Source organism: Mus caroli, unplaced genomic scaffold, assembly GCF_978045245.1.
Source record: "Mus caroli unplaced genomic scaffold, Mus_caroli_1 scaffold_12, whole genome shotgun sequence".
NCBI classification, from domain to species: Eukaryota; Metazoa; Chordata; class Mammalia; order Rodentia; family Muridae; genus Mus; species Mus caroli.
This window is the reverse complement of record NW_028227267.1, coordinates 23,414,337-23,475,284: the sequence shown is the minus strand read 5'-3', so window position 1 is coordinate 23,475,284 and position 60,948 is coordinate 23,414,337. Positions and strand designations below refer to the sequence as shown.

Here is a 60,948-nt window from a genome sequence, read left to right as displayed (position 1 = left end):
CATTCTCCAAGGCAGAGCCTGGGAAAGCCCTGGCGATCAAAGGTGCTGAGTTTCCAGCCATCACAGCACAATGCCCATTATTAAGGACTCTAAAGTCCTCCAGGAGAATTAATTAATAATCTCATTGCCTTGGGCTGGAGCCAAACAGCTTTTCACTGTGCTTCTGGGCACGAGCCCAGGTTAGTTTGGGTGATTAGAGGCTAGGAACCTGGTTTGGGGCTGGGGTGGGGTGGGGCTCATTGCTAAAATTCCTTCCCTGAAAGAGACTTAAAGCAACGTCTATTCCTCTTCTCAAGGTCCCAATGACAAAGGGAGGTCAGATGAGCCTAGGTGAGGAGTTACTTACAGGGCTGTGGCGACTCTTCTCCCGGTGCACACAGAAGCCGCACTCAGGAGGTATGAGGGCTTCCCTGTAGCTGTGTGCATGGAGCCCTGCCCTAGTTTCCCCAGACCTGTCCCCAGGCTCCATCTCCTCTCCCCAGGCTAAATGCAGCCTCGGCAGGTGCCAGAGAGCATCCGGATACTGTTCCCCTGGGCCAGGTGGGGCAAAGGAGAAATGTTAACAAGCCCAACCAGGATCAATTTTGCAAAATTGAACCCCCAAGATGGTGCTTGCTTGGCCCAGAAGACAGTTACCACAGGGTTTGACCAAAGTGTGTTGTGCCCTGGACAGGTAGATGCTGAGCAGTGAGTACTTCAGGGAGGGGAGGTGCTACACAGTGAAGACCCAGATGGCCTCTAGGAAAATGTTCCGTAACTGCTCAGGCAATGGGAGAGCTAAAATAAAGCATGCTATCATTAAATAACTTTATTCCTAAGTTAAACAATTGTGTGTGCACAGAGCCATAGGTCATGTTCTCCATGAAGTCCAAGTCAGAATACCAAAGGGGAATTGAGTATCTTTCTATAGACGGGGATGAAGGGTCAGCCATGGCCGTGCTTGTCCTTATTGTAGCACCTGGGAGACTGAGGTAGGCAGATCCTGTAGCTGTTTCTTGGCAGCTCATACACAACTCTCTGGAGCCCTTTTCAGATTGGTCAGTTGATTATGGGCCCATCCCCACCCCTTCCGGGGCCTTTCCTCAGGCTACGCTGGAGCAATCATCCCTCAGGGGTGGGGGAGTTGAAGGAGAAATGTGCACCCGGAAGACACAAGCAGTAAACATTAAATAATGTTTTTCTTTAGTGGAATTGTGTTTTAAAGTCTGAGCGTGGCACCTCTCCATTCAGCAAGCTCACAGAGGTTTAGGAACCTCTTAAGGACTCTGCATGCCACGTGAACTGAGAGTTGCATTGTCTGAAACATTTCCCAGCTTGCTCCCTGCTTCTGTGTATGGTGTGGGGTGCAAGAACATGTGTGTGTTCACATGTGTGGAGGCTCAGGCCTGGAGTCTTCCCCAACAGCTCTTCTCTCCTTTAAATACAGAGCTTCCTGCTATGACTCCGCCTTTGCCTTCCAAATACTCAAGTTACAGGAGGGGCAGCCACATCGGCCTGGCAGCCCTGAGGGTTCTGGTCCTCACACTTGTACAGATGCTATGACCTCAGAGTCACCTCGCCAGCCGCAGTGGCTGCTTCTTTCTTCCATGCTCCCTGCCTTCATCTCCAGTGTTCTTCCGTCGCCCTCCAGGAATGCCCCGTCTTGAGCTCCTCTAGCCCAGTGGTTCCTGACAGCTCCAGGACAGCCCAGATCCACATGCCCCTTACTCAAGTCAGACTTCCAGCAGCACCTACTCCATGAACCAAGACATAGTGCACACAGTGAGAGAAAACATTCCAGGAAAGAGTCCAGAAGCCCCTGACCTTGTCTTTTTTATTTCTGAAATCTTACTCAGATTCTACTGAGTTTAGTTTTTCACAATATTCCAATGAAACCAGTAACCTACACTCCCACCTAGCCGTTAGTGTGTATGTGGTGGTGGTGGTGGTGGTGGGGGGGGGCTAGAGACGGACATCAAATGCTTTTCTCAATTGCCGCTGTTCATTTCAATTATTTTATTTATTTTTTTCTAGCCCTGGCTGTCCTGGAACTCACTTTGTAGACCAGGCTGGCCTCGAACTCAAGAGATCCACCTGCCTCTGCCTCTGCCTCCCGAGTGCGCCACCACGCCCTGCAGATTCTTTTTGGTTCCTTGCACTTGTGTGTGTGGAGGTGTAACGAATGTGTGGAGGTCAGAGGTCAGTGGGAGGAGCTGGTTTTCCTTCCATCATGGGAAACAGCCGGGAGATTAACCCTCACTCGGGTCATTAAGCCTGGGAGCAGGCGCCTGTGCTCACGGAATCATCTCACTGGCCCTCCACCTTACTGTTGGAGACCAGAGTCTCTGGCCCCCACTGTCCCACACAGGGACGCAGCTGTCACGGGCTTTTACTGTGTGCTGGGGCTCTGAATTCAGGTCCTCCTGTTTGTGGGGTAGGCACCCTTCCCCAGAAACCCCACTCTCCGTATCCTGACAGATGAAAAGCAGCAACTGAGAGGGCTACTCTAGCTTACAGCCTAGCCTACCAGTGAGCTATGAGCTTGGGATGGCCTTGAACTTCTGGTCCTTTTGTATCTGTTTCCCACGTACTGCACTTACAGGTCTATATATCATATGTTCTATATAAATTTATGTAATTTATTATAATTATGTACAATATACACCAATATACTGTATAATATACATTGTTATATAGTATATACATTATATGAGTGTGTGTATGTGTGTGTATGTATGTAAGTGTTCTACCAAAGTTAGCTGGATTCGCAGCTGAATTCTAGCTTTTAATGACTAGCAGTGAGACCAATGACTCAAGAACCTAGACTCTAGAGTAACTTGTTAGGGAGAGGATGGAGTGAAGAAAGGATTTTTTAGAAAAACAGAACAAAGCAGGCTTTTACTATGCAGCTCTGGCTGGTCCATTTGGATTCAGGGGTTCGTCCTGCCTCTGCTCCCCTGAGACAGGTCTCATCCATAAATCTCATGCTGCACCTGCCCCGTGCTGGGAGCCATCATGTGTGTGTGCCGCCGTGCCTGCAGAGTAGCTCAGTGCTAGGGCATGTTTAGAATACACAAAGGCCTGGGGTGAACTTAAAAAGGAAACATTAAATATTGCAGGATTCCAGTTCTAAAGCAAGCCAACTTCCATCTTAACCTGCAATTGCTGTAATGTGGTCATCTGACACACTAACCCTCTTCCTTTACTCACGCCTTTGCCCATGTGGTATCTGCCTGCTTGTGTATGCCTGTAGCATGTGTGGAAGCCTGTAGCATGTGTGGAAGCCTGTAGCATGTGTGGAAGCCAGCAGCTGACACTGGAAGTCTTCCAAAATCACTTTTCCACTTTGTTTGGGACAGGGTCTCTTTCTGAACCTGGAGCTGTGTGTAGTCTAAACTGGCTAGCCAGTGGCTTCCCAGCACTGGGGCACAGAGGCATGCCTTCATACCTGGCGACAAACAGAACAAAAGGCGGGTGCTGAGGGTCTGCACTTAGGTCCTTACGCTTGTGCACCAAGCATTTAGCCACGGAGTCCAGCTCCGTGCCCGCCCCTCTGGCTTCAGAAAACAGCTGTTTTCTGGAGAAACATAAGCTAAAAACAGGTATGTAGGTTGTCTTGATGTTGGCTGGTTTGTTCCCTGCCCTTACTCCCCCTGAGCAGCACAGGGCTCTGGCGAGGTACAACTTATTTGAGAGTTCCCATTTCTACAGATTAAATAAAAAACACAATTAGAATTTTTAGTAGGTGCTAAAACTTGGTTTTGAAATTTTATTAAAAAAATATATTTGCAAACATATAAAATTTAGGATGAAAAATGCTCATTTTGAAACATGTAATAACTTAATATTTGCAAACATACACAGATGGTATAAAATCCACACCACTAAAAAGGTTAATGAGGTGGTACTGCGCTCACGGAACAAAAGCTTCGCTCGAGGTGGCGCAGGGCTTCTTGCCTCCCCAGAAGGGCTGAGAGCCCGGTGCAATGAAGTCATGGGAGCCCCACGCCGAAGCAGTAGAGAATAAGACCACTCAGCACGTACAGCAACAACACGTGTCTTAAAGATTCACAGATAAAAGGGAAACACAACTTTGCATTTTTTTTCCCACTTCAAAGTGATCTGTATTGCATTGCAGCGTTTGAAAGAGTGAAGTCAAATCGGAATCCTATTGAAACATTGCACATCTCTCCTGCTGAAACTTGAAATAAAAAAACAAAAAACAAAAACAACAAAACAACCCCAAACCTAAACCCCACAGGCTCCTGGAGGCCCTGGTCCTCATGGAAACTCTCCCCGTGAGTGGCCTTCAAAGCCCACTGTAAGGTGCTCTGCTCAGACCGGAGCATTCTGGATTCTTGAACAGGGCGGGCAATGCTGGTACGTCCTCAGGACACAACTGAAGAACAACAAAGGCAGGCAGGAAGAGACACTTGGTCCTCAGTAGGTGTGCCACGAGGACAGGACGACGCAGGCTGTGACCCCTCAGTGCCTGACTCGCAGGGTCCTCCTGTGCCCGTGCCCTTCCTTTTCTTCCCTCTGAGTTGCAGTATGATGGCCGACTCAGCTGTATGAGCAGGTAGGCACCTTGAGTTTCATGTTGCATTATCAGTGTTACAATGGCAGTTACGGCCTCTACTACTGAAATGAGAAAATTTCAAACGACATTCTTTGGGGGGAAGAGAGCAATAAAGCTGCATGGTTTACAAAGATTATTTATAATTAATTCCCACAAGAAGATCCAGGCCACAGATATAACCAATGTTTGCACATGCAAACTCTGGTCCTAGGTATCTAAGCCAAGCCTGGGCTAAGGCCTTGACTTGGGTTTGGAATGAACATCACTGTCCAGGGCTAGCTGTGGACAGTCCGGATGGAGCCTGCAGGGTATGCCTTTCCTGATACTGATGGCCACTTGAGATTTAGCACTCAAAGTCAAGTAGATCAAGCGGGGGCCCCGAGAGGTAACAACAGGGAACAAGGCAGCCTGAGAGGGACTAGGGGGATCAGCTGGGGTGTTCACCCATTCAAAGACATAACGTTAACTACAACAAAAAGAGCAGTGTCACTCATTGGTGACACCCAGACACGCTGCTTGACAAACTCTGGGCTGCTCTTCCCAGACCCTTTGACCACTGGGGTGAGGGGGTGGGGTGTGTATACAGATGGACCAAATGGCCTGATAAGGTCTTCTGGATTCTGCAAACTTAGCAAGAAGTATCTCCAACGTCTCTTTCAGTCACACTAAGGTTCCAGAAGACACTGTAAACATGCAAGCTAGGCTAGCTAGCAGCGGGTCTGGACAATATGCCTGAATGAGGGATAAGGCAACAGCGCTGACTCTCAGGCCAGACTCATCCAAGCGCACCTATGGTCAGGCTTGGCCCAGCTATTTGGGGACTCACTCTGGCCTAGCTTCCTATAAGTCATCATCTGGAACTTCTGGCTTCTGAGTTTTAAGTAAATGCTTGGAGCATATAAATCTCGGAGCTGAAACAGGTTTACCCGCTTCAAGGCTCCATCCCTTCGGCACCCAGAAGTTTGTATCTACACTGAGGAAGCCTTCCTTCTCGGAGGTTCTCTTGCTTATCATGGTCATTCCTAGGATTAAAGGGTGAAAGTGTCAGGTCTGGCCGCAGACGCTCTTTAGGGTACTCACTCTTCACCCTCACATAACACTACACACACTCAAAAGCATCAGTGAAATTCATACCTATGGAAGAAGATGCTTTGAATCATCTGTTTACTGACGTCCACTGAGACCACACTTGGGGGTGATCAAGCCGACAGGCACGTTCACTTTATGAGAATAGCCCTGTGGCTCCCTGACCACCACCTCCTACTGTCAGCAACATTCATCACCTCACTATGACTTTACCTTGCTTAGATGACACGTGAACAATTAATTTTTGGTTGCTATATTTACACACTCTCATGAAACTACCCCTAACTTAGTATGAAAGTCTAAGCTCCCCTGAAGTCTGCACACCTCACACATGACTAGGTAGACAAGAGAAGACACTCAGCTCAGAAGCAGAGACATTGTCCAGGAAGCATGGCGACATCAGCACAAGCCAATCAAAATGTCCTTTCGGCTAAAAAACTAAGACCAAAGTAAAAGAAGTAATTAATAAGTAATTTTCTAAAACTTCAGCTAGAAAGAATGAATCGATGAGCCTTTGATTGAGTTCCCATTAAAGCTTAAGCAACTGTCCCGGCGGGACCGCTGCGTCTGTCAGCATTATTCACAGCGAATCCTTACGCTAGCTGGTTGAGCCAACTGGGTTCTTACCCATCATTAAATAGTGCTCAGAAAAGTAAGCAGTGCATTAATTGGTTAAATACTAGAAAATGACCTGTATCATAGAAACGAAGACACTTTTCATTCAAAGAATATCTCAAAATTACTATTGCTGAAATAATCAAATTCTACATTAAAATATTACCAAACACCATTACATGCCATAAAAGCATAAAAAGAAACCATGGCAGATCAATAGCAGCATCACAAAGCATCTTTACAGTTCTGACCGCGGCTGGAGAGCTCGCAGCCTAGGATATACTGTGAGGTGCTAGGTCTCACACTTGCTTTCTGACTCCAGAGTCTACAACTAAGGAAGGAAGGAAGGCAGGCAGTGTGAGCACAGCTCCCTTTCTGCATAGCTTTAAACTGCTCAGCACATTTGAGGAATGGAACCAGAATGGCTTTGTCAGAATGATCCACTGGTCCGTTTGCCAAAGTGTTAAGGAAAACAATCAACAAGAACTTGAACTGTGTTTAGACAGAAAAGGAAAGTAAGGCTGCGCTTCACACACAAACTTGACACTTAAACTGCCGAGAGTTCACTAAAATGGAGCCTTCTGGTAGGATCTGGATCTGTGTGGCCCCGGCCTCTGCTTCAAGGGTGTGAAGCCTCCTCCACCAGAGCCCAGCCGGCCTATCCTAAGAGCCGTGCTTCACCGGAGTTTGCACAGGGCAGGACCAGGGACACTTACCGGAACACAAAGACATCCCAGAAGTCTTAAGGCCCAAGTGGGGTGCTCATAGAAAATATACTTCACTTGAACAAATACCTTCCAAAGCGTCAACTTAAATTCTCATCCTTAAAACCTGAAGCTACTCTGTGAGCTGACATTAAGTTCTTCTAGGGGTAGAGGAGGGAGGGTGTGGGCTCCACTGAGCTCTGCTGCAAGGCTGGTGGCTCCTCTTGAGGCCTGGAAAGCAAGCCGGCAGTCAGGCTCCTCATTCCACCCACTGGCTTGTAGCTGATGAAAACACCCACGTCACTCAACACAATGGTCTCTTGTTTTGTCAAACAAAGGTTTGCTGGTGTTGCTGCACAGTGAAACCTCCATCATCACTGAGAACGTCTCTAGGAAACATCCTTACGGACAAGGCTCTCAGGCTCCTCAAGCTCCATGCTCTGCTTAGCTGTTCCATGAGGAAGCCTGCTTGTCTTGAGGTGGACCCTCTCCCTTCACAGTGCCTTCACTGCAGTCATAGGTTGTGGTTGTCTTTGTTCTTGGTCAGAACCTGCAAGTAAACTGCATGAAGCGTACTGAGGAAGCTGGAGTCATTCTGGAAGAGAAGGCAAGGAAATATCGCCTGTTACTTCCTCAGAACTCACCCCCATGCTAACACCTTAGGAAAACACAGAACTGATTGGGGTAACTAATTCCCCAAGTAACCTAACCTGCCCCCAGAGACAGTTACAATGACAGCCCAGGCTTACATCCGTTATTCCACCAGGAGGATATGCCTGGGAAAAGAGGCTACTGTCAAGGCAGGTTTCTGAATTTCCACCAATATATACTAAGCCTTGTTAAGATACAAAATTAAAGACAAAGCTGACACCCTACATACCTTTATTAGGTGTATCAGTGTGTCCTGGAGCTGAGACTTGCTGAGGATAATGGAAGGCTTTCTCTGATTCTCTGGTGTCCCAACAGTGAGGGGAGACGGGGAGCTGGCTTTCCTCTCTAGGTCTGCCGCCCTGGGAACTGTTTGCTGGAACACACTGGGGGACAGCAGGACTGAAGATACTGCTGTGGTGGTTGCAGGAACCAATGGAGAGCCTGCAATCTGCCGGGACACAGAATAATAGTCACTTTTGTTATCTGAGACACTTAGCTTACCCTGCCCCCTTCCCTTAAGATTTTATTTTATGTGTATGGGTGGTTTGGTTGCATGTATGCCCATGGTGTATGTGTGTGTGTGTGTGTGTGTGTGGTACCCATAGAAGCCAGAAGAGGGTGTTGGATCCCCAAGCAAGAGCATCGGTGCTGCTCAGCAGCCACAGAGCCAGCCCTCCAGCCCTCTTAGCTTGCTTTTTGGTATAAAACTGGGCTAGTTACTTTTACTGATGGCCACACAATAGGACAGGCTAACCTAAAGCAGACCGAAGGCTAACCTCTGAAAATCCAGGAGAGGGGTACAGGCTCATAAGCAGGTGAGCAAGTGCCATGGAGAACTGTGTCTTTCAAGGTTGGTGCATGAAGGGGAATGGTGGATAAGGCAGACGCTTGAGAGGTGCTTGAGAAAGAAGGAGTGAAATATGCAGGCTAAGGAGCTCTGCCATCAGAAGTGAGGGACTGTGACAGGACAGTGCCTGTCTCCTGGGACTCTTCACTTTCTAGGTAAGGAGTACCTCTTACTTAGAGAGAGCAGGTTGATATAGGCCCCAGAACCTACCCACTTACAAATGATCCACATGGCCCACTGACACCCTCTATACAGTCAAGAAGACATCTATACAGAGTTAACATAAGGTCTTAAGCCACAGCAAGGAATTCTGCCGAGAAGCAGAGCAACTCTGTCCCAGAAGGGGCATCTGAGACAGGACAGAGCTGGAACGCTACAGCTTTTCACTGAGGTAGGAAGAACCCATCTTACAACAATAGAACCCCAAAGTGTTCAATGTCATCTCTGGGGGTGGGGGGGGTCCCCTGGGCTAGGGAAATGGCTAAGTGGGGCGAGTGCTTGCTACATCTGCACTATGTTAGCTTGTGAGGACATCTGGATGGGTATGGTGGCCCAGGCACAGGGGGTAGAGACTGTAAGATGGCTTGGCTCAAGCAGAGACCCTGACTTTTAAGTGGACACTCAGTGCCAGCTCTGGCCTCCACACAGGTTCACACAATTTGGGGTGGGGGCATCCTTACCGGGATGGCACTGGGTAACACCTTAGGCTGGGAAAATACTTCAGGATCCTGGTTTTGCTGCATAGACTGAAATGTTTAATGGGGAAAACAGAGAAAGAGATAGAGCAAGCTTCAGTTAGTTGCATGTGACAGAGCAACATCAAGGAATGGTTCAGAGCTGAGAGGAACTTGTTGGTAATGCTCCTAGTGAATGAGCCTCGGACAGCAGCAGCTCCTGTAGAGGTTCCCGAGAGCATGTGTGGACAGAACCTGCCAGGTGACTCTAAGAAAAGTGTGACAGGGACTGAACTCAGGGTCAACTCTACTAGTGAGCCCTATCTTCAGTCCTGGAATTTGTTTCTGTATAGAGGTTAAGGCTTCCTTGAATTTGCACTCTTCCTGCCTCAGCCCTCTCAAGCAGCTATCATATACAAGCAGAATGTGTACAATATAAATGATTAAGAATTTGCTCCTGCAGCACTGAAAGCTGAACTCAGGACCTTGCATAAAACAGGCAAGTGCCTCGATTACTATGTCCGCAGCCCCAAGCTCTTCAAAGGTTCTCTGAATCTGGTCAGTGGCACTAAACAGCCTTCGTCCTAAGTATACTGTAAGAGACAGAGAAGGTCCTTTTGTTATTTGGTTTTGAGACCTGGGTTGTTCAGGCTGGTATCTAACTTGAGACCCCTCTGCCTCAGCTTTCTTCACTATGGTTTTATAGGTGTGTACGCTCATGGTCTTTGGGAAAGAATTAATGCTGCCCAGTAAACACAAGACAACTCCATGCAGACCAGGGTTTTTTTGTTTTGAGAAAGGATAGCCCTGGCTAGCCTGGAGCTTGCTATGTAGACCAGGCTAGACTTGAAATCACAGATTGCCTACTGAGACTAAAGGCATGTGCCACTATATCAGGCAAGAAGAAGATCTTAAAATTAGCTATTGCCATGTAAATGAGTATTTACACACATGTAAGCGGTTTCTGCCAAGCAGCATGCAAGAGTGTCACTGTCTTCTAGTGCTGAATATGGAGAAGGCAGGTGCAGATCATTACCTGAGCTTCCAGATTAACTGAGAGGTGGGGCAACCCTTTCCCTCACAACCAGAAACCCAAACAAACTCCCTTCCATATGTTTCTTCCTGCAGTCGGTCCATCAGGGCAAAGGAAGAGGAGCGAGAGCACTCCTGGCCCGTGACACCTACACACAGCACAGGCCCTGCCCATGCGCACATTGTTCCTTCCGTCGAGTGTCAGACCCAAATGCTGACAGGCAGGCAGCAGTCACAGAGCAGCACACCCCACGCCCTTCCGGCTGTGGCCATGTGATCATCACACTCAGCTCATTTTCTCCCTGGTAAACTTGCTATTGAAGGGCAAACCTCTCCTTTACCCTCTCTACCAATCGACCATGAAGCCTCCCTGACCGGATACTTTAAAAATCTCCTTGTCCACAGTGCTCAATCCAGGCCCCTACTGCTCAGGCAAAGTGATTGACAGCTTGCCCTGGAACAGGTGGCCAGATTCCTGTTTCTGACATTACCAACAAGTCACTCTTCGTTCAGAACCTTTCAATGCCTTCCTAAGGTCTGAAATATAACTCACACGCCTTAACTTACAATGTAGTCATCTTCCACTGCAAACTCCTCCAGGTCTGTTTACACAGCAAATCTGAGTTACTACAGAACCTGGAAACCCATGCATGCATACACACATGCGTACAAGTCTACATGCCAAGATCAATTACAGACCACAGAGAGACAGACAGGGCCCCCCTCATCCCACAGAGCAAATTTAGTTATAGACCATGGAGACAGACAGACAGGTAAGACAGACACACACAACATCTTTAGTTGGGCATGGCTGTTGCACAAAACAACACACACACACATACACACACACACACACACACACACACACACAGCCTCATGTCACTTCAAGCTGAGGCTCTAGTCTTGTTTCTCTATGTCCTCCTGCTCCTGTCTTACCTGGAGGGTTGGAGCAAGCACCATGTTGCTCAGGGAGGCTGAGACTGCTGCTCTTGCTGCTGCTGTCTTAGAAGCAGGCTCTATGAAGCTCTCAGGGGTGGCCAGTTGGCCAGCTGCCGAAGAAAAGCTGGGTGCCATGGTTCCTTTTCCAAGCGGCTGTGCTTGTATTTGGTCATGCTGTGGGGTCAACCTGAGTTTCTGGAGCAGATCAACGCTTGGGAGGGCTGTGCCGGCTGGGTTTGCTAGGCTCACTGGGGCTCTGAAGGGGCTCTGGCTAGCAATCAGACTACTGTGGCTTAGCTCAGGGACTGGCTGGTTCAGGAGTGGAGATTTCTGCCTGGGTGTGGTCTTTACTGCTTGCATCATGGTGCTATTCCGAGGTAAGTGGGGAACTTGTGTGGTAGAAGCTTCAGCTGGCAGAGTGGGGCTGAGGACAGGGCTCAGTGGGAGTGTGTAGCTTGGGGGATGTTTGTCACCCGACTGTGCAATGGAGGCGGGAGTGATCAGCACCGGGGTGCTGACTTCAGGCTGAACTGTGTGGTGAGCGGTAGAATGGATACCCAGGTTTTCAGACTGAGGGGCTCCCCCTGACTGCTCAAAGGGAAATGGGAGGAATGAGCTGGGCTCTTTCTGTGATGCATCTCCCAGCAGCTTGTCTGTGTCCTCTGACTCTAGACCCATAGCTGTTGGTTGTTCCTTTGGCAAGGAGGTTCCAAATAACTCTTCTACTGTCAGATGTTTATGACCAGCCGGAGCAGACTGAAAAACAAAAGCAAAGAGAGGCGCAGAAACCAGTGTGACTAGGATTCTTTTCCATCACGTGCACATACGGAGAAGCAAGGACAGCGGATGGAAACAGCCTGGAGCAACCTGAGGTGCAGCAGGGCTCAGACCACCTTCTAGCAAAGTCTGTAGAGTGACAAAGTTCCGTATGGAGAACAGTTTTAGCATTTACTCTGTTTCCCCTGGTGAACGTGGCTAAGGCTGGGGCTATACACAACAAAGTTACCCGCACCAAGTGTCCACGTTAGTAACACACTGGCAAATGATGCCAGTGCAAGAGGACCAAAAGTGGCTCACTTTTATTGTTAATGATAGAAAGTTAGCACTGCACTGCAGATCCTAAACACCCAAGGCAACTTTAACCACTTAGTACTCAGTCATGACTCCTCTACACCCTCAAATTACAGAATCCTGCGGAAAAAGGAAAATATTTACACTGAATTTAGAAGGGGGGGGGGCGCTGGAGAGATGGCTCAGCAGTTAAGAGCACTGGCTGCTCTTCTAGAGGTCCCGAGTTCAATTCATGGTGGCTCACAACCATCTGTATTGGAATCTGATGCCCTCTTTGGTATGTCTGAAGACAGCGACAGTGTACTCATATAAATTAAGTAAATAAAACTTTAATAAAAAAGAAAAAAAAAAGAAGTTGGGGAAGTGGTTTAGTGGTAGAACTCTTACCTAGCATATGCACATGCATAAAGAATATATTTTTAATCCCTTTTTGCTATGTCCTTATATTTAGAGTGAGATTCTGAATCTGGAGCATGCGAGCGCGCGCGCGGCGCGCGCGTGTGTGTGTGTGTGTGTGTGTGTGTGTGTGTGTGTGTGTGTGTGTGTTTGGTATTATGAGACAGGGTCTTTCCACACTGCTTGGGCTGTCCTGGAACTATGTAGACTGGATTGGCCTTAAACTCAGAGAGATCCTCCTACACAGTGAGTCTACATCCAAATCCCTTTATAAATTACAGGAGTAACAACAATAGTATCCTAGCAATTCACAAGGCTCATTCCCTCATAGTCTTACATTCTCCAGATCCCACTATTCTCAAGTACTAACTGGAAAATTTACATACCTGTAAACATAAAAAAACATATATAATCACAAATGTAACTGTGACAATTACTTCACAGCTCTACTATGAAGCCAGACTGGCCTTGAAGCTTCAACAAATCTGGTTCAGCTTCCTGATTGCTGAATGCCCAGTAGTTAAAAAAAAACAAAAACCAAACCTATTCTTTTTTTTTTTTAAAAGGATCTATTTATTTACTTTATGTATATGAGTACACTGTAGCTGTACAGATGGTTGTGCGCCTTCATGTGGTTGCTGGGAATTGAATTTAGGACCTCTGCTCACTCCGGTCAACCCCACTCACTCCAGTGGGTCTCGCTTGCTCTGCCCCAAAGATTTATTATTATAAATAAGTCCACTGTAGCTGGACTCAGACGCACCAGAAGAGGGCGTCAGATCTCATTATGGGTGGTTATGAGCCACCATGTGGTTACTGGGTTTTGAACTCAGGACCTTCAGAAGAAGCAGTCAGTGCTCTTACCCACTGAGCCATCTTGCCAGCCCCAAACCTATTATGTTGAAACAAGACGGTTAAAGATTCTGTGACAAAAAATGAACTAAAACATGCATGTGGTAGTTCATCCCTATAATCCCAGGATGGGGAGGCTGAGGCAGGAGGATTAGTCTGAATTTAAGGTAGTCCAAGGCAACAAAGCATGTTTCCAAACTAGACAACCAACAGACCAATATCCCTACCTCCCTCCTCACCCGCCCCCAGAAAACAAAAACAAAACAAAACCTCAAGACCCCTAGAGTAGAGCACACTGTAATACTAGACTCAGGAGACAGAGACAGGGGCTCAGAGGTTCAGAGTCACCTTCAGCTCCCTACTGAGCTCAGAACTCTATTAGAACCAATCCAACCCAGTCCAACGTAGACAAAGAAAACCAAAGCAAAGTACTAGAAAGCAGTATATTCAGCAGTGCAATTGATGTGCGTCCTAAGGAACGTACTGTTACACGTACATGTCAACATTTGTTTACATAGATTTATTTTGAAAACTAAAGTGTTAAGGCAATTCTGCAGAAATTCCAGGTAAGGGGGGAGGGTATAGGGGACTTTTGGGATAGCATTTGAAATGTAAATGAAGAAAATACCTAATAATAATAATAATAATAATAATAATAATAAAGAAACGTGGAAAAAGAAAAAAAAAGAAATTCCAGGTAAGAAGCCATACTTCTATATTAGAGAGTAGGAATAATTCAATTAAATTCAATAAAAAACAGAAGGCAACACACTGGGGAAAGAGTACCAAGAGAACTTAATGGTGAATTTTCAAAGTGAAGTGTATTACTGCGTGAGTTGTATTTGTGGTATACATACAAGTTCATGTGGATGTACACATGTGTGCATGTATGTACATGTGCATGTATGTGGAGGCCAGGCGTCAATGTCAGATGTATTCCTCACTCTTCACCGTGAAGAGACAAGGTCTCTCAATGAACCAGAATGCATAGACTCAGCCTCACTGACTGGCGATCTGCCTTCCCAGTGCTGGACTACAACATGAAGCCAGCAAGCCCGAATGCCAGCAAGTCCGGCTTCTTATGTGCTGCTAGGGATCCAAAGCCCGCCATATGCTCTCTCCACAAGCACAGTACTGTTGCACCATCTCTGCGGCCCTAGGAAATGAATGGACTTTAATACTGAGGCCTGGCAGCATGATCTGCTTGCTACTCAGCACTAGATGGCAGCATCACTAAGTAAATAGAGCAACTCTCTGTGTAAGGGCGGATTAGGGATTTGCAATCGTTTTACACAATTACACAGCCTTTTCATAATATCCAAATCTCAATGCTTTGTAAGTCCTTGGCTTTAGCTGAAAAAAGTTGCAATTTTATTTTATTTTGTGTTTTTGAGATGGAGTCTTGCAACATAGCCTTCATAGTCTTCAGACGAGTGGTTCTTCTACTCATTTGCATACTTGTAATTCCAGCACTGGGTTGCTAAGGATGGACTGATAATGGGGACTTATTGGCCAGACTAGCCAGCCATGCAAGCTGCAGGCTAACGACAAACTCTGCTTAACAATGAAATAAGAGAAAATGGTAGACAGAGTGTAAGGAACAGCTCTTGAGGAGTCCTGCCTGCCACGTGCACACGTGTGTGAGAGTACCTGCATGCACGTGTGCACACTTCTCACACTCTGCTAAAGCAAACAAATTTGTTGAGCTGGGCATGATGGTATATGTCTGTAATCCCAGTCCTTGGGAGGTGGGAGAGGATGATCAGAAGTTCAAGGTTGACCCTAGATTATACAGGGAGTTTGAGGCCAGCCTGAGTTATTATATGAGACACTGTGTCATAACAAATGAAAAACAAGGGTGGAGAGGTAAGGGAGACTTATTGGTATACGTTATATACACGATTGTAATACAACAACCTTGTTAACATGTATATTCCATGCTAATAAAGACAAACTTAGATACTCATACTTAATTCATAATAGCCAAAAACCTGCATACAACCCACATATACTTTAATAGGGGAATGTTTCAAATGGTTAGACTAAATTACACAGGTTGAGTGTTCCTAATCTAAAAACCCACAATCTAAAATGCTCCCAACCTTTACAGACTCACCGCCTTTGTGCTGCCTTCTATAAGCACAGTGACTTCCCTGGCACACCCTCTTCTCCTACCACTATCTTTTTCATTTCTCTCTTTGTCCTTTTTGTTGTATTTTGGTATTTTTTATTATTATTATTTTTTTTCCCCAAGTCAGGGTTTCTCTGTGTAGCCCTGGCTGTCCTGGAACTCACTCTGTAGAACAGGCTGGCCTCAAACTCAGAAATCCACCTGCCTCTGCCTCCCAAGTGCTGGGATTAAAGGCGTGTGTTAACACGCCCAGCTGAATTTTGGCTTTTTGTGACAAGGTCTCTCAAGCGCTGGCTGTCCTGGTTGAGCAGGAGCTAAGTGAGCCAGGCAGATGTTAGGAGTTGATGGCTCAGGGAGAGGGGCGGGCCGGAAGCAGGGTACATACAGTTTTGTGGACCATTATTGAGAGTGAGAGACAGGACACCACAGGAGGGCCATCAAAGCAGAGGGTGAATGTTATGTTTCCTAGGATCATTCTGCTGGCCTGGCTGAGCACAGGGAAGGCAGTATCAAGAGCAAACACTAGGGGACTAGAGAGGAGGCTGCTGCATAGTCCGCATCAGAGTTCCATGGCCTGGGAAATGAGCTGGGTATACGTCATTATGATGTCACACATCTGATCTGACAGACAAGTGATAAACCAAGCTTGCACAGTGGTTGTACCTTATGAAATGGTGCTGCTCTGCTATTTTGACAAAGCTAAGGCGTTAACTGTACGAACCTTATCCTGTGACCCAGAGGGTGTCTCTTCTAGAGTCTCCGTGCTTCCCAGATTAGAGAGCTGAGTGCTTGGCTGTAGCCCAGGACTGGAGATATTTGAGCCGCCCATCTGATTCTTGGAAAAGAATTAAAAGAAAAAGTCTATTATCTGAAAAAGGACTGCTATCTAAAGTCTGGTTCACATTTGAAGCTATCGAAAATACTTTTAATTTTCATTTTAACTTCTACAATAACATTTCTATAAAGTAGAGAATCTATTTCTATGCATGGTAGCTCCAACCATTATCGCTTTAATCACTCATTTCAAGGGAAGATACCGTTATTCTACCAGATTTTCCCATGACTTAAGTTACACAGGATAGCCGGGCGTGGAGGCGCACGCCTTTAATCCCAGCACTCGGGAGGCAGAGGCAGGCGGATTTCTGAGTTCGAGGCCAGCCTGGTCTACAAAGTGAGTTCCAGGACAGCCAAGGCTACACAGAGAAACCCTGTCTCGAAAAAACAAAAAAAACAAAAAAACAAAACAAAACAAAACAAAAAAACCACAAAATTACATAGGATGTCTTTAACTGTTGGGAGAGGCAGGTCTACCTGTACTGTGCCCACCTCGACAGCCGGGTGCAGAGCACTGCCACACTGCACAAGTGCTCCCATGTTACCTCACTAAGGTCATGACTTCTGAGCATTCCAAGAAACCAGTTGTTGGTTTTGTCTTTTCAAAAATGCTAAAGTGGAATGGAATATAACCATGGTAATGGCTTCTGTCACTTGGCATAAAGCCTTGAAGATTCATGCAAACTATTTATCAGCAGCCCATTCCTTGTCAGCTGCGGAGCATAGAACATTTGTATTGTTTCCATTTCTAAAGATTTTTATTTTATGTGTACCAGGGTTTTGCCTGTATGTATGTATGTGTATCACGTGTGTGCCTGTCGCTGAGGAGGTCAGAACGGTGTATTGGATCTCCAGGAGGTAGAGATGTTGCAAGCGTGGGTACTGGGAACTGAACAGTGTCCTCTGGAAAAGAAGCAGGGCTCTTAACCACTGAGCCATCTCTCCAGCACATTTTCATTCTTAAAAAACTATTTGTCCTTTTGCAGTAATTGTATGTGTATGTGAGGATGAGCACCCGTGTGGAAAGAAGCTAGGTAACTCCCTTGAGACATGGTCTCACAATGAGCCCAGGCTCACTGTTTTAGCTAAACGGACTGGCCAGCGAATCCTTAGTCCTTCTGTTCCCCATCCCTTCGAGGGACTGCACAGGCTGACACAGCGATGCTCTTACATGGGTGACAGGTATCAACCTCTGGTCCTCATGCTTGTACAGCAAGCTCTTTTACAAACTGAGCCATCTCCTCAGCCCCTAAGTTCAGTGTTTGATTATGAACATAGCTTCATAACTTTTGTAGAGACAACAGTTTCATTTCACTAGAGGAGAAACCTAGCAAAGATAAATCAGGATACAGTCTTGCTATGTATTCCAGGCTGACTTTGAATTTATGATCTTGCCTCAGTCTCCCAAGTCCTACGGTTACAGGTGTGACAACCACATCTGACTCAGTTGTAGGTGTTTGTGTGTGTGTGCATGCAGATGTTGGGGAGGCCAGTGATCGACGTAGGAAACCCTCAATCACTCTTTAAGGCAGGCTATCACACTAAACCTGGAGCTCATGGATTTGCTATACTGGCAGTCCACCAAGTCCCAGAGATCCTCTAGTCTCTGCCTCCCCAGCACTGCCCTGAACCCAAAAAACCAGGTGCTGTGAGTCAAGCTCGGACTTATGCTTATACAGCAGCACTGTACTTGCTGAGCCATCTTTTCAGTACTCGGTTAAATAGTCTATGTTTACGTTTAGATTCATGAGCACGCTTGAGCTGAACTGCATAAGATGCCACAGCTTGCTGAAGGCTCACTCTGTGTGCTTATGTACACATATGGACATCCAATCATTCAATACCATTTCAATTCAAACTTGCTAAAAGGATGCTGCAAATAAAAATAGTTTTATTAATAAAAAGAAACCTTGGTTGCCTGTCTGGCAGAGCTTGTCAAGAATGCCCAAGGTACTGGGTTCAAACCCCAATACTGCAAAATAAACAGTCAATGTAACATACACAAGAATCCTTATACGGTCACTGGACAGACATGCAATTATGGCACTCTGGGAACCTAAGTTACACGTGAAATATTTAATGCAGATTTTGTAAGTTTATCGAAACAACAAAAATGAACAAGAACAAAATAAGAAAAGTTTCCAATCTTCAACGCAGAGAAAGAACAATTTCAACAAGAAAAATAAAAGTAATTTAAAAAAATTCTTAAAAAATTTTTAAAAAAAAATTAATTATTCCATTCGTTTACATCTCAAGTGATATCCCACTTCCCGGTTACCCCTCCACAAGCCCCTCCATCCCACAACCTCCCTCAAAAGTAATTTTCTTAATATTGTACTGTTCAGAAACATGCTCAACACAGGAATAAGGGCTCGAATAGTAAATGAGTGGCTAGAATACTGCATTTTTCCATTTAAATGATAATTCTTATATTATTTTAGGACATCAAATTTTGTTTTATTTTGAAGGACAGGATCCCTTCAGATTGGTGAACTCATTATGTAACTAAGGCTCTTTGAACAGGGTCATCATCAATCACTAAGGACCCCGCTACAGGGATGACTGGCACTGAAAATGAGAGAAACGCAACACGGTTCCTAAGAAGCTCTTAAAGCAGAAGGCACAATGCTCAGAAATATCAAAAAACTGGGAGTTTCCCTAAGCGAGGGGAAGTCCCAACATGCCATTCTTTAGATGAGGCTAGAGGACCTGGACTCAGCAGGTCACCTGGTGACCACAGGCTGGGGCTGTATTCCAATAACCCTTCCACCTGGGGGAAGGCAGTGACAGGTCTCAGTTCCACTATGGCCCAAGTGACTCTCGAGTTACTGGACTCCGCAATCCTTAAGTAGAACTTGTGAGATGAGCGTTGTGACTATGGGCAGCACCTTGCTAACAGTTCTGAAGCACTTGGGGCAGTGCTGGTACTTGTAGAGGGCCTTTGTTGAAGGTTTGTCTTCTGTGTGTTAATGATGGCAGTCAGCTGTAAGATTAGGAGATATGTATAATCACATATAAATTTGGAGGGTAATTTTTATATTTGGTAAAATCTTTAAGAAGGCTTAATTCCTAGCATTATACAAGCTGGGCATGGGGTACATGCCTATAGTTATAGCACTTGGGAACTCAAAGTTCAAGGTCATCCTTGGCTCTATAACATGTCTTGAGGCTAGCCTAAGTAAAAATCTCTCATCTACTAATTCCATTTGAAGTAATTAATCTTAGGAGATCAGTATGATATATAGTGATTTAGTTCCAGGACTGTAGTGCTAAGCTACTAAGAGAAATCTACGGTATTATTTATGTAACTGGGCATGCAAGTTCAAGGCCATCCTGGTTCACAAAGTGAGTCCCAGGTCACTCAGGACCACCACAGTGAAACCCTGTTTCTATTTTATCAACTGAAATCTCCCAAGCACTTCCTGTGAGATGAACAGTTACTGCTGATGTAAACAAAGATCTGTAGTAAAGAACACATTATAAATGGGCAGCTAATAAAATGAACACACACGAATGCCCATACATATTTGGAACCAAGTGTTATCAGCAGTATTTCTAGCAGGCAGGATTACTGCCTTTTTGTTTATTACTCTTTTTAATAATCATTGAACGTAAAAATTTCTATAGCACTATACACTGCTTGACAAGGAAAAATAATGATATTCCTACATTTTGAAGAACAATTAAAAATACTGTTCAAAATCCAGGAGTTCGTCTTGTGGCTAAAAACAATGCGAACTGGGCTAGCTGTAAAGGTCTGTAGTTTCGGCTTTCATTACACGAAATATAAAAGCTGGTAAAAATAAACTACAGGGATTGTAGAGAGAAAATACTTACAAAGCTTTAAGTTTCAAACAGTCTTTTATAAATACTATGCAAAATGCTGGACCTGTACTGGGTGTGGTAGTGTACGCCTGTAATTTCAGTAGTCAGGAGGCTGGGCCAGGAGGATCATTTGTTTGAGGCCAGCATGGGTTACAGTGAGACTACAAAAAAGAAGAGAGGAGAAAGGAGGGGAGGGAAAGGGAGAGGAGGGGAGGGAAAGGGAGAGGAGAGGAGGGGGTGAGGTAGAGAGGGAGGGAGGGAAGGATAGAGAGGGAGAAGATGACTATCTTATATAAACTGAACAGGAAGGATTTAGAATTGATATTAAATCTGAAGCCTTGCTTACCCTCCCTTCCCTTGGCTGACAATTTCCCAGTCTACCAAAAAGAAACAGAGGGACTCTCTATGTGTTGCTGGGGAGACTCCTTCCAAACACTACGATGTGGGCCCAGAGTTACTTCTAATACCAGCTCCATATGGTCAAACAGGCAGACAAATCAGAAAGCAAACTTTTATTTATAAAGAAGCCCTGCTTATAGTTTTTAAAGACAAAAAGAAAGCCCTATAAGCAAAATGTTAAAGATTTAACAAATCTTCAAACATTTCATTTGAATCTAACCTTGGATAACATCTTATATATCCTAGAATTTTTAAAAAAAGATTTATTTATTATTATACATAAGTACACTGTATTTGTCTTCAGACATGCCAGAAGATGGCATCAGATCTCATTACGGGTGGTTGCGAGCCACCAAGTGGTTGCTGGAATTTGAACTCAGGACCTTTGGAAGAGCAGTCATTACTCTTACCTGCTGAGCCATCTTGCCGGCCCCTAGAATGCTCTTTACAATAGAAGATGCTGTCTGTACTAACTGCTTTTGCAGTAATTGAAAACAGAAACCTTATGAGATTTTTATAGCCTGCCCACGTGACACTAGAGATCTAGTGTCTAAGGGTTGATACAGGGGTAGATACACATGGAAAGTGTTAAAAGAAAAAAAGAAGTTGTCTTCTCGTTTGTGTTTTTGGCTTCTCAGACAGAGAAGCCAAGGCCATTCCTTGCAGAACTGGTTCCACAGGGCAGTATCCAGTTCCTGTCTCACTCAGGGTAGTGGCCATCAGTACCCAAGAGAGCACAGAGAGGCAATGAGAAACAGCACACCGTGTTTTTGAGAAGGGAAATAAATTATCCTTTAAACCAAATCAAACAACAACAAAAGAAACGAACTCCTTGATTTTTATTTTTTATTTTAAAAAGTATGATTATAGATAACTGCTTTTCCAACAGTTAGCTTCTTTAGAAATATATGCTTTCAGATTTATTTTATATGACCATTTTGTCTGCATGTGTGTATGTACACTGTGTGCATACCTTGTGACCATGGAGGTCAGAAGAGGTCATCAGATTCTCTGGAACTGATATTAAGGATGGTTGTGAACTATATTTCTCCACTAGAAGGTGAGAATGCTTTTTAAAGAGAAAATTTAGCTCCAGAATACTTTTGCCAGACTCTGTTCCCTGAATTCTAGATTCTGGAGACATTAAAAGGCAGTATATGAAATACTTCAGTAGTGAAGCTGATGCTATGAGAGACCACTGTGTCTACTACATAGCACAGAGGCCCAAGACTGCTGGAGGAGAGGAGGGCAGAGAGAGGGGGAAACAGAAGAAGAGGGGAAGCAGATATCTCACAGCATTTATTAAATTCTTTTAGTCAATCTGAATACTTTTTCTTGCGGGGGTGGGGGGAGTGGGGGAGGGAGGAGGGGGGAGGGGGGAGGGGGGAGGGGGAAGAGGGGAGGGAGGAGAAAGGCAGTCTTATGAAGTCTGTCTGCCTGTCTCCTAAGTGCTGAGGTACAGGTATCAACCATTATTCCAGTGGAAACAGGATTTATTTTTTATTTTTCAAATTTTTATTATTCTATTTCTATTTGTTGTGGTTGTGTATGTGTGTATAACATGTAGCTTCATACATGCCATGGAAGGGTATGTAGAAGTCTAAGGACAACCTCTGGAAATCTGTCCTGCCCTTCCACTGTGGGTTCCAAAGACTTATGTGGCAAGTGATTTTTACCCACTGAAACATTTTTATTTTTCTGAGATGGTCCTACTCTGTAGCCCAGGCTGCCCTCAAATTCCCAGCACTCCTGCCCTGGTGTCCTATGTTGAGATCATTGGTATGATCTACAGTTATGGCCAGCTCAGGATCATAATTTTCGATGGTTCCTTACTGCACTCTGCTTCATGAAGATTTGAAGAGTGGAGGCGACCTATCACTAAGGAAAGCACTGAGTTAGCAGTGGGAGGTGAGGAGCTGGCTGGAACTCCGCACAGGAAGACTGAGGCTTCCTCCAGGGAGTGTAGGGCTTGATGGTATGAGAAATGCCAGGACATTTCCCCAGCAGTCAGGATTGAGACACTGTTAACAAGTGTCCCTTGCTTACAAGGGTGGCTGTGAGTGTCTGCCATCCTAGTTCTCAGGAGGCATAGGCAGGAAAATCAGGGGTTCAAGGCCACTGAGGCTTATAAGACACCCCGTCTACAAACAAACAGCAAGCAAATCACACACTCCATTACCACAGTAACAAAGAAAACAAGTGTACTGTTCGTCAGAGTGAACAATTTGTAAGTATGAGCTGAATAAATTAGCTCATGTTCCACAACTGCCATTTCCATTATCATTTAGGAGGAAATCTTATCAGTCAATAGAAAATCAATTGCAAACTCAAGAGATGCCCAGGCATGGTGGCACACACCTTTAATCCTAGCACTCCAAGGCTGAGGCAGATGGAGTTCTGTGAGTTCCAGACCAGCCTGGTTTACAAAGTCCAAGCCAGTCAGGACCACACAGTAAGAATCAAAATCAGTGGGTCTCAAAATCCCCAAAACAACCAAGAAACAAAATACTCCGCAAACTACTCTCCCCCCAAACAGGAAAAAAAAAAGCTCAATTATAGAACATAAATGTGCCACTTACTAGTATGGGATACAAACTAACAGACAATTTTTCAAAACCTATATAAATTCTCCAGGCCATGTCTCACTTGAACATTATGGCAGGGATAAAGGGGAGCTGACGCTTTCCCTGAAACACGCACTGAGGCCAACTCCACCCGCCAAGATCACTTTCTCCCACAGTAACAATGCTAGAGAACAAAACAAGCATGGTCACATTTCCTTCCTAACCAAGTCCTCTGAGGTAGGCATATGAAATCACAGGCCGTTTTTTTTAAACTAGTGGCTGCAGCCTGCGCTGGAGCGAATTTCCAGTCTAAGACACCAGCAGGCCTCCCCCCTCGTTCATTGTTCCCTGGTCAGCACCAGAGACTCACCCTCTCATACTCATCCTTGGCCCTGCTCAGCATCTCCAGGATATCTATGGGCCTCTGGTCGCTGCAGCCATTGGCCTGGCTGGGACTCTGTTTATCTCGAGCAGCCTGCTGGGATCGCCGTGTCTCCTCTTCTACCACACTGTAGGAGGAGAACAGGCTTCAGAAAGGTCACTCTATACAAACGGTCCCAAGTGCTCTTTTGTCCACTTTCCGAGGATAAAGTAAGAGTGTCACATGACACTGTCCTTGCAATAGATAAAGAGCCTACCTCAGTTACTTCATTCCAGACACACACAACTTAACCACATCACTATCCCATTCACAACAGCAAAGTCCCTTACCTTTAGAAAGAAAAAAACAGAATCTTTCTCTGGAGGTAGTAGAAGTAGGTACGTTAAGAAATGCACTCAAATGTTTCCTTTTCTCCTACAAGTAACTCAACCCCGGTAGAACTAAGTGGTACACAAACATCACTAAGACTCAGAAGACTGAACAGCACACTGTGACCAGCCTTGCAAATGAATATGGATGAATCTCTAAGCAGATAAAAGCCTCTGCACTAAATGTGTGACCAAACTCAGGGTGGTTAGGGGTATGCACTCTATTTTTATTGGCATTATTTAATTCTACACTTCAAACCCTACAAGGCAGCCTCAAGTTAAGAAAGAAAGTCACTGGCGGGGTGGGGATCTTTAGCTCTTTTTACAGGCATACATTTTTAAATAACATCCTCGTTCCTATGGTAATAGAAAAGGTTTGAAGTAATTGAGCAATTCTAGTAAATGTTAGGAACTGAAAGCTGGATGGGGACTACATGGGTATGTTATTGCCTGTGTAGATTTTAATAATGCAGCTAATTTTAAAAGATGCATTCAGATTTCAGTTATAAACTACAATGAACAACAGGTCCTTCCTGCCATGACATTTTATGGTTACAAGGCTCACTTGGTAATTGCGTTAACTGAGAAGTGATATGCAATGATGACAGGCAGCTAACCCAACAATTCAGAAGCACAGGGCTTATTCTGAAAGGACCCTCCCTTCTTATATAGAGGACATGTGCTATGTCATCTAGGCTGAACTTGAACTCACAATTCTTTCACCTTAGCACTGGGATTACAGACATCTGTCATCACTTTTAGTAATTTCCTTTGCGTCCCATTTCTACTTCCATATCTACTTTGGGGGTTAGTTCAGCCTGTTCACATGGGCCTTCATTCTTCAGCCAATAACACTGCAGGTTAGTATCTGGAGTGCCACCAAGGCCCCCAGAAAACACAATTTTCCCTCAGTAGTTGTCAGGGTTCACACAGGCAGATTCTCCACTCAGGCCTACATGCTCTAACCTGGCAGAAGAAATTCTTAAGTTTAAATACTTCTCTTCTGAGCACCTGCCACTTTCAAAACAAACAGAACAAAAAAGCAAGTATCAAATAAATGCCTTACTTGAGGTCATAAGGCAGGTGTCCCAGGATGGCACTGAGAGCCTTCTACAAGACAGACTCTCAGAGACAGCAAGTTTGTCCTCTCGTGTGACATTTGCCACTCCAAAATACAGCAAGGTCCTTTGTAGATGTCAGCCCATGCTCCTGAGCTACACTACCTCTAGCTATACCACACCTACAACCATGAGCAGGACAAATCTTTATCTTTGTAAACTAAATAACACCAATGTTGAGAAGCAGTGTAACTTTACAAAGCCAACCCTCTCTCTCGTAAGACTGACTGTCAGCTTCCAGGCAGCAAAGTCCTGGAGGTGCAGCTAGCGGTAAACACACCTAGTCTGCCATGCAAGCTTGCACAGCCAGAGCAGATGACAGAACAGCAAGGAGATTAACAGTCAGGACATGCCAGTAAACCTGGGTTATAACTTGGCCTTTGTATGTGTAAGCATACCTAGAATTGAGGCTACTGAGTAAACTATTACATGTTCAGCATGCTTAACTAAAATTTTCCTTCAAACACATAGGTACAAACCCTGAAGAGAGTAACAGAATTTTGACTTGGCAGGAGAGTAAAGAGTTCATTGCAGATTAGAGCAAAAACTAAAGAGGAAGCCAACATACACCAGAACAGACTGCTCACTGCACATTTTATTCTAGTTTTGTATCATCCCAGGCCCCACCTAGCACTACGGGCAATCTTTCATCATGGTCACTCAAGAGCTAACTTCTACAGGTTAGCACAAGAGTAAAAAGCCATCCTTTAGATCATGAATTCAATAGAAATTATTTTCTAGAGTTCAAGATTGTGAGTCTTAAATATCTTCTGGAAGACTAACTGTATAGACTGGAAACTGTTAAACCCAGCCTGTGCTTAAACCAAGTTCATCTAAAGGATGTGTAATCTGCATCAGGCTACCAAACAGCACCACTCATCCTAGTAGAGATTACTATATCACTGTACATGGCAGTCAGGCTATGTCCTGATGCACCTCATTTTCTCTGCCAGGCAACCTGGCAGCTGGACTTGTTAAACTGAACTGTCTGTAGGACTGAATACAGTGGATAAGTGCTACAAAGGAAAATCTAAAAATTTAAAAAGATGCTGTTGACATTAAATCATTAAATATTCTTACATTTGTAAGTAACAATCACTCACATCATTCTAATGCATGCACAGATTATAAATACATTGGAACCAATAGGACTGATTACAGGTAATTTTAGAAAAGTAAAATTTGCCTTTGTCAAACTTCTGGTAATAAAAAGGCATTAACCAGGGGATGTTAGTACTGAAGAGAAGCTGGGCTTAGAGTAATATTTCATCTCTCATTAATCTATGGAATAAGATAAATACTTACTCAGCCATGAGTTTTGCTATGCGATGACAGTCATTCTTGTCATAAAACCAGATACTGTATATTGACACTTGAAAAACAAAGGAAAAAGAGATAAGCATAAAGTTTTCAAGTATGAGTACATGAACAATGTAAATCACCACCAGACTCTCAAATTATTAGTAATCCCTCTAAAGAAAGAAAGAAAGAAAGAAAGAAAGAAAGAAAGAAAAAAAAAAGGAATAAAACACAGAGCCTTTCCCCAAAGTTCTTAGAATCAGGACAGGCAAGACTCAAGATGTTAATAACAAAAACCAAGTGAGGCTCAGTAATATATGCCTATAATCCCAGCTACTCTGGAGGCTGAGGCAGGAGGATTGCTAGTTTAGGGCCAGCCTAGGCAACTAAGCAAGGCTGTCACAAAATAAAATTAAAAAAAAAAATCTGTTGGTGATACATATATATATACATATATATATATATCTCAGTGGGGTGCTGGGGTCATCCCCAGTGAAAAAAGCCCCCAAAACCAAAAAAAAAAAAACCCCAAAACCACAGACTCTCTCCCCAGACACACACACACAGAGTTTTAAACATTATAACTGTCACTAAATATCAAATACACTATTATATATATATTATCAAGAAAGACTGCTGATTCAATCAGTATGGATGATAATTACAAACTAACAAGAAAGTAAAACCAATGTCTTGATTACTGAAAAACAAGTTCACTGGCTAGGCAAAAAGCAGAATTTATGAGTTTCTTGAATCTTAAGTAGAATAAAATTAAACTCCAATGACAAATCTTTTAGAGAGAGTTTTGAAGTAACTTTGCTCATGCTGTCAACTGACCAAAACTGACCTCTTGTGGTCACCCATCACACTTCTTTTGTCACCTTTTCATATCCTAGTATGGCATTTTACACAATTGAAGACTTAAAAATTATTGCTGCAAGATAAACCACTTTTATCATAAAGATGACAATATATAAATTAGCCATTACAGCTGTTTGGACATGGTATGCAGCAACACTGAAGATGTAAGGGAAAATGAACAAAGCACATGGCTCAGTAGAGTGCTGTGATACACTCCAAGGGTTACAGCCTGTCAGCTGGAGGTAAGTCACTGGGCCAGGCCAGGAGCTGGGCTCACTATGCCCACAGCCAGGAAGCAGAATGCTGTATGCTACTGTGGAGCTACTTTGTCTGTCTGGAAGTTAGAGCAAGTCTTTCCACACCAATGAACCCAATTTAGATGAACTCCTCATGGGCATGTTCAGAGGCTTGTCTCCTGGGTGACACTAGATCCTGTCAGGCTGACAAAGCACTAACCATCACAGCATCTAATGCGCCCGTTCTGTTCGGTTTTGTTTTCCCTTCTTCTTCTTAGACACAACAGCCTCCGTCTAGCCAGGAAGCTTGACTCTCTCTGTAAGTAGCAGTGGGGCTTTTTTGTTTCTATCTGTTTCTGGATGTTTTCATGTTGTTTATTTGTCTATTCCTGTAATGTCTTCATTAGAATAGTTATGAAATAAGCCTTAATAATGAGTAGAGTTGCCTGTACTTTATGACAGTCACGGTCAGTGTTCTTTTACTGTGAAGAGACACCATTACCAAGGCAACTCTTATAAAAAAGTTTTAATTGGGGCTGGCTTGTAAGCTCGGGACAGTTCAGAGGTTTAGTCCATTATTGTCATGGCTGGAAGCATGGCAGCATGCAGGTGCTGGAGAAGGAGCTGAAAGTTCTACATTTGATTGGTAGGCAGCAGAAAGATACTGTAAGCCATAGGCCTTGGCTTGAGCTTCTGAGGCTTCAAAGCCCTCCTCCAGTGAGACATTTCCTCCAACAAAGCCATATCTACTCAAGTTAAGGCCAGACCCCCTAAAGTACCCCTTCCTGTGAGTCTACGGTGGCCATTTTCTTTCAAACTACCACAAAGACTGTTTCAGTTTCTAGAGCTTTTCAGGTAAAAATTTATGTTAAGGCCTAATTCCTAATATCTATATGGGGAGTTTTTTTCATAAAGTTTTATTTATTTATCTATTTATCTAGTAGGCTTTGCTGTTGTTTCGGTGGGTTTGAATCACTCTTCTGATGTAGCTCAGGCTGACCTCAAACTCTTGATCCTCCTTCCTCTGCAATTGTGTGCCACTAAACTCAGATTATGGCATTGTTTTGTTTCCACCATGTTGTTAGGACATAAAATTGTAATAAATTAGATGTGTTTTCTGTGGTACGAGGGACTACATGGAAAGCCTTGCACTCTAACTGCACACAATCCCCCGGGGGCCCTACAACTGATTTTTTTGGTCTTGCTCTTATATCCTGAGACTTTACTAAAATCCTCTGTCAGCTCTAAGAGTTGTATATGTACAACGATATCACTTGATGAGGGACAGTTTGAGTCCCAGTGCCAGCGACAGTCTGTCATCTCAGAGCAAATGCATTCAGTCCTGTACCACAAGCACTAGTCATTAGCTGGACGCTTCTGTAGGCATGCATCAGCACGGTACTGCTTCACTTCTACTGCTAATTTGCAGTTTTATCAAGAATGGACAATGGATTTGAGGACGGTCTTGTAATCCTGAGGGCTGGGTAAACTGCTGAACTCGAGAACACTTGCCTATCCTGTGCCAGGCCCAGCCTCAAACACAAAGCAGTAACACAAGCCATATGCTATTTACTGCTTTAGTGTACTGACTTGGCAGTCTCCATTCGCTGACTTTCCATATCTGGCCTATGCCTCCTGGGCACTGAGTACTTTTTTAATGTACTTTTTTTTAATGCACTTGGTATATTAGAATTTAGTAGAGAGCTAGTGAGTCTATGTTCATAAAAAAATAAGACTTTTTTTATTTTTAGTTTTCTTGTTTTGTTTTTGCTTTGATATTAGGGTGTATTGGTTCTGTGTGTCAACTTCACACAGGCTGGAGTTATCACAGAGAAAGGAGCTTCAGTTGAGGAAATGCCTCCATGAGATCCAGCTGTAAGGCATTTTCTTAGTGATCAAAGGTGGGAGGGCTCATTGTGGGTGGGGCCATCCCTGAGCTGGCAGTACTTCGTTCTGTAAGAAAGTAAGCTGAGCAAGTCAGTAAGCAGCAGCCCTTCATAGCCTCCCGCCTCCAAGTTCCTGTCCTCTGTGAGTTCCTGTGCTGACTTCCTTTGGTGGTGATCAGCAATGCAGAAGTGTAAGCTGAATAAACCCTTTCCTCCCCAGCTTAATTCTTGGTCATGGTGTTTGTGCAGGAATAGAAACGCCGACGAAGAAAGGGTAATAGTGGCCTTACAGAAACATTTAAGAAGTATTTCTCCTACTCTCTGAAGAGACTAACATTAGTAGTAATTCTTTTGAATTCTCTAGTAAGATAAATTGTGCCTGAGTTTTTTCAGGAACCTGTAAGTTACAAATAACATTTCTTTCATGGGGGTCAGCGGTATTCACGCTGTTTGTTTTATCTTGGTTGAGTTGTTTGTGAGCTTTAAGGAGTTATCCAACTTCTTCAAAGTCATCAAAAGTTTATGAATGTAAAGTTCATAAAAATCTCACATAGCTTAACAGCTGCAGGATTTGTAATATCTCATCTTTCCCCCCTAATAGAGACAAATCTGCTTTTGTTCTTTGAGATTGGCCCTCACTTTGTAGCCTATGCTACCAGGAACTCAGGATCCCCTCTGCAGAACTTACACGCATTTGGCACTAGCCCAACTCTAAACTTGTGTCTGCACTCCTTAGTTTTGTTAAACATTTTAATTGTATTTTTTTCCATAAAACAAACTTTTTCCAATTTGATTTGTATTCTCATCTTTACAAATTTCTTCCTTTTGTATTCTATGAGTTGATTTTATATCCTCTTCCTCCCCGCCCTTCTTCTTCAACCTTAGATAAGGTCTCTTAAAGCCCAGGGTGGCCTTGAACTTCTAATCCTCCCACCTCTGTTTCCCAAGTGCTGGGATCATAGGCATGTGCCAGCACACTTATCTGTCTCTAATGTCTTGGAGTAGGAATTTAGTAGGTTCTCAGTCACAGCCACATAGAAAGACAGGCATTTACCATGGCTCCCGAGGCTTCTTAAAATAAAAACTATCATTAAATTAAAAAACAAAACCAAAAACAACAAAAAACTATCACCCAGGCCAGACTGAAGACATAAAGCCCTCTTGCCATTCCTATCCTGACTTTCTCCTGGAGGGAGGGAGAGCACCTCCCTGGTGGTCACTTCTTATCAGCAGAGCTTCCAATTCTTGCCAGGTTTGGTTGGCTTGCCTTAGCACTGTTGGCACAAGTCCCATGTGATATATGGGAAGCCAAGTCCACCTGGGCTACCTTCTGTTGCTAGGCTGGCTTGCACCGTGTTAAGACTGTGAAAGACAGCTTCCTGCTGGGTTGGCTTGTATGTTTGTCACACATCCCACCACCTTTCTCTGTCTAGCCTTCAGAGTTCTCCATTGCTTTCTAACATTTCCAAGTTTTACAGTTGTGTTTATCGATACAAGACAAATCATTTGCTGGACTGTTCAGACTATGTTATGCATTTCTGTGGTTGGAAAACAGGAGTCTAAGAAGACAACTATGTGGCTTATTAATAAACCAGAGGAGAAAATAATTTTAGGACCAGAACATTCCTAGAGCACCTGCCTTGTCACCCCACACCTTGTACCTAGATCTCATTGCATTAAAAGTAACTTAAACTAAATTATATACATGTGTATATTTATACTTATTTATGTCTGTGTCAAAGCATGCATATGTCAAAGGACAACCTGCCAGGGAGTTGGTTCTCTACTTCTACCTGTGGGTCCTGGGGATCCAGCTCGGGCCATTAGGCTTGGCAGTAACTTTTCACACTGAGTCATCCTGCTAGCACCATAAAGCCTTTTAATGCAATAAAAGTAGTGATAGAGCTTCTCTGTGTAGCCCTGACTATTCTGAACCTCACATTGTAGACCAGGTTGGTCTTGGACTCAGAGATCCACTGGCCTTTGCCTCCTGTGTGCTGTGACTAAAGGTGTTCATTACCACTGCCCAGACAAAGTAGTGTGAATTTCAATTACTCCTAAAGACAGAGAAATGCAAAGAAAAAAAAAAAAACTACGTTAAAACTGCATATTAAAAGGATAGCATGAAGCTGGGAATGGCAGTGTGCATAATTAATCCTGGCACTTGGGAGGCTAAAGTGAGGGGCATCACAAATTTGGGGCCAGACTGAACTACACCAGCAAGACCATGCTTCAAAGAAACAAGAAGCCGGGCGTGGTGGCGCACGCCTTTAATCCCAGCACTCGGGAGGCAGAGGCAGGCGGATTTCTGAGTTCGAGGCCAGCCTGGTCTACAAAGTGAGGTCCAGGACAGCCAGGGCTACCCAGAGAAACCCTGTCTCGAAAAACCAAAAAAAAAAAAAAAAAAAAAAAAAAGAAAAAGAAACAAGAAGCTGCCGGGTTGTAGCTCAGCTGGGGGAGTGCTTGGCCTGCCTAGTCCAGTATTCGGAAAATCCTAGGTTTGGTCTCCAACACTACATAAAACCAAGCGTGACAGTGTACACCTGTGGTCCCAGCACTGGTTGGTAGAGGCAGGAAGCTTACAAATTCAAGGCCATTCTTAGTTACACAGACAGCCAAAGGCTCGCACATATGCCAACAAACTCATAAATATAAGCACGAGAAATAGTATTTTGTATTTTTACTTACTACATTTGTTTTTGTGTCAAACTTCTGATCCCCCTGCCTCTACTTCCCGAGGAGTGAGTACATGAGTCATCATACCTGGCTTCACTAACTTTTATTTTTTTGACAATGAAAAATTTCCTTTTGTTCACACATGTAAACAGAAAAATGGTATATTACTATAAATGGGTGATGGTTAATTTTCTCTTTTCAGACAGGTTCTTCCTAAGGTAGCCTAAAACTTTCTTTTCTTTAATTTTTCTTTTAAAGATTTTATTTAATGTATATGAGTAGCTGTCTTCAGACACACCAGAATCCCTTATAGACGGTTGCAAGCCATCATGTGGTTGCTGGGAATTTAACTTACGATCTCTGGAAGAGCCATCAGTGCTTTTAACTGCTGAGCCATCTCTCCAGTCCCAAACTTTCTTTTCTTAGAAACCTGTTATCAAAAGCTAGGTGTGATCAAGGCCTGTGCCTAATAATTTATTCATGAGGCTGAGGCAGGAGGATCAAGTCTGAAACCAACCTAGGCCACAAAAAGAAATCTTATTTCTAATAAAGATTTTATTTATTTACTTTTTAAAATCCCCCTTTAAACAAATATTAAATAACACCTGTAAAGATATTATTGAAATATATCAACCTAGGGGCTGGAGAGATGGCTCAGCGGTTAAGAGCACTGGCTGCTCTTCCAGAGGTCCTGAGTTCAATTCCCAGCAACCACATAGTGGTTCACAACCATCTGCAATGGGATCCGATGCCCTCTTCTGGTGTGTCTGGAAAGAGCAACAGTGTACTCATATAAATTACATAAATCAATCTTAAAAAAAGAATATATCAATTCATAAGGCCAATCAATTAATAAAAGTTATTTTGATGGCAAATTACTGAATTAATGCATACTGAATTAAGACCACTTCTGCAAGACTTCATGTCAAATCATTTGACAATCTGCTGTTTAATTCTTTAAAGATTTTAAGCTGGATTTTTCTACCGTTGCTGCTGTGAATTAAGATAAGAATAAACAGAGTAAGCAAATAGCTTCATTTTAATGAATGAAGAACAGGAACAAGAATGTCTTCCATGTTTTGTGATGGGAAACCTCACTGACACTAAGACTGCCTTTAACTCAGACCCTAGGTAGCTACAGACTCTTACGGTGCTGAACATGGAAGGTTGCTTCCCATACTTGGGACCCAGTTTTTAAAATTCTACTCACAGAATTTCAAAATACTGCATGTGCTTCCAATCAACAAGGAACCTTGAAATGTTTTATGTAACATAAATGAACAAATCTGACATCTCAGTGGAAGGAACACAGAAACTGCCTTGTTACAAAATGATTTCACATATCTACTACTGGGTCTAGAAGTTAAATCTTACTCCAACATAGTGTAGATTACACCAAGGCTTTCAAGAGTGTCCATATATGGCAATTACAGGCAATCGCCTTTCTTTAAATATCCCCCTTTCCAAGCTTGGCTCAGAACACCTAAAACACTAAAGCTCTGATACAGAGGATTCCACTTTCCGCATGGGACAATCTGCATCTGGACCCGATCACGTGAGTGGCAGTGCTGACAACGTACTTATGGATGCATCAGGTATGGAGAGTAACACAAAACTCTTTCTGGGTTAAAGAGCCAGGGATGCCACACTAAACTACTAGAAAGAATTTCAAATTGAAATCCAAAGTAATTTCACCAGAGATGCCAGTTTAAGGCAAATTTTCACTAAGTCACCCTTCCTTTTTCAAAAAATCCCATGTAATTTAGAAATAAGACATTTGCTTCTATACTTGTCCATTATCAAAATAAACTGCCAAAAAAGAACCAAACACTTTCAAAGGCATGTTTGCAGAAGAAGCCTAGATAAGGAGGCCAGAATGATAGCTTAATGGGCAAAGGATAAGAGTCACACTCCATTCTGCCAGAAGCAGACCTGTAGAGGTTCAGAGACGCATCCAAGAATCAGTGCTGTCTGCCAACATATCAAAAGCTCAGTGCATGCAACTGGCAAGAAAGCTCAGGAGCTGCCACTAAGCCTGTCACTGCCACTAGTGAGGAAAAACAGATAAGTCTGCCAGATAGCCGAGACAGAGGACCCTGTCTCTAAACCCAAGTTAAGTATTCTTAAGAGAAAGTACACTCAAAGGTCCTAACACGGTGCCAACAATTCCTGCTGAGACGTCCTGAAATAATCTCCTCTGATTAACTAGCTCAAAAGATTCAGGTTTTTGGCAGTGCAGTATTATTCTCCCACAGCAAATAATGATTTGCACCTGTTTCATAGATGGTTTTTCTGAAGATCAAAGGGAACTAGTTGGTGGATACCCACCATAGATTTTGACTGCTAGTCCCAAGTCAGTCAGGCATAATAGCAGTTACTAAAAAGGTAGGAAGGTAGGGATATAAAATATTGTACTTCCATGAAAAGTAACAAGTGCAAAATATCCTCAAACAAGTGATTTCCTACTGTTCAACTGGGGGGGGGGGGGCTTTCCTTTGGAAACTGAAAAAAATAAACACACACACACAGAGAAAAAACCTGTTAAAAGCATCCGTATTATCTAAAATTGAGAAAAACACAAGAGCTGATGGGGAAAATGTTCTATTTTTCAACAAAGCCCTGTATGAGGGCCAAGCTAAAAATTTGACATTAACTTTATCTAGCTTTATTTAAGCTGTACATACAACACCAGGAGGATTCAAGTAATATGGAGGCTGCTCAGACTCTGCAGAGTTCTAGAGCCTCTGTGACCCCCTCCTGTGCCTCTGTTGTCTTATTGATCATTATACCTGGCCTATTTTCTCAAAGGAGCTGAGGAGGCTGGTACTTTTCTTCATACAGAGACAAGAAGAAAAGGAGGACTTCTGGTGGCAGTGTTAAGAGTTATAAACTTCTGGGGGATGGAGAGATGGCCCAGTAGGCAAGGGCACTTGTCCCCAAGCCTGATGACTCAATGCCAATCCCTGATTCACATGGTAGAAGAGAACTGATGCCCTGTAAGATGTTTTTTGATTGCTGACTGCCATATTTCCCACACGACCCCTCAGCCCCCCTCTCCCCTGGCACACACTAAACAACATGGAGGAATTAAGAAAAGAACAAGAACTGTGAATTTCCGGGCTGGAGATGGAGCTCAGTGGTACAGCTCTTGACTAGCATGGGGAAGTGGGAAGAGGGGAAGAGGGGGGAAAAAAGAGAGAGACAGAGATGGATCAATTTCCTGAGTTCAATTCCTAGTACTGTGAAAACAAGAACCAACCAACGCCCAAAGTGGAAATGGTTGTAAGGCTGTAAAGCAGGGCTGGAGAGACTGACTCAGGGATAAAGACACTGCCTTGCAGAGGACCTGCATTCCGTTCCTAAGACCCTCACACCTGCCTGCAACTGACTCCAGCTCCAGGGGCTCCAACAGCTTCTGACTTCTAAAGAAACATGCACACACACACAGACAAATACATCAACGAGACTTGAAGATATGAAAATTTCCTATAATAGGGTGCAAAAACAAGAAAATGGGCTTTCAATATAGTCAAATATACTTTAATAGTCAGAAATAGAACCCTGCAGCTATATAAACAGCATGTGCTCCAGCTAGTAAGAAAATGTGTGTCTCTGTGCTGACAGGCCCTTCCCTCTCAGAGAGGAATAAACTAGGCAGCCCCGTATGGAGCCAAGGCAGACTGCCTTTTGATTCTCACAAGAGATACTCGGCAGGCTGCAAGCACTCAGACGAGAGGGTGCTTTGTATCTGCAAGGAAGGCTGGCAACAGTAGTAAGTGGCTTACCATTTCAGTCAAAGGACAGTCACCTCAGAACAGCAATGCACACTAACATGGCAGAGAAAGAGCCCCAATCCTAAAATCTAAGTGGGGTTATATCTACTTACTGAACATTGAGAAGAAGACTCGAGCCATGTGACTTACAAATGCCACTCTGTAAGCTAGGCATGACTGTGGGTGTGACCCAATGCTGGGCATGTCCACCACCTGCTAGCTATCTACTTACTCTAAGTTCCACCAGTCTACCATTTTAGATATTGGATGGGAAGGTAGAGAGTAGCAAATGGCACCTGGCAACTATTGATCCAAATTGCTGTTTAGGACTTCCAGGAGTCCACAGTTAGAATGTTGGGATATAGGTCTAATTATGGTTTTTTGTTTTGTTTTGGTTTTTCGAGACAGGGTTTCTCTGTGTAGCCCTGGCTGTCCTGGAACTCACTCTGTAGACCAGGCTGGCCTCTTAACTCAGAAATCCGCCTGCCTCTGCCTCCCAAGTGCTGGGATTAAAGGTGTGCGCCACCACGCCCGGCTCTAATTATGGTTTAAGACACAAGCCTCTTTCTCCCTTGACTTCTACTTCCCCATACATTTTCTTACTAGTTTATTACTAGATCATCCAAATCAGAGTTATAAGCACAAATACCTATAGGATATAAGAGACCTCAAGAGTATTGTGCGTGATGGGCACGTCCTACCCAGAATTTGGCTGAGATCAGTAACTGCAGTGATGTTAGTACTATGTGGTCACAGAAATCAGGTATGTGGGGATGTGCCTAGCATACACTCAGCCCTGAGCTTTATTTCCAGTGCTGCATAAACAGGGCATGGTAGTGCATGTCTGGAAAGCGAGCACTTTGAAGGGTTAGGTAGGAGAATCACTAATTCAGAGTCATCCTTAGTTACACAGAGATTTCAAGACCAGTCTAGGATATATGAGTCTTTTTTTTTTTTTTTTCGAGACAGGGTTTCTCTGTGTAGCCCTGGCTGCCCTGGAACTCACTCTGTAGACCAGGCTGGCCTCAAACTCAGAAATCCGCCTGCCTCTGCCTCCCAAGTGCTGGAATTAAAGGCGTGTGCCACCACCATGCCCGGCTGATATATGCGTTTTTACAACAACAATAATGGATAATAATAATACTAATGGTGATGATAACCCAGGGATCTACGTGTTTAAGAACCAAATATATAATTTTTGTATGTTGGTAGCAATGCTTATCCTGTGCTTTCCTTTAACTCAAAAGACAAAGCTGGTCATGGCTGGAAATAGTGACTTTTTCTGTAGCTGAGATCTGCTTGGACCCCTAGGCACTGGATATGCAGAGCTCAGTGTTGAGGTTTGTGCTTCTCATTCCACAGGGCCTTAGTTCTTGGGCAAGTGGTTACCTTGTGCTTCAACTTTTATAGCAGTAATGAATTTCATTTATATAAATACAACCGTAAATCTATATACATGCTGATATATTTCTATCATCTAGATATGTGACTATACTTTTTTATGACTTCACAAAAGAAAAAATTAGAAGTATTTATTAAACTGTAATGATCTAACTTACAATGAAAATAACACTGGAACACAAAGACAGAAGCTGCTTTAACCCAACAAAAATACCTTAGGGAGGAAAAGCCAGTATGAATCTTAATAAAAATAATCCCTTCTGAACATTTTGAAATCTCAAGGATTCAAAGCTTAGTGAGAGGATGTCTGGAGTGGTTCTGCCAGCACATGAGACAGCAACAGTTTCCCACTGTCTGACCTCAGCCTCAGCCAACTCCTGTCTGCGTCCTGTGTATTCTCATGGTGTTTTACCTCTTCAGTCTCTAACCGTGGCAGGAGTGAGGAGGCTCCTTCCTTATCTTGGTCCTGGAGGCCAGGCTAATGCAGCTGCCACAGGTCCTTTCTTCTTTCTGATTACAGAGTGCTACAAAGCCGGGCTGCATCAGGCGGATGGGTGAGACCACCTCCCTTTTCTCAGGCTGTGAGCAGCACTGCACTGAGCCAGGAGAGTACAACTAACAAACTGCTGGACTCTCTTTTTAATTGTTTATAAATTCCTTTTTCAGTCTGGAGGTAGAACTCACATTTTTTGACTTGATAAATTATAAACTCATCTTGCAAGGAAACTTCTTGCACTGTGTTTTAAGTCTGAAGATCTGTTCCAAATGCCAACAGCCACCTACCTACCATCTCTACTGTTCTGACTTGCCCTTGAACTGCGAAAGGACAAGGAGAAACACAGAACAACAGCGCTACAGCATTTCTTCACTACAACTTTCCGCTCGGTGGCTGTATTTTCAACACTGTGGAAATGAACCTTCCGACATTTTCTAGTGATCTAATTTTAATTAAAAGCGTTCTCTCCCAAGAGACTGATGCCCGATATAAAGGCAGAGTTGTAAGTGCGGTGGAAAGCACGGAGGACTTCTCCCAGGCCTTTGCAGGTGAGTCTGACAGTTGCATTCTTTCTTAGCGGCTATATTTACAGGGAATTGACTGTTGTTAGGAAGGATAAAGAGTAGCAGATGACACTGTAGCTGTATGTCATTAACATTTTCTGGATAAATTCCAGATTGGGTTTTATCTAAATATGATTATTTTCATAGTGCTTTACAGAAATCACAGATCTGCTACTGCTTAAAAGTGTCAGGTAGGAAGGAAATCTGGACATGTCCAGGTGTTCTTGGGAAGCCAGAAAAGGACTGTTCAACTGGGGTTACAGAAAACGTCTTAAAATGAGGCAGGTGGCAAGTGGGCAAATGGAAAGGCTGTCTTCATTCAGAGGATTCCTTCCAGTAAAACTGTAAGTCTAACAAAAGCACGAAACCACTCACTCCTCTTTTGGCTAAAACTACCACTCCACTTCCCCAGTCCAGAATAAGGTTAGGAATGAAATGAGAAAATCTATAACACATATTTTTTTCTAATTAATAGGCAAATATTGTCATTAAAATTACTAGGAAAAACATGGAAAATATCATCCAATCTGACAGATCAGATTTCCAACACTATAAGCTAATAATCTTTCATGTTTATCATTGATAACTCTTTTTAAGTTACAGACCTTAAATCATGAGTGTTTGCCAGTCTTCTATAGCTGTTTAAGAATTACATATGTATAGCTCCAGGCTTAATGAAGTAGCATTACTTTATTAAGAATCTGTGTGTGTGTGTGTGTGTGTGTGTGTGAGTGTGTGTGTGTGTATGTGCAGGATCGGGGAGGCTGGCTTGCCTAACACTTGCAGGTTTCAGGCTGGCTTTAACCTTGGACAATGCTTTTGTCTCAGCCTGCAGAGAGCTTGGAATTACAGGCATGAGCTCTCATTGCAGCTGCATTGGGGAACTTAACCCTTCAGTGGAAGATGGACTTAAGTCACTGAAAACTCAAATACATTCCTGTAAACTTAAAGTTCACCCAGAAAACAGAGAGAACTGAAGGACAAAAACCGACCAACCTAACAACAAAAATCTTTGAAAGTAAATAATAGTTTTTAAATTTATATGGTACGGTATCTTGTAAGGTGCTAGACAGATGACAGACTTAATATCTGCAATTAACTGGGTTATTACAAACTACAGTCTAGTTGTAAGTGGGTAAGAAACATATCCTTTTGTTTCTTCTGTGGCTGCAGTTGCTCAGAAGGCAATCTTGCAGTATACTCTGGGGTGGCGTTTCATCATTAAGTAATAGGTAAGCATATGCATAAGAAACTGGTCCCAGGTTATCTCTGTCATTCTAAGTTGTCCACAGACACAGCAACCAATGGTCCTGACACTGGGAAAAAAAGTGACCTAGGACAAGTATTAGTGAGGCATCTTGCTGAAGTAAATAATGAAGGATGGTCTCCTCACCACAGAAGCCCAGCCTGAGGAGACGAGTTTCCTGTGATGATAGACCAGATTCGTAGTTGATTCAAATCTGCCTTTTGGAGTCTGGTCTCTACACAGAGAACTGTCTTAGTCTCATTAACCAAACAGAACATGCCTCTGGGAATTTTAGATGTGCTGGGCAGATATTTAAATCATCAGACAATCTGTTGTACTGTTTGAGTCCATTCAGATCTGCTTAGGCCTGAGGACATGGCTGTTAAATGGGACATTTCGAGGAAACTCCCTCTCTAAGTTTTAAACTCACTGGCAAAAAGTTCACTGTTTCTAAAAACTGCTTGTTAAAAAGATGCCTTTGGCTATGCACTCCCAGCATGCCCACCGTACCCCCTCTGGTTAGTTTGTTTTATTGCTGGTGGCCTACCCCGTTATGTACAGATGAGGACTTTGCTTTGTGGGCCTGCTCTGCTGCATGCAGTTTCCGCTCTCTGCCATCAGGGTCTCCTCTCACTTTCATTCTCCTTCATCCCTACTCAGATTTCTCTTTTCTTTCCTAACCTCCTTCCTAGAGAGCCTAAGTATACTATCCCATAGCCTTATAGAAATTTGCAATGATTATGGATTTTTAACATTCATTTTATAAATTTCACATGTACTAGGTACAAGCTGGTTCAAAATTGTTCATATTTATATACCTACTTTTTTTTTTGTCAGTCATGTATTCTTAATATAGTTACTTTAACTTTTCCTGGTTAAAATTTGAATGGTAACATCTCATTCTTTTTTTTTTTCCTCCTTTTTTTTTTTGGTTTTTTCGAGACAGGGTTTCTCTGTATAGCCCTGGCTGTCCTGGAACTGACTTTGTAGACCAGGCTGGCCTCGAACTTAGAAATCCGCCTGCCTCTGACTCCTGAGTGCTGGGATTAAAGGCGTGCACCACCACGCCGGGCTGTAACATCTCATTCTATCCTCCATTTCCAGCTACATATACAAATTTCATATGTATCTGTTCTATCAGTGATTTATTCTGCCATTTATTTTGGAGTTTCTAGTTGCTTTCTCCCTTTCTACTTTGACAGGGTAACTGCAGTGGCTATCCTAGATGTTTATTTTTTGTTGTGCTGAGAATCAAACCCAGGGCTTTGTGCACGGCAGGTAATGAATCATTGCTAATCTCGTTTAAAAGTTCACAGCTTATCAATCTAGCTACCTTTCTTTTTTTCCTTCATTCTTGTTTCCTTTTCTTCTCCCTCCCTTCCTGCATGACTCTCTCATTCTTCCCTTTATTTGTGTACGGTACTGGGATTGAGAGCCAGCACTGTAAAAAATAGGGGGAAGGAGTGGAGAAAAAACTTCCTGTGACGCAGCTTGCTTGAGGTTCCTGTGAGAAGTGGTAAAGGAGACCCTACAAGCCGGGTCATAACAGAGTCTGGGACTCCTCAGACCTCAGTTGTTTCACTAAGAAGATCACTGGCTCGAGTCTAAGCTGGAGATACATTTCAATATAGGTGACATTTCTAAGCAACTGGAAAATACCTTATGTTCTCTATACCCTCTCCAGACAACCAGATCAGGGTTAAGTGGTTCATACAAGGTTAACAGTCAGTAAGATGGCAAAGACTACAACTGTCTGCAAACCAAACCCCATTCTAAGAAAGTACTACCATAGTAAAGTCATTCTTAGGGAAGTATTCTGCAGCGTTTGAATGACTAAACAGGAGGCATAAAAACATGTCCTATTACACAGGACACAATTAAAAGGTTGCTGGAGTACAGATTCATGCTTCCATTCCCACTGCTCACTATGCCAAACACTATTGCAGAGTGAATGTAAATCCAGACAGGCTAAGCAGATTAACAAGCACATTCCTTACAAACACGAGGCACACTTGGCTCAGTGGTCAGTCACATATGGCAGTGGTCAATGTTGGACAGTGCTGGCGCAAAAGCCCTCTATCCCTGCAGAGCTCTAGTAGATAGCTCTGCTCTAAGTGCATTATGCGACTTTACTGCTGCAGCAGTGGTTGGAACCCTGGCTTTGGAGAGCAACAGTGCTAGACCACATCTATTTCCTTCATCGCTCCTCAACAAGTTTCTGAACATCTGAGCTTGTTTATCTTTTAAGTTCGGAACCAGAGAGGTGTTTCCAATCAGGAACACTGCTGCGTTCAATAACTGCAGAATCTGCAAGCCCTCAATTCTTGCTAAAGTCCAACTAAAGCCTTGGGTAGCTTCCAAAAGGCTCTTAGAGAGGATGAAATACAGTATTTCTCAAAGATTCACGAGAAGCACCAGACCCAAGGAAAGCATCTTCTCTAAGATTCTACCTCTCCTTGGGAGCAGAGTAGCTGAGCAAGTATTCTGCAGAAAGAAAAGCTAAACATCAATCAAGTGCATCAAATAGTTTACAAGAAGAAAGTTACAGCTCCTGTTTGGTTTTGCCTCCCACATTAATGCTAAAACCTGACACGAGGGAAAGAAAGCTGATGTGAAAGCATAGCTGGAGTGAAGTGGGCCACAGACCTGGTGGCATCTCCCGCAGAGAATGATGAAAGAACAGCTCCAGGATCAGGGATAATTACCCATACGCATAATCAGATCCCGACATTATACTTAACGACAAATCCCCAAATAACCCACCAGCTCCCAGACCTGACAAAGCCATGTTCTACGCTCAGGACTCATTAGACAATGTACACCCAGAACCCTAAGACTCCATGTCATCTTATGCTGTCCTACCATCTCTGATAAACTCCTCCTTTAAATGCTATCTCCAGTGGGAAGACCTGGATAAGGGAGTTCTCTGTTCCAGTATGGAAATCTTTGTCTCTAGCCTTTGTAAAAGCATTAGCTCCGTTTTCTCCACTAGAGTATGTCATTTAGTGTTACGGATAGTCTAGGATACTGTAATGGGTTCAACTTACAGAACACTGACAATTTTATGTTGATTCTAGTTACAGTCTAGATAGCCACTAAGTTTTCATATAATAAAACCAGATGATAGTTTGTGCTTATAAATCTGCCTTGATTTGTTCTGCACATGTACTAGTGTGTCACTTTCAAAAACTCAAACCCTGGAAAGTTAGGTTCTGCTTGCTTTTTTGTTTGTTTGATTATTAAAGATAGGGTTTCACTATGTAGCCTTGGCTGGGTCTGTGGATCAGGCTGGCCATGAACACGGAGATCCACCTGCCTCTGCCTCCAGAGTGCTCCATTTCCATCACGGCCAGTATAAGTCTGTTTTACAGGACTCTGGCTTTGAAGGATTTGAAGGACTCAGGCTTATGGCACATGGTAATGAGGCGCATCAGTCTCTTGATTTTTCCCAATTATTAGGAGCAATACAGAATTGTCACAACAGTAAAAAGCAATATCGGTCTGATTTTATATTAAAAATTTTATAAGTGTTCTTTTGAAGAATTTCCCTATAATGGAAATTTAACATGAAACTGCCATCTGTAACATTTTACTCTTTCTTACTAGTTCACATAAATTCTGAACTTACAGGTATTAAATAACACACTATTTTTATTTTCATTTTTTAAAATTTTTGAGATAGGAGCTTATATAGCACAGGCTGCCCAGCCTCCAAAGTACTGGGATTTCTAATGTATACTGCCATTCCTGGCTCAAAAGCGTCTCTAATAAGCCTGTAGGATTTAAAATACAAGAGGTAATTGTCAGTTAAAATCCTGAGACATAGTTTACTGGAAAGTCAAGAGATAGATCCTATTTTACGTAGATACTTAAAAATGAGCAAGAAAGGCTGGGTGGCGGCAGCACATGCCTTTAGTCCCAGCACTGGGGAAGCAGTCAGGCAGATCTCTGTGAGTTCAAGGTCAACCTGGTTTACAAAGAGTTCCAGGACAGGCAAGGCATCCAGCTTTCTAAATCACCACTCTGTTTTGGTATCTCTCCTGGGTCAACAATAAGCAAACTGTCCCTGTCCTCAGTCACACTTCTAACATCATACTGAACTATCAGAACGCAACGTACACCACGCTCGTGTTGGCTGGAGATCCAACCCAAAGCACATGAACACTAAGTATTCTACCACTGAGCTAAAGCCTCCATCTTCAACTATACTTTCTTGTTCAGATGGTCCCATACTTATGATAATCTGACCTAAGTTTTTTTTTTTTTTTTTTTTTTACTTATAAATGTTATGAAAGTAGTATGTACTGAGTAAAAAAAAAAGTTTGGACTGTACATTTCCCTTGTGATAGGAATAGAAATAACACAGTGGGATACTTCCCTCAGTACTGTACAGTAACAACCAGCCACAGTTCTCAATCCCGTATGATCACGGCAGGGAACAACTGATACTTTATAGTATACTGTGTTGCTAAGCTCTGGCGTTCAGTAGCTTAAGTATAGTAACAAACTTTCAACTTGTGATAGCTCTACCAGCTAGTAATGCCACTGGTGAGGTGAGGAACAGCTACACTCTTCTGGAAAGGGCTACTCTGAGCTTTGTTGACTAAATTCAGCAGCTATTACAACCTGTAAAAAACGCCTGACAAGACCTTGGCCTAGAACTCTCCAACTAAATGTATGCCATACACCTCGAGTCTTGTCCCCAAACTACGTGAGTATGCTGCATAGGTTACTCTCTATCATGAAAGCATGACGGCTTTGGCACAGAATTTGTACCTACTGGACACTATTAAACTAGTGGGTTGAAAGTGTCACCATCCATGGTGAAGGGCTTTCTCTGTGGAAAGCTGAGTGTCTGCTCTCACTCTGTGTCTGTCAGACTAGTTCTGCTGCTCAGGGACAGCAGCAGACAAACGACAAGACGGCTCATAACATACACAACTATGATGCTAGCAACTGGCCTAGATGGGACAGTTCACTAAAATAACCTAAGTCAGTTATGTGCAAAGGCCTATTCAACTTTAGAGCTAACTTAAAATGTTTGCTTTTGGGGGCTGGTGAAATGGCACAATTGGTGAGGGGACACACCCTCAAGCCTGACAACCCGAGTTCCATACCTGGAACCCACAAGGTGGGAAGATAGAATGCCTGAAAGTTGTCCTCTCATCTCCACACATGGGCTGGGGTCTCTGCACACATACACACAAACACTCATCCACATAAACATATACATTTAAAAAGAATTTGATCTTTTACCAAGACACACATTTATAATGTAGGCCATATTTAGTATAATTTGAACCCCAATGTTCTGAAATTAAAGTCACTCTGTTAAATGCAAACAGATATACTCACAACTTGCATTTCTATACAGAAGAAATGGTTCATGGAGCTGAAATTCCAAATCTTTATTCACTGGCTCAACCAGATTGTGCATGTTCAGTCGGTTGACAATGGTAAAGCCATGGTAAGGCGAAGCTGACCTTAGATTTAAACAAAGAGAACACATGTTACCTTTCAATCTGAAGAAATGTTATCCTTTATTCTCATTAAAAAGAAATTCCTAATTGCATCACACGACACGATGAGCAGCTGAAATCATAAGCAAAAATAAAAGGCTGGGGATATAGCTCAGTGGCAGAATGTTTGCCTAGCATGAGAAAGTCTGGGGTTTAAGCCTCAACTCTTAAAAAAAAAAAAATTAAATTAAAAAGGAAATTAAACATTTCCTTCTCTGCACCTAAGTCTTCAAAAAGATTTATTTCCTCAGCATAAAAGACAAGTCACCAAGGTTCCCACCCCACTTCACCTCCTGTGAGTCACACTTCCGCCACACTGGGGTCCCTGCCACTATCTGCAGGTTTGTTTCTACCTCGAGACCTCTGTCTGAACTGTGGCCTCCAAACTGGCAGCAGCATTTCCTCTCCAGCAAGTATTTGCTCAAACGTCACCTTCTCACCCCAATACCCACCTATTCTCAACTACATCTTCCTCCCACTACCAGAATGGAAACTCCATGGAATTAAGGATTTCTGACTTTTGGGGTTATTTTTTTATACATGTAAACCAAGATTGATATAAACATGTAATAAACTGATGCTTGAAGAAATATTCTTTTTTTGAGACAGGATTTCTGTGTGGCCCTGGGCTGTTCTGGAACACTCTCTGTAGACCAGGCTGGCCTTGAACTTGGAGATTTACCTGCCTCTGTCTCCCAAGTGTGGGATTAAAGGCGTGTGCTACCAGTACCAGGTTTTAAAAACTATGGTACAAGTTTGTCTATGCCTGCCATTCATCACAGCAGTAACTCTTCTTACATTAGTTTTTGTAGGTCCTTCTTGAGTTAGATGGACCTGACCTTTACAGTAAGAATGCTTTTAGTTTCCTTACCAAGGGGATCCAACACACAATGCACTGCACATTCTCACCTAACACTCTATAGTTCTCATTTGTTTCTTTAATATCATGGGGGAGAAAATGCAGTCCAGCTCTACAGACTAAGAATCAAGCTTGCAAAATTAAGGCCCATGCCCAAAGCCACACCAATTAAAAACTCCAAATCCAGTTTTCTTTTTTGATTCCTGCAAGTAATACTATGACATTCTAGTGTACTTTTATCCAAGGTACAGAAAAAGTTCAGTTCCCAAATAGAGGCTCTTAAGCCTCCTTTTCTTAGAGCCAATGCTATAAGTTATATGAATTGTATTAAATGAAGTTACTATACCACATTTCACATCTCCTCTAATTAATAGATCTGTTTTAGTCTTTTAAAATTAGACCTGTAAATATCCCCAAATGTGTAGACAGTACTGTTCTATGGGGTTCTTGGAGACTTATATTGCTAATGAAGAGGTTGGAGTTAGACCTTTTTTATTTTAGAGAAGGAAAATAAAGTAGAGAAAACAGTATCAAAGAAAGAGAAGCTTGTCATACAAACATCAAAATACTTCCATTTAAAGGGGAAAGTGTATTTAGATAGAGCACAAAGCTCTACACTAACATCTAGAAGAGCACCCAATTCTTATAAATTAGCACCAGTGGAGGAAGACTGTCCAAAAAAGAACTCTACACAAAAAGAACCAGGTATCAGGAACCTTGCTGCTACCACTAGCGCACAAGTTCTAGAACACAAGGGAAGAGACTTGCCTCTAAGAACAAGTGCTCTAGGTATCTAGGAATACAAGGGTTTCACAATCTGGCTCATCCGTGGGTTGCCCTTTAGGCCTCTATGTTGCCACACAAGGCAAAGTTGTAATCCTTTACGACCAACAGTTTAAAAAATTAATTTTCAGAAAAGCTTAAAGTAAAATATATATGAATTAGGAATAGCCTAGAACTTTGGGAAAGAAGCAGGCAGGGGCAGAACCAGGCACAGAATGCAAATTCTTATCAGACACTACAGACCAGCAAGAGTGCTGTCTCAACTACTTTATAGCCACTGTATTATACTGCTTTCATAGACATTCATATGCATGCATTCTTTTTAACATGGGATAGTTGTTAGGCAGGTATCTCTTTGGGATGCATTAATTTAAAAATCCTGAGCCACTTTTCCCAGGCTCGGAGAGGAGAAGCAGCTATTGTAGGATTGCACTGCTTGGATGAAGGAAAACTGGGGAAAGATGAACAGGAAGGTTCCAAACACAGGTACACAATAGAAACTGACCATGCTACACGACAATGATCATCACCACTGAAGTGAAAAGGAAACACCCTAAAGAAACTTACCTTCGGTATACAAATAACGTCCCTTCTATATCAGTCTTCTCCTGTAACAGACAGTAACTCTGTTAGTTTCCCACAAATAATCCAATGTCGAATGGTCTCAGTGAAGCAGCCACACTTTCAGGCCAAACTGTCTTATTTACGGTGGAATCAGCTGTGTATGTGCTCTTGGGTATGCATGCTGGCGCTCGTGTATAACTGTGTAGAGGCCAGCGGTCACTCTCAGGTGTCATTCCTTCGAGTTGGGGGTCTCACTGGCCAGAAGATGGACAATTAAGCTACACTTGCTGGTCAGCGGGCTCCAGTGTTGGATCCTAAGTGGCTCCATATCCCAGTGTGGGATTGTAAGTGCAAGCACTACGCCCAGCTTTCTATGTGAATGCCTCAGGCTCTCATGCTTGGGAGGCAAGCACTTCATCTGCTGAGCTGTCTCTTTAGCCTCCAAATTAATCACTTTTGAACAGGTAAAGCAAGCCACTTTTTAAAAATTTAAACAATTGTGTATCCACTCAACCCTGTGTTTATGTAAGTACTGCAATGTCCAATCCAACAATATGTCTCCATCTGTGGCCTATGTCTGTTTCCACCAGTAAGGAACATCTAAAGGAAAACACACACACACACACACACACAATTAGCTTTACTTATTATTTTTATGTATTAAGTTTTTTTTTTTTTTAAATTAAAGAAGATGCAGGAATGCTTTGTCAGCACACATATGTCTTTGTAACATGTGTGTGTGTGGAGCTTACAGAGAACAGCAGAGGACATTGGATCCCTTAGGACTGGAGTTACAGATGGATATAAACCAGCATGGGGATGCTGGAAAACTGAGCCAGGTCCTCACGAAGAGCAGCAAATGCTCGTAGCTACTACTGAGCCACTTCTCCAGCCCCAGCTTTATCTTTGCAAACCCAAAAACCTTTCAACTAGGTGTCTTAATATTTACAGTCAAGGTATTGTGTACTGCAACTTAAAAAAAAGAAAAACCAAACCAAAATAAAAAAACAAAACAAACTTAAGCAGTCTATGGAAGTTTATAGAAAAAGAATAGAAACTTTCTTCAACCCTGATACCAGGATTGAACTCAGAGCCTGGGGCTCATGATGCACAGCTGTGCACCATTGAGCTAAATCCCTACCCTTGGGAAATTTTCTTATAAGATCCTTTGTTTCATTTCTGGAGGATTTAGGAATATTTTCACAAGTTACACATTTTGCGGTTACCAAACACAATTTATTATTTTCAGAACTTTGTTAAGAATCATGGATAGAAACCATTCTCTGCCTTAGGCAAATTTGGTAGGGTTTTAAAATAAACACCTGAAAATGTGACTAAGAAATTGTAACTCGGGGTGGGTATATAGCCCAGTGGTAGAGGAACAGTGCCTGCCTGCTATCAGGGGGTCTTGGGTTTGAGTTCCTGTACTACAAGAAATAAACAAGAAAATCTAACATTAGTATTCTTTCTTTTGCTGCAACAGAGTTTATTCGGGTTTTCAGCACAGGTGTAGCGCTTTAATGTTCTAAAACCGAACCTCTGTATAGCCCAATGAGTGAATGAGGAAAAACGGAGCACAAGAAAAGGGGCCGTGTACACAGGTGCTTCGAGTTGAGGTTAACTAGAATCTGCGAGTAGACAAAGTAACTTCTGCAACTCTATGCCACTCACACAATCCCAAAAGAACTCAGAAGGGAGCCATCAAAGGTCCTAACACTGGTCTCTTTTTCTTGCAAACGTCTCCAAGGAATCCAGTTCTTACTGAAGTAGCCTTGAAAATTTTCCTCAAATTCCAGAGAGAGAGTAGTTCGACTAAAGTTGGACTAACTCCTGAAACTGATTTTTTAAGCTTCAAATCCAAACCATCACATTTAGGTCGGCAGGGAAAGAGGAGCGGATTTTTTCATCAAGTACATGTATCTAAGAGTCCTCAAAGTCTTCAAACACAGGCTTTCAACCACTTGTTAAAAAAAAAAAAATTAACTTGTCTCATATTCTACCAATGCAACCACAAGCCCCGAGAACCGACCCAAAAAGACTGATCCTGCCTCGTTTCTCTCCTCCATCTGATTTTTCCCTGCTCTGTCTCTGGGCTACTCCTTCCGCTACATTCCTCCAATTCCGCGTGCCCCGGTCACCTCTTTGGCTCCGGACCGGGCTTTGGGAGAGGTCCCGGCCTCGCCTTTGCGGTCCGGGGCTCCTGCTCCTCTCCCCCACCCCCAATCCTCAGCTGTCTGCGCGGTCCCTTTAAGAGGCGGCAGCGGCCAGGCTGGCCTTGTCCCCGGCCGGGCCTCACTCACCCACTGGTTGGCTTTGGGGCAGAAAGTGTACAGGGCGACCTGGCCCGTGAGGTCTGCGATGCTGGTGATATAGGGGTCGTGTTGTTTCAAGGCCGCCAGACTCATCTCTTGCTCAGCTCGACTCAACAACTCCATCTTGGATCTCAGAGCCGAGCCCCTCCGGCGGGGGCGGACTGTAGAACAGGAAAGTGCCATCCAGGCAAAGTTCCCCCAGCTCAGTCAGCCCTCCACTTCCGCCTACCGGCCCAGCCTTGCCGAGAGTGGTACTTCAGCTAATCTCATCCGCTGCTCCTGTGCACTAGGAGCGCTGGTTCCGATATTCTTAGGCCCGCGTCTGCCGGAAGAGACAGGCGCCCGCGCCTGCGCGGTGGAGCCGTGGCGAGCTGATGGTCTGGAGACCTCTCTCACCTGGCGGCGTGTGAACTCGTTCCCTGAATAAACCTGACTCCTGCCAGGGAGGCTGCACCCCAGCGCAATCCCTAACTCGGGTTCCGGCGCAGAATCGAAATGCTTGCTGCTGAGGACTTGAGGTCTCCACGTACCATTTAGAAAATTCAGACCTGGCTGGAGAGATGGCTCAGCGGTTAAGAGCACTGACTGCTCTTCCGAAAGGTCCTGAGTTCAAATCCCAGCAACCACATGGTGGCCCACAACCATCTATACAGCTACAGTGTACTCATATACATAAAATAAATCTTAAAAAAAAGAAAATTCAGTCCAAATGAGGAAGGGGAGCTTTACGTTACTTCTGACCTCAGAGTGCACCTTCACTCTTAACAGTTTGGTAACTTTTGAAAGAAATGTTTCAAAGTAGCCAAAACTAGCCTGCCTGGAACTACAATAGACTTGGCCTACCCTCTTTTGCTCGTCTTTTTCCTCATCTGGGTCCCAGATAAATATTTCTATTGTTCTATAGAGACGTGTATTACTTAAAATAGTAATTAGATCTCTTTTAAAAAGAAAACATTTATTGGGCATCTTAAGGGATCAGACAATACTAAGAAGTAAAGCAAAGTGCTCAGGCTGTTTTCATTGAGTTGCTCTAAAAACCATCGTTTCTCTTAAATGAAGACGTCTCAGCACAAATGAACATTTTTGAAAGGATAAACTTTACATTTTCTCAAAGTACCCACACATTTGTGTTGCTTGTGGTTTTACATACTAATGGAAGGGCAAACTTTACATTCTTGACAGAACCGCGTGTGAAGCAACTACAAAAGCTGGAACAGCCGCCTATTGGTTATTCACCCTTCGCTTCTGTACACACTCACTGATCTTATTGAGTGGTTGCCAGCTCCGAGCTTCCAACTCTTTTGGCTCTAGGAGAAACTAAATGCAAGCAAACAACCCCATGACAGACGTCTCTCTTTGAATTCCAGAGGGTGGCGTCCTTATTTCCATCTGAGCCAGGAAAGGTAGTGAAGGAACTCACTACCAGTTCCAGCATGGCGGGCATGGTTCTGGCAGACCTTGCTCTTCTCCCCTTTTCCCTCTGCCTTGCTAAAAACTGTTAGATTTTATTCCTAACACTAGCCACCAAGGTCTAGTCTCTAATTTAGCCACTTCTTTCTCCTGAGGCTGATTACCAAAGTCCAGCAATCAAAAGTCCCCTTTGGTTCACCTAATTAACGTGCCCAATTAAAATTAAGCACATCCTACTGTGGGGTTCCCCCTTTTACCTTTATTAATTGCCGTTTGCCTGTGGGCAACTTCTGTCTCTGCATCCAGAGGCAGTCCTTTATTCCCTCCTCCCCAAATCTCTCTCATTCCCCTCCTCCCCGCCTCTTTGTTTCCTTCCCCTTCGTCCTCTTCTCCTCTCTCTTGTCTTTGTTCATTATCCATGCTCTCTGTCCCTCTGGGGCACATTCATCTCTGTGCTAAGAACATGATGGCCTTGGGGTGTCTCGAGCCAACTTCTGAGGTTGGCTTCGGGTAGGCAGGCTTCAAGGAGTTGGTGAGGTCTGAACTGGTGCTTTGGATGAGTAGGTGATCCTTGGGAAAGTAAAGCAAGGGCTGAGATTTGCATCATGACTCAGTGGTGAGGTGGTAACCTAGCATTTAACTGATGCTTTAATTCAGCCTGGGGGGCGGGGCGGGGGGAGAGGTGAGTGGCTCACAGTTCCACATTAGTCAGGCATATTCTGGTATTAGAGTCTCTGGGATCTTTTGCTTCACATCCAGGCTACCTTTTACCCAGTGGTAGAGGGTAGGAGCCCATTACTTTCTCTACCTTCAATTTCCCTCTGTATGCTAATTTCATATGTTATTTACATTTTTATTTATGTGTACATGTGTTGGTATAAGTTTAGGCTGACATAAGTGTGCAGGGGTGCCTGCAGAGACCAGAAGAGAGTGTTGGGCATTTTGGACCTTAACTTATAGGCATTTGTAAGCCTCTGGACCTGAGTGCTGGGGTTATCCGTCAGAGAAGACTGTTCAGACATGGATTTAAGCCAATAAAAACCAATCTTTATTAGCTGGCTGGCAACTACACTTGGTGCTTGGGATCCTAGTGTTGTAGCACTGAGCCTTTCTCAGGGTCACCTTTTAAGTACAAAAACCATGTTCTGGGTTGTTATTCTTCAGTTAACAAGAGCAGTTAGCCAGATAGAACTATAGAAGCTAAAAAGCAAGGTTAGTACAGTTTGAGACTTTCCCAGAACTCTATGGACTTTGATGGGGTTAGGCCTTTGTTTTAGTTTTGGCAGATAGCTGTTTTGAACAAAATCTCAATCGATTGATTTTTACCAGTGAAGACTCAGGAGCCAACTTGCTAGGGTGAAAGCCTGCTAGCTCAGAAAGGCAGAGAAAGCACCCAGCTGACTTTCTTCTTCAGCTGACATCCAGAACAAATCCCCTCTCTCATATCTCTAAAAACATTCAAATGGAATGCCCCTCTCTTCTACTTCCTGCTGGTCTCTCTATCCATCCTCCTGACTCCCTCTTAATGTGTATTTCTTTTTTTTTTTTTTTTTTTTTTTTTTTGGTTTTTCGAGACAGGGTTTCTCTGTATAGCCCTGGCTGTCCTGGAACTCCCTCTGTAGACCAGGCTGGCCTCGAACTCAGAAATCCGCCTGCCTCTGCCTCCCGAGTGCTGGGATTAAAGGCGTGCGCCACCACGCCCGGCTAATGTTTATTTCTTAATAACCCTGTGTTCACTTTTTGTCAACTGTTTGCTGGCTCCAACTCTTGACCTATGGTTGACTTTACTTAATCCCGTTTACAGCATTGAAGCAGAAAGCTCTTGGATTAAAGGTGTATGCTAAGGCCGAGCCACACCACAACTAAAAACAGGTTTTCCCAGTAAGTAGCACAATCGTAGGGTTCACAGTGTGCTCAAATAACCTGCAACAGATGGTGCTGCTTGTGTGCCGAGTTTCACAGCCTGAATGATATTTCCATCATGGAGTTGGTTGTGTGAAGGTCTGGGGACCTGCTGAGGTCTAGGACCCTATAAAAGAGCAGCAAGTGTTGTTAACAGTTGAGCAATCTCTTTAGCCCTTAATATAGTATTTTAAATTAGGTACTGAATTCAGAGACACCTGATACGATACTGCCTTTAGCTTTTTTTCTTATGTAGATTTTTCTACATAATAAAATAATCCAAGATATTTCCTTTTGTTGTGGGCTGTTGAATTGTTGCTGTCCTAAAACCAGAGTGGCTGTGAGTACTGATGAGATCCTCACAGGACTGGGTCCACTAACCCACTTCCTTGGAGGGAAGGGAGGACCTGTAAGTGGTCAGGAGCCTACCTTCGAGGCCTGGCAGGAGCCCAAGGGAGGAGCTGTTGCAGATAATCATCCACACACCTGTCGGTAGCAAGTCAGAGCCGGGGGCTGGGGAACCACCATTCTTTTAGTCTCTTGTTTGTACCTATAGGGAGTAAAGATGATCAAGTCTCCAGGAAAAGCTAATATAACGCCTCTTAATACACTATTTTGGATTAAGTAAGGCTAGACTTGAGAAATAGAGGACACGGCTTTGTTAGCAAGGCAAGATCTTACTGAATAGCCCAAGCTAGCCTGCAACTTACCAATTAGGCTGGGCTGGTTGGTGGGTGAGCCCCAGGACATCCTATATATGCCTCTCCAGAACTAGGACTATAACTCTACCACCACACCTAATTAAAAAAAATGCTTATTTATTCATTTAATGCATATGAATACACTGTTGCTGTCTTCAGACACACCAGAAGAGGGCATCGGATCCCACTATAGATGGTTGTGAGCCACCATGTAGTTGTTGGGAATTGAACTCAGGACTTCTGGAAGAGCTGTCAGTGCTTTTAACCAGTGAGCCATCTCTCCAGCTCACACTTGACATTTTTATATGAGTTCTTGGGTTAGAATGTAGGTCCTTATGAACGTAGGTTGTTGTTTTTTTTTTTTTTTTTTTCATGACAGGGTTTCTCTGTATAGCCCTGGTCGTCTGGAACTCACTCTGTAGACCAGGCTGGCCTCGAACTCAGAAATCCACCTGCCTCTGCCTCCCAAGTGCTGGGATTAAAGGCGTGCACCACCACTGCTCCGCATGAACGTAGGTTTTTATTATTGTTATTATTTTGCGATTAGTCTGGTCTTGAACTTATTATATGTATCAGATTGATTTCAAACTTGTGATCCTCTTGCCTCAGCCTCCTAAATGATGAGATTACAGGCTTGAGTCTCCATACATGGCTGCAATAATTAAAAAATAGAAATAAAAACTCTAAGAAATGCAGTCAATCCCACCCCTCCTCTATGCTGTGCTGCTTTGTGGTAAAATATGAAACTTGCTTGCTGGTGTTTAGTTTTAATTGTTAAGACATCTTGTCACAGAAACAGGAAATGAAATTAGGACACTACCATTTAAAATGATGGGGTCAAGCTGGGCATAGTGACATGAAGCAACGGTAGTTCTAGCCACTAAGAATTCTGAGACAAGGCCGTGTATAGTGGCACACACCTTTAATGCCAGCATTTTGGGGACAGAGACAGGCAGATTTACTGTGTGTTTGAGGCCAGACTGGTCTGCATAAGGTAAATGATAGGGTCTTATGCAAAGGATGCTGGAGTACAGATCAAACAAGTAGAGAGCTGTCTTCCAGTTCCAAAGCTGACATCGGTGTAACTTTGTTAATGAGTTATAGCGTTCTCAGTTTCCCACTGTAAACTTCAGAAGCCTGGCTAAGGCCTGGGAGGCACTGTTCCATTTGACATACCTGCTCATGGGACCATGTGCTCACCTTTCCTCCCTCCCTCCCTCCACCCATTACCTGCCCCCTTACTCTATCTCTGTCTCTTCTCTCTTACCGTCTTTCTCTCTGTGTGCTCTCCCCCCATGTATGTTCATGTATGTGGCAAGTGGATGTGCATGCGTGTGCATGTGGGGCCCAGAGGTAGAAGTCAGATGTCTTCCCCAGTTGCTCCCTCTATTTCTTGAGACAGGGTCTCTCAGTCAACCATGAGCCCCCCAATTTGGTTAGGCTGGATGGCCAGTGAACCCCAGGAATTCCCCTCTATCCCCATCCTTAACGCTGGGGTTGTAGGCATGCTCCCATGCCTGTCTTTTTTTATGTGGGTTCTGGGGATTGAACTCGGATCTTTATGCTCGTTTGGCAAGCACTGAGCCACACTTCTAGGCATCTCCACCCTCTCCTTTGAAGCAAGTCTCTATATGGAGTTCAAGTTGGCCTGCAATTTGCTATATAGCCTAGGGTGTCTGTGGGTCTCCCTGCCTTTGTGGATTGTCTGCTGATTCAGTCCACAAGGGCAAAGGGATCAGGGTGGGGGTGGGATGGGGTGGGGTAGGAAGGTTCGGAAACCTTATGAGTACATACAGTGAATGGCCGTGCCAGGAGCAGCATTCAGGAGCCAGGTCAACATAGCGAGATTCAAGGCTTATACAGTTTTGGGGACAGGATAGGAACATCAAGGATAGACAAAGGTCATTGGCTGGGGCCTTAGTGTATCTAGAATGCCTCCCAGGGGAAGCATTTCAGGAATCCCAGGTGCTGGCTGAACAGGTTCGTAACAGAAGGAAGGAAATTGACCCTGTCGTCTAACTGAGGCTGTGTGGCATTCCTCAGGTGGGCTTAGAATTCCCCAGACAAAGTCAGAGAAGGAGAAGCCCCGCTCATGAGGGGAGTCTCCCGTTATGTGCTGAGTCCTGGAAGGCTATCCCATCAATGGTAGAGACTGACCTTGATTAGCAGAGGTTTTTCAAAGGTAGCTGTCAATTTTTATTCCTCCTAGTTCCGTCTTCTCAGTGCTGGGAGCAAAGGTGAAGGTCTTCGCCACACCCAGAAACGTTCATTACCTATCTCTGTGATAATAAAAATTTAAGAGATGAGACAGTAACTTTAGCTCCAGCAAACTATTTGCTTATCTTGATGCCTGATTTACTTGTATTAACATATTTTTATTCTTGGCTTGCATGCTTTCTAAAAGCCAACATGCTATTTCTAGTGTAACCCAGCATAGCCGCTCAGCCCCCTTTCAGTACAGCAACTTTCCCCACATGGGATTTTGTTTCCTTTTCCCTTTATTTGTCTCACCCCAGTTCCCCTGCTTAAATTTTTTAAACAGATACCTTTTTTTTCCTCTCAAAGTATCTATTTATTTCTGTTTTCATTTTTTTGAGAAGAGAATTGAAAGCTAGCTTTCCCAAGGTCACCTCACGAGTCATCTGCTGAGTTGGGACTAGTGTCTTTTGGCTCTGGTGTCCAGGTAGATCATGTGTCTTGCTGCCATGCTGTGTGGCTCACTCTTGAGTTACACCACCTCCGTGTGAGTGAAACGTGTTACCCCTGTGCAGCTCCTCACTGGTGTCTGTCTTCATTCCATCTGTGTGATCATTATCTAAGGGTTGCGAGGGCCATGGTTTAGTCCTTACAGGATACTTAAGGGTAATTATTTCATATCCTTTTAAGGTGTCACGTTTTTATATTTTAAAGTATTTTATAAAAGTGTTTTGCTTTTGGATATTGGGTTTCCTGTTGTTGCTTGGGCTGATTGTGTTCGTTCCACCTTAGTTTCTAAAGCAGTTGGAACTGCAGGTACCGTGCTACTGCATTCAAGCATTGGTTTTTTTTTTTAAAGGTGCTAAGCGTTAAAGCTAAGAATTAGAGTTCTGATATGTGAACCGGTCTAGGCTGCTGGTTTTGGAGTGGAAATACATGTTTTGGTACCGGGGAGACAGCTCAATCAGTAAAGTGTATGTCTTCCAAGCACGAGGACCTGAGTTCCCTTTCAGAACTGAGTTAAAAACCCTGAGTCTTCGTGACTCACGCTCAGCCCCAGTTACAGGGAGGCAGAGACAGGCAGATCCCTGGGGCAAGCTGGCTCAGTCTGTCTAGGTGAGCTCCAGGCCAGCAAGAGACCCTGTTACAAAAAACAAAGTGGGGGTGACCCTCCTTTGAGAGACCCACACACATTCTTGAGTGTGTCTAGCTTTCTCAATGAGTTCTGAGACTACTCTGTATTGAAATCTCTTAAACAAAACATCGGAGAACACAAGGCACTTGAAGAGGTATATCCCAAGTTGACCACTGACTTTGACACTATGTGCATGCCTCATAACATGAACACACACACACACACACACACACACACACACACACACACACACACACACACAGGGTAAGGCTGGGGGCATGAGAAAGACAAAAAGAAGATAGGACAACATTAGAACGCCATTTACTTGATCCACTGATTTCCAGGCAAAATTACACTTCACATAGTGCTTTTGATAATATTCTTGGGTAGAAACTTTTGTGCTTTTTACTGCCATTTCATCCAGCATAAGTCTGCCAGCAGTATCACAGCATTGTCCTAAATAATAGCAACGCAGTCAGTTGACAGACTGACATCAAGATGGTCCACAGTTATGTATGTTTGTATGTTAATAAGCTCCCAATATAGACACTATAGACAGAATTGTCACTGCTTATAAGGAAAAGAGTCCCAAGGCATGAGGAAATGGGTTGACTTGCCCGTGGCAGAGATTGATTTCAGGTCAAGGCCAAGTCTTCTCATCTTTTTCCATTGTGATAAGCAGCTTCTTTGGTTTAGGTGTGGCTCTGTGACCCAATTCTGTGACTGTTAGAGGAAGTGATATGTACGTCTCCAGTCTTGGCTGGAGCCCGTGGATCTTCCATATTTCTTATTTCTCCTTCCTTTAGTGAGGGCAGGCTACAATGATGAGGCTCTAAAGAACCTCATAACATAGGAAGTAAAGACTATGAACCTGAATCAGCACATGGAGGTGCCTGCTTGGGGCGAGGGGATGTCCTTCTCCTACTGTTCTGAGTGAAGGGTAGGCCTGCTAGGTTTGAGGTTTATACATGCTGGGTCTCCTTTTTACTTTAGTATCCATCTTGAAGAAGTTATATTACTCAAATTGTTAAGAAACCCAGCATCAAAACCCCACTCTGGTTGGGCAGTGGTGGTGCACACCTGTTATCCCAGCCAGGAAGCTGAAGTAGGCAGATCTCTGAGTTTAGGATTAGCCTAGTCTACAGAGCAAGTTCCAGCACAGCCAGGGATTCACAGAGAGACCCTATCACAACAAACAAACAAACAAACAAACAAATAAACAAACAAACAAACCTAACCACCAAAAAAAAAAGTCCGCTTTGAAATTAAGCACATGGCTTCCCAGATCATAGTGCTTTGACAATAAGTCAACATTGGAAAAGAACTCCAGTCATAGATCTGCATTTACAATTAGTTGCAGCCACAAATGTGCAGTCACAAAGTAGCTAAAGAGAAAAAAAATTCTGTCTACACCATTAAGCAATTGATTTTTGCATTTGCATCATGAGGCAATCTGCTAGGCAAAGTGGGAGGTTGTCATTTAAAATTTGCTTTTCCATGTCAACGCCACAGACACTCTCAGAATACCTTTAGCTCTCCTTTCTCCTCAGGCAAATTAAAATGTGTTTCTAAGAGAACACGATAGGAGGAATGTGATTAAAGAGATCTTTCTGCTGTGTCAGTTCTGGAAACTGCAGGTTCCTCCCTTGGCTCTGAAGCAATGTCACTTATACTTCCTCTGTTCAGAGTCCTCTAGGGTCCCAAGGTTTCCATGACATTGGTTTTCTAACCAAATTAACATGATTTGTCTTACATTTGTTTTTAATTCACTTAATGAGTTTTAACTGAAGACTGATTGTCAGATCTGTGGCCTATGGGCAAGCTGTTGAATGCCTATGGATTGAGTTTGCCCAGGAACTCGGATAAGGATGAATTATTTATCTTCAACATACTCTACTACTCAGATAAAACCACAGTGTCACATTCTTTACATACTCAATTTTTTTTTTCTGTCTTAATTTGGATTTCCAACATAGGTTTACTTGGAGTAAAGCCGATATAAGATGTGTGGAATCTTTCTTAGACGAACCAGTCATATGATTTTTGGAAGAATCATATTTTGTTTAGCTTGAATTAATTTATCCTGGTGGTTCAAGATTTAGAACATTCTTTTTCTAACTCACTTGCACTGACATAAATTAATGTGAAACAGGGTGTATGAAAGCTCACTCTGAGTTACTGAGATGGTACAATTCTGTGGCATTATATCACAGTGGAACTGTCATAATATGAAAAAAAAAACCCATTTGTTCATCTGTATGTTGCCTGGAGCCTTGATCTTAAGGAAAGTAACTGTTCTAGACCTTGAAGGAGATTCCAAAATTCACGTATAAAGAGAAGGGCATAAATTATGCTTTGTCATAATAAGCACTGACTTAAAATATAATAGAATAACCAATTTCTCTTGCACAATAAGGTTATCACCGCTACTGTGATAAGAGAACTAGGATAGATACTGAACTAGGTCAGGCGTGGTCCTCTTTACATTGCTCAAGATCAGAAGAAGGATTAAAAATGTATGTGTTACCTCCTAGAAACAATGATCTGGGGCAGGAGTGTAATAAAACACCGGCTCTCCTGTGTCGGCCATGCCTCTCACTTTGTGCTTACTGCAGCACAATGCCTTCAGAAGCTTTAGAGACTGTTAGCGAAGACGAAGATTTACAGCCACCAAGAACATTTTTGCTGAAAATCCAGGAGCAGATGGTGTAAAGGTAACATTAAAATAAGGACCAAATAGAATTGTGTTTTCTATGCCCCGAGTGTTCGAATACACCATATAAATGTCTTTCTGGTAAACTTGTTTGAAAAATAACAGGATAGTTCCTGTATAAAATATCTAGCAGCTGAAAACTACCAACATTTCTTGGAAAAGGCACTTGTTAATGTTTCTTTAACTTTTTAAACATTTCTCAGACTTTTATTTATTTATTTTTGAGGACTGTTTTAAAAGCACATTTATTTCTATCATGATCAACATCAAAAAGAAGGAAGGAGAACTGTTTAATGGTATAGGCAGCGTCGTCTTAAGTTTTGGGGAACTGGAATTTCTTAATTGTAAAAGTAAATGTGCCTGAAGTGTTGTTGACCTAAATGGCTGCTTTCTGGTAGAGAGGTTGTTTCCTTGTCAGCGACTCTGTTTCCTCTCTTTCCATTGATGTTCTCTGTGTGCAACAATGAAGCGAGGGAGAGCACACATAGTTTCAAACCTTCCCTTTGTCTGCTTGAGCTCAATCTTTCCTGAGAACTGAGACTTGAGTGGAAAACAATATACCCATCCATAGTTTGTAATAGTGGAACATACGCAAAATTCTTATTCATTTTTAAATTCTTTGCACATATGTGTTGTAAACATGAGTGTGTGCCATGTTGTGCAGGTATGCTCATGAAGGCCAAAGGTCAATACCGGATGTCGTCTATCACTCTTTACCTTAGTCTCTGAGATAGGATCTCTCTCTCACTGAACTTCACACCTACTGACTGGTAGATTGGCTGGCCAGTGAGCAACCCTTCACCCCCCCATTTTCCATCCTCTGACCCTCAGTGCTGAGATTACAGGCGGATACCAGCATGCCTGCCTTTCTGCATGACCCCTGGGGTTGCCTGCTTGTACCCACTGAATTGTTTATGGCTTTTTTGTTTTCTGTTTTGTTGTTGTTGTTGTTGTTTTCCTTTTGGCACTACTGGGGATTTAGCCCAAGGCCTCATGTGCTCATTAACTATGAAAAGATCCACTCCTTGGACTTCTGTCCTTGCTAACTGGTGACTGTATAGCAAAAACAGTTTTCAGAGGCAAAGTTGATACATTTATATCTGTCCTTTTAAGGCTGGTGGAGGGTCAATCTGTTAGCATGATGAAAAAGTTCTCTCTCAGGCCTCTTTTATTAGGGTTCTAGTACATCCCAGTTTTTAAAAATTAGGGTTCTAATTCCATTCATGAGGATCTGCACCCATGACCTTACCACCTCCCAGATGCCCCATCTCCAAACATTCCTGCTTTGTGGATTGTTTCCTTTGAGACAGGATGTTACTATGTAGCCTTGGCTGGCCTGCAACTCAGAGTTTCAGGGGCCAGCCACTGCCT

General features: G+C 43.4%; 1 protein-coding gene across 3 annotated transcripts; it reads right to left on the bottom strand.

Moving 5' to 3' along the window:
• Positions 1-3,699: 3,699 nt before the first annotated feature.
• Dcp1a (decapping mRNA 1A) lies at positions 3,700-49,734 on the bottom strand. 3 transcript variants are annotated; one of them, XR_015044608.1, is made up of 11 exons: positions 49,509-49,731; positions 47,212-47,252; positions 44,839-44,966; positions 26,352-26,418; positions 23,549-23,687; positions 16,278-16,391; positions 11,104-11,862; positions 9,142-9,207; positions 7,844-8,062; positions 6,976-7,558; positions 3,700-4,620 (listed from the first exon to the last, which is right to left on the bottom strand). XR_015044608.1 is itself a non-coding variant. In XM_021182196.2 (10 exons), exons 1-10 carry the CDS (start codon positions 49,701-49,703, stop codon positions 7,478-7,480), a joined length of 1,809 nt encoding a protein of 602 aa, XP_021037855.1. In that variant the 5' UTR covers positions 49,704-49,734; the 3' UTR covers positions 3,700-7,477. The 3 variants fall into 3 exon arrangements, 2 of the variants coding, with proteins under 2 accessions (XP_021037855.1, XP_029324751.1); XM_021182196.2 differs by having other exon boundaries at positions 3,700-7,558; positions 49,509-49,734; XM_029468891.2 differs by lacking the exon at positions 9,142-9,207 and having other exon boundaries at positions 3,700-7,558.
• Positions 49,735-60,948: the final 11,214 nt, after the last annotated feature.

Coding starts and splice junctions, on each gene's coding strand:
- Dcp1a (XM_021182196.2), bottom strand. CDS start 49,703: ATGGCACTTTCCTGTTCTACAGTCCGCCCCCGCCGGAGGGGCTCGGCT. Junction 23,688..26,351: donor ATAGCAAAACTCATGGCTGA/GTAAGTATTTAT, acceptor CTCCTCCTACAG/TGTGGTAGAAGAGGAGACAC. Junction 16,392..23,548: donor CCAAGGATGAGTATGAGAGG/GTGAGTCTCTGG, acceptor TTCTTTTCCAAG/AATCAGATGGGCGGCTCAAA.